Raw genomic sequence first — 72,089 nt, 5'->3', positions numbered from 1 at the left:
CTTGAGGATTCCACCCCTCAAGTCATGCGAAAAATGGAAAAATAAGGAAAGGTGCGCACTCCAATTCTCTGCATGACTTTCCAGGCCACTGGTGTACTCCTCCGACCGGTTTCTGTGCCAATACACGTCATCAGGGAGGCTGGGTGGACTTGCAGCTCACCGCAGGTACAGGTGATAAAAATCTGCTGCAAGGGCTACTGTTAGATGTAGTCATCTGATCAGCAGAGAAAACGCTCACGCCCAATCCCACAGTGGAGAAAGGGGGGGAGTGTAGCCTCAAGTGAGGCACTCCAAAGCCGGGCATATATAACCCTGGTGCGGCACCTTGGCAGGTCTTGAGGATTCCATCCCTCAAGTCCAGCAGAGAAAATGCTCACGCCCAATCCCACAGTGGAGAAAGTGGGGGAGTGTAGCCTCAAGTGAGGCACTCCAAAGCCGGGCATATATAACACTGGTGCGGCACCTTGGCAGGTCTTGAGGATTCCACCCCTCAAGTCCTGCGAAAAATGGAAAAATAAGGAAAGGTGTGCACTCCAATTCTCTGCATGACCTTCCAGGCCACTGGTGTACTCCTCCGACCGGTTTCTGTGCCAATACACGTCATCAGGGAGGCTGGGTGGACTTGCAGCTCACCGCAGGTGCAGGTGATAAAAATCTGCTGCAAGGGCTACTGGTAGATGTAGTCATCTGATCAGCAGAGAAAACGCTCACGCCCAATCCCACAGTGGAGAAAGGGGGAGGATGTAGCCTCAAGTGAGGCACTCCAAAGCCGGGCATATATAACCCTGGTGCGGCACCTTGGCAGGTCTTGAGGATTCCACCCCTCAAGTCCTGCGAAAAATGGAAAAATAAGGAAAGGTGCGCACTCCAATTCTCTGCATGACCTTCCAGGCCACTGGTGTACTCCTCCGACCGGTTTCTGTGCCAATACACGTCATCAGGGAGGCTGGGTGGACTTGCAGCTCACCGCAGGTGCAGGTGATAAAAATCTGCTGCAAGGGCTACTGGTAGATGTAGTCATCTGATCAGCAGAGAAAACGCTCACGCCCAATCCCACAGTGGAGAAAGGGGGGGAGTGTAGCCTCAAGTGAGGCACTCCAAAGCCGGGCATATATAACCCTGGTGCGGGACTGTCAGAACACTCTGGTCCTAGGCGCAGGAGCGATGCAATACCAACCACCCCCACTATGGTCGTGGAGCCTTCAAGTCGAAGCTTAGGCAGGCTACCCGGACCAGAGCAGGGAAGGAGGGTTAGGGTCTCGTTGATTGGATAGGTTGGGGGGTTTTAGGAAAACCGGATTGAGGATTGGGTAGTGGTTGTGGATAGGACGGGGAATTTTAGGGAAAGGGTTGATTGTTGCACACTTTAAAATGTACTTGGTACCAAGTAGCTATTGCACTCCACTTCCACTTAGTCAGACTTAGGCCCCCTCACTGGTTAATCTAACGTACAAGTCTAAGCCATGCACCTAGTTCAGTCCACAACTAATTAGCATTATTTCAGCATGCACACTTAGCTCTGGTTTTCAGTGTCCTGTCCGTGATGAAGCCGTCAGGTCTTGTGGCAGGTCCGTAGTGTTCAGTGCTGGTCCAAGAAGCTAAAAGAAATAACACGAGTTAAGGTTTTGCCTCTGCATTCCGGTAACCTTCACATTCATTCCTCACACGCATACAAACACACAACATTCATTGCTGCCACCTGAGCTCTGATCACGGGCTTTTGAGTGTGCCAAAGTTCGCCACTCCTCTGAGGCTTTTCCACTTGTTCCTGATGTGGAAACTGCCAGTGTTAACTTCCACAGGGGTCTTCCTTCAGACCGCCGCGGAAAGTTTGCCACATGTGTTTCGCCTCCCGTGCGCCTTGTTCTCCCTGGTCCCAGGAGGCGGGAACACACGTACAAGTTGGATATGGATTTTTCGTACGCTTCACTTCCCCACAACAGATACAAGCGCGGATTGGCGACGCGCCTAGAATACACGCCCACTTATCTTTTCGGTAGGCGCAGGGGCTAGGAATGGGCGGGCTAAAGCCCCCTGCGCTTCTCCCCCGATCCCTCTGATTCCCAAGATGGGTTAAAGAACTTATCTTGCGGGAGCGAGGGGCCGAACTGCTTCTCCGGTGGGGCGGGGCCCCTCGCGAATGATTCTGGAGGAGCTGGGCTCTGCACGTCCTCTCCTTCCGAAGTCTCAAGCGCAAGCCCCGTGCCTCGGGGCTTGTGCATGCGCGTTGATGAGCCACACCCTGCTGGACTCCTGATTGGCCCGCGGCGGCCCCGGGCATGCTGGGAGTTGTAGGCAGGAGACTGCTTCTGCTGGGAGATGTAGTCTTTTAAGGCTGCTTTTCTGCAGAAGGGGCACAGCAACCTTTTAAATGGATACAACTTTCCGGACACAACTTGTACGCTCTGTTGAAACATCACAGCCCCCACCATGCCCCTCTGTACCCCTTGTCTTGGTCTGGTCTTGGCTTTAGCCCTGACAGGCACCTTGGCAGGTCTTGAGGATTCCACCCCTCAAGTCCTGCAAAAAATTGAAAAATAAGGAAAGGTGCGCACTCCAATTCTCTGCATGACCTTCCAGGCCACTGGTGTACTCCTCCGACCGGTTTCTGTGCCAATACACGTCATCAGGGAGGCTGGGTGGACTTGCAGCTCACCGCAGGTACAGGTGATAAAAATCTGCTGCAAGGGCTACTGGTAGATGTAGTCATCTGATCAGCAGAGAAAACGCTCACGCCCAATCCCACAGTGGAGAAAGGGGGGGAGTGTAGCCTCAAGTGAGGCACTCCAAAGCCGGGCATATATAACCCTGGTGTGGCACCTTGGCAGGTCTTGAGGATTCCATCCCTCAAGTCCTGCGAAAAATGGAAAAATAAGCAAAGGTGTGCACTCCAATTCTCTGCATGACCTTCCAGGCCACTGGTGTACTCCTCCGACCGGTTTCTGTGCCAATACACGTCATCAGGGAGGCAGGGTGGACTTGCAGCTCACCGCAGGTGCAGGTGATAAAAATCTGCTGCAAGGGCTACTGGTAGATGTAGTCATCTGATCAGCAGAGAAAACGCTCACGCCCAATCCGACAGTGGAGAAAGGGGGGGAGTGTAGCCTCAAGTGAGGCACTCCAAAGCCGGGCATATATAACCCTGGTGCGCCACCTTGGCAGGTCTTGAGGATTCCACCCCTCAAGTCCTGCGAAAAATGGAAAAATAAGGAAAGTTGCGCACTCCAATTCTCTGCATGACCTTCCAGGCCACTGGTGTACTCCTCCGACCGGTTTCTGTGCCAATACACGTCATCAGGGAGGCTGGGTGGACTTGCAGCTCACCGCAGGTGCAGGTGATAAAAATCTGCTGCAAGGGCTACTCGTAGATGTAGTCATCTGATCAGCAGAGAAAACGCTCATGCCCAATCCCACAGTGGAGAAAGTGGGGGAGTGTAGCCTCAAGTGAGGCACTCCAAAGCCGGGCATATATAACCCTGGTGCGGCACCTTGGCAGGTCTTGAGGATTCCACCCCTCAAGTCCTGCAAAAAATGGAAAAATGAGGGGTGGAATCCTCAGGGCCTGACAGGGTGCCGCACTAGGGTTATATATGCCTGGTTTTGGAGTGCCTAACTTGAGGCTACACTCCCCCCCCTTTCTCCACTGTGGGATTGGGCGTGAGCGTTTTCTCTGCTGACCAGATGACTACATCTACCAGTAGCCCTTGCAGCAGATTTTTATCACCTATACCTGCGGTGAGCTGCAAGTCCACCCAGCCTCCCTGATGACGTGTATTGGCACAGAAACCGGTCGTAGGAGTACACCAGTGGCCTGGAAGGTCATGCAGAGAATTGGAGTGCGCACCTTTCCTTGTTTTCCCATATATATATATATATATATATATATATATATATATATATATATATATATATATATATATGGACCGTGCCATTACACGAATCCCACATACAAACACATTCATGTTCGTTTTGCCTTTGATAACTGCAATACCGCTGCAAAAAGATAAGACGACACTGACTCCAAAGTTTCAATGACAGTTCATTCCTCTCCTCCCAATCACTGGTCCTAGTCACTGGTCTCCTCCTAATCACTAGCAAGTACTCACTTTACAAATTAGATTCACACACACACACGCATGTTCACACACTTTTTATTGTATTTATTTATTTATATTGCGTCGGTAGCCTATGGGCATCGTGCGCACAATTAAACGCAGGAAATGACCATTAAAGACAGGGCAAGCAAGGTAATTGATTGAAAGAAAAAGGTGTGGGTAGGAGCTACTTGAAAGGGAAGGTTTTAAGGAGTTTCGTGAATGGATCAAAATTTTCTTCAAGTCGAAGGGCAGCAGACAAATAGTTCCAGGATCTTGCCACTCTGACCGGGAATGATCTACCTCCGCCACTTGAGTGATTGAAACTTGGACAGACAAGCAGAGACTGGGTTGTAGAGTGCAGGGTTCTGCACTGCACTCACACACACACAGAGGTGCATTCATAAATACAAACATGCATGCATGCAGTTACTTGCTTATAACTTCATCAGCTCCATAATCCAATTGCCACTACCCTGATCAGGATGGACTGCCCCGCAGCTCGGTCTTTCTCCAGGACTCTCGTTCTCACTGTTGCTGGGGGTAGGAATGATGGAGGGCATGAATGATTCAGACAACGCACTAGGGCAGCAGGGGGGATAATGTGCTTCACCCAGAACACTTTGGGAGAGGGATGAGGCACAGCTTTTCTGAGAGTAATGCTGGTGGCATGGCCATTGGGCTTGCATGATGATGCACCTAAATCATCCATCATTGGTGGTGCTTGACGACACAGGTACATTTAAGGATGGCTCATGATGTGTCAACAGTCTCCCTGCATGAGATGAAGAGCAAAGGAAGGATTACTGCCCAGCCCATGGCATGGAGGTAGGTGATTTGCAACAACATGTTTATTTTGCACAAGTATTATTAAGCTTTTTTGCACTGCCTAAAATGGCTCAAAGCTAAACAAAATAATACATGGTGCTTCTTCCAATTCATATCCAAGAATTTCCGGTTGCTTTGCCAACCATATGTTCAGGTTTCTAACACCCTTTCCCTATCTATTTTCTCTGCAGCAATGGTTTAGCCACATAACAAGCAACCAAAAGGAATGGGGTCACGCGGGACAAACCGCTAGAAAAATCAAGCGAAATAAGTAAATATCAGTATCAGAGCCCAATGAGGTGATACGCCAGGTAAAGGATGATATAAAATCAGATAATCTTTATTGTTCATATATTAAATCACATAACACATAGTGCTGAATCCATGATAAAACAGCATAAAAACAGACAATACATATTGAATATATTAAGGTAAAGTGCATGACAACCAAATAATCACCCTACAGTACAGGATGGGAACAAAGTGCAAACGACCCCACATCTACTGTACAGGAAAGGAAAGAGAAAGGGGAAAAGAAGCTTAGAAAAGAAAAAAGGATCCCCTAAGGGGTCCTATTATTATCCCCAGTCTCCAAATGCATACACAATTCCAAGAATCAATTCTAAATATAGCTATAATAGTTCAATCAATTTTGGATAAAAATTGAAAAATAAAGAAATGCTAAATACAAGATTACAATAGCTCTCCAGCCTCTTATTCTGGAGTGGCATAATATATAGAAAAATAAAATTTCAGAATTGTCAGACAGGCTTGCAGTGCAAAAATGATAAAAATGCAACCTACAGCAGTTGTCACCATTTTGACTTAAACAGTTTAAATAGCAGGTTGCAGGTCCAAAATGTGCCAAAAACAAAAACGCTTGAGAAAGCACTGGACAGCACAGAATCCTAAAGGTAACAGTGTTTGATTAAGCAATTGATGCTCCCAGGTAGGTTATAAGAAGTAGCATGTGTTAAGATATGGGCATTGAGAATTAACATTCTACAGTCCATTTCCCGAAAAAGACCTAATTGGTGAGAACACTTCCTCCTGGTGTTTACCTCAGGAAGAATGTCATCACAGTAATGGTGTCACTACTGTGCAGGTTTCCCAAATCTACAATTGTCATTCAGAGCTGACTTTGGAGACATCCAGAAGGGCTACCAGCAACCCTACAAAGATTTACAAATACTAGCTACAACACTTCTCAAAAAGGGTAACTGTGGTAAAGCATACCTGCACATTCCTATGGATTAATGTCTGTCACAGCTACACTTCAGTGGCATGGATTCCCAACAACAGGAACATACATGTACCAAGCATTAGTATAAATACTTTCTGCATGTACATCATCAGAATTCAGGGAATTAATCGACTTACTGTGTATTCAACCTCAAGTTATATAGTACCAAGCCATTTGATCATTAGTTTAAGATTCTGGCAAGTATTTGAATACCTTCACCACAATTTTGAAATGTGCAAGTAATAATATCATAGATGAATTTGGCCTGGATTTTTGCTAAGGAATTTATTTTTATTTTATTTTATTGGACATTTGTAAGGCACCTATACACAAGTGTTTCTAGGTACCACAAGACAAAACGGGGGACTGGGGGAGCAGAGGAGAAACAACAACAATAAATGGTTCTACTAGTCTTTGTGACATTTGGACCATGCAAGTGCAGTGACAATAAGTGCAGGGTGAGGTGTTATACCGAAAAAGTAATCACATAGCCGAATGATACGTATAATATGTTGGCCAGAAGCAAATCGCATTATGTGACAAACATCGCAATCTGAGAAACCTGAATGTAACCATAGGGAGGCCATTTTATGTAATGCTGGCCATTTTCTTTTTCTGTAACACTTTGTAAATGTATTCTATGCTTTAGATCCACACACGGTGCAAGGCCGCAGCTTGAACTCTGAAATGCTAACGCAGACAGGAATGCAGAACTGTGCAGAAATATAGTTGTCCCTCTCACTAAGTCCTTGAAGCTGTGCAGAAGCCACGCCTAATTAGTAGTCCAGGTGCCGGTTTGTCTTGCAAGCACTGTTGTAAAAGGTAGTTTAACATGAATTATATTCTTCGAGCGGTGCTCCTTCACGGAGGATGGCATTTTCTGCTTCAGAACTGTCTGACGCTTAGCTGATGAGCCGTAGCAAACAGATAACGTAGTATGGAATGTTTCTCTGCTAAGAACAAGATATCCTTACCAAGCCAGAACTCCATGTTCCTCATAACAGAAAACTGTGTCTGCATCCTTTGCTAGAATAACTAATGTTTAGACTGAATGAAGACTTGTCATAACGTGTCATAATTGTCAATCACTGAACCCTAGCCTGTATGACATGTATGAGGGCTGGTCGAATAGCTTTAGCAAAGGATGATGTATGATGTATATATATTGCTGCTTGAGCGCTGTTCCCTCTTTCTCGCATCTCACAGTTTCTGGGAACACACGTCGTGAGGCATTGAGACCCAGTCAGCCGACTGAGATACTCTGAATAAAACCAGACTTGTTTCAAAAACGAACCTCGCAACTGACGTGTCATTGGGTATATGGTTATTGTGCCTTATTTCCATGTATGGTCAATTGTGGCCTAGCAGAGGGGGAAGGTCAGGGCAGAAGGGCTGGGATAAGAGAAGGGGAGGGGAGAAGTGCGGGAAGGCTGTGGTCCCAGGGGCTGGTCAAGTGCTGAGGGGAGCCCAGGAGGTCAAGTGCCAGGGGAACCAGGGATAAGGGTCAGCTAGTGCGAGGATGGAGTGGACCAGATTCAGGCTAGTCAGGGATGGGTGCACAAGGGCAAGTGCTGGTAAAGGAGTACTGGGGGTTAGACTGGACGAGGAAGGCCTGGCCTCTGTACGGCACATCAAGGACCAGGCACCAGTCACACCGGCAAGAAGGCATCAGCAGTGGAGGGGGAGAGAGAAGGAAGAGGAGAGAAGGAAAGTCTGGAGAATTTTCTGGAACTTAAAGAGATCCGGTTCACGTCTGAGATGGGAAGGAAGGCCATTCGAGAGGGAGGTTCCTGCTCAAGAAAGAGATCTATCACCCCACTCTCTGTTTAGAGAATAACCTGATCTGCATAGAGTTGGAGCAAGAGGACCAAAGTACTCTGGCAGGGAGGTATTTAAGGAGAGAAATGTGGATGTAGCGGGGTCCCAGGCCCCAGAAAGCATTGTGGATCATACAGAGGGTCTTGACTTTGATCCTTGCAGTCACCGGGAGCCAGTGGAGAGATTGTACGGCTGGAGAGATGCAGTCCCACAAACATGTTTCACTGAGTTACATACACTTAATCGAATCTATTCTTGCCTCCAAAGATATCTACTTTTTTCTGTCAAAAGTGCTTTGTCATAACAAAATGATGACCCACACAATAAAAACATTAAATAGAATCTTCTCCTGCTTACAAAAAATTCTATGTTGTTTTTCTCTTGAAGTAGTATTTTCTCTCATAGCAAAATGTTGACATGATGAGTTACACACACTTGATGTAATCTTATGCTTGCCTACAAGCTATTCTGCAATGTTCTTTTCCTCTCTGTGACAAAAAAGTGACATGTTTTTGTCCAAGATGATCACTAGGATTGTTTCCTCCTCTAGCAGCAGTCAGTATTAACAAAAATATCCTATTTCAATTGTCTACCATTGTCTCAACTATATCCTATTTTAATTTGCTAACTCTCTCTCAACTAAAGCATATTTTACGTTTTAATCTCTCCTTCAACTGAAGCACTTTACCCTTCTCAAAAAGCACATGCCTCCACCAACAAGGCTGATCCGTTAATGCTACTACTGTACTTCAGTAATTTGACTTGAACCATCTAAAACGCTTTGCCTGAACCCATGATAAAGTTCTGGAAAGACTGATTCAACCAGAACACCAAGCGTTGAAATAATTAGGAAATTCATTAATGCGTTCCCCCAAACAACCTCTGCAACAATGTGTCTCGCCACAATAAAACAATGTCTCCGCCTCATTTGATTTCAAACATTTCAGAATCTTTATATTGGAATATTAAAAGGAAAGGAAAGCAACATGGCATTGCTGAAGGGATGTTAAACTCCCTCCAACTCTTGTGTGCGTCAATGGGAGCCCCTTGTGAATGGACCCTTCCAACAAATATGCAACCAGAAGTAGAATTACCCCATTTCCACATGCAAACGATATTCTGGTATACATCTGGCTGACAGTGACACAGCAATCTGTGAAGGTATCCTTGTAATGGACACCCACAGAACAGGTTGCTTGGAAATTCATTTTACATTGTTTAAGGGGTATGTATCTGTAGTTTTATAAGCCCCATTAAGTCAGTAAATCCACATCCAGCAAAACAGGCACCATTTCTACGGAGGCCGTAAAGCGAAAGGCAAAGCATTGCTTGTTCCATTTGGCCCACTGCGGGTCTTGCGACTAATCTGTTATTTCTGTTCACTTGGCTGGTTGCCCTTGACGCGCATGATGATTGACATGTCTGCAAAGCAGGCTCCTGCTTAGAAGAGGCCATTTAGCTGGAGGCAGGGGGACCTTGGGGAACGCTTGGTGCTGCTTTTAGCCACATCATTTGTGTGCTTCAGTGTATTTGCATCTGTGGCTTACACTGCGCCACGTGCCAGTAAACAGTTGGGAGTTCTGTTCTGCGTTCGGGCAGCGGGCACGAACAGTGCGCGTGATTACTTTCAAACCGCCAGGCTTTATTACTGAGCAAAGAAATCCGCTACAATCAGACCCTGAGATGGGTTAAAGGCGGAGGCCGCTTTCCTGACGCGCCAACTCCTTCAGCTCTAGTCGTTTTGAGGCCTTTTGGCAAATGTTTTCATCCCTTGATTTTGTTTGACAAAGCTCTTCAAAACGCGCGCTTACATCAATCAGAATGTCGCGTTCATAGATTTTAAACGAACTGACCATCCATCTGTCTCGGGATCTGAAGCGTCCTCATTTCCTATTCCGAGACAGGTGCCATCACCGGTCCCGGGGCGGCATCAGTCACCCGGGCATGTGGTACGGCAGTGTCACCACTCTGGAAATTGCCAGATGACAAACAATGTGATTAGTGCAAGAAAACGCAGTGACTGGTCGATGCAAAATTGACTGCGAGACATCAGAGTGAAGCGGAAAATGAGCTGAGGGAGCGTGGTCACAGTTCGCAGAATCAAATGCCAACATTTATATTCACGCCAAGGTGTTGGCGTAGGCAGTGGCAGCGGCTGTGCACGCCATGTCAGTCTATTAACAGTGTCATCACAATTCATGTCAGTAATGGGCGTATCCTTCAACCTCTGTGAGTGACTGATGCCCCGACCATGCAGCCAGCTGCTGCCCTGAAATAACCGCGGCACACACCACACACCACGAGCGGGCGTAACACGGGGATCCTTCAGCAGCGTAGGCCTGTCTTTGTTTTGTCATTGCTACTGAGTGCTGCAATTAGCTTGTATAAAGTGCGCAGTTGTATATAAAGTGCGCATTAGGTGGCTCTTTGTGTTATGGCCCAAAATAAAGAAAACTAGAACACAAACCGAGCCACCCAACAAGCCTGGAACTGGCACAAATGACCCATTGACCAAACAATACGATCAAAATTAATGGCTGGAAATGCTTGATCCAGCTATGCTTGGCCACTGGGAATGTCTCTTTCCATTCGAGCACTTATTAGCTTGTCTGTCACATTACAGAAGAGGCCCGCCATTTGCAACGTAGCTTTGATACTGTCCCTACAAGGACCAGTCTAGCAGAACTCCTAATCGGCATTCACTCCTGGGAACACAAGCAAACTCAAATTTGTTTCACCATTTTTAAGTACCATCATTGCAGTACAGCCTGAGTTACAACATATGCAATAACAAGAAACTTATTTGTGTATGGTCAGTGCTGGAACTGGACCTTTAATGGGGGAATCCCCAACCCCTTCAAGCGTGGCGGTGGATTGTCAGTGCTGTGGGTGGGACTGGGGCTGCATTCTCAGTGATGTGGGTGGGAAAGGGAGGTAAGCGTGGGATGATATGTATGCCCTGAATATAGAATGTTGGCTGCTTTGCATACAAACAAAGGGCATTTTCACATGTCTGTGGTAGTAATTCAAATGTGCATTCCTTCTGAGCATGCAATGCACTCTTGGCATGGTGTTAATTTCCTCTGTCAGAATAGTCACCCTGATAGTAAAATGTGTGGAAAGCTTGAGTCATATATGCAGCTTTCAACAGTTCCACTGTTTGAGTTTGGGCTCTTGGACAAAGGATGACTTTCAAATGCATTCTTTAAAGATGAGTTTCTGCATGCAGTGGAAACATTGTATACATATAGGGGCAGAGAGCTACCTCAAGCTAATTACCTACAATATTCTAAAAAGTATGATTCACAAAATAATCTACCTAAATGATGATGGTTGATTTGGGGAATCAACCATCATCCAACTACGGGTGTTGATGTCTGAAATTCACTGGATACAAGATGTGACATTCGATTGAGACCACACACCCATGTGTTCTTCTGCCAAACTGTACTTTCCTGTTCTCTGTCGGACATATTCGAGCTACATCGGCTGTTTTCATTTTATCAGCAGCAGTATATCCATCTCATAAGGGGGCAAACAATCAATATGCTCTGTGAGTAACTGTCAGTTCTTTGACTACCTGGCACCACTCGACCCTTGCAAGAATGCACAACCTTGCAGGTTGTGTCCATTTGATCTATAATGTGCATTCCAGAACGACCATGGTACGCTATGTGGCCTTCACCTACAACTAGGTCCCAGGCTCATATGTCAGTCCCTGGTTTTGGGACGATGAACGGGGAAAGCTGTATGATCCGTATAACAAGCATGTGCACTGCAACTCTGCCATTCTCAGAATATACCCAGTGTGGCAATGGAGATGATCATAATAGAGTGCATGTACTACCACCGATGGCACACTGTTCACACAGCATTATGCATCTTGCTAGGGTCAGGGCAAGGGATTATTGTGCTCCAGATAAAGTTGTACTATTTTTATGGGGGACCTTTTTATGTCTCTTCATAGTGTATGTTTGGATTTATAGTTCCCTATAACCTTTGGGGTTCATGCATTTTCCTATGACTGCACACAACAGCTTATGTGCAGTGTTGCTGGGTTGCCCTTGGGGCGTCCCTTTCTATTTTGTCTTGATTTATCTTGGGTGAACTACTGTTCCCAAGGGTAGGGAGGGATTTTCACCCCTTTTACATTTTATATAGTGAGACCAGCACACCCCACCTTATGAGGACTACTGGGGAGATACATGGTATCCCCTTTCTCACTGACATAGTAACATCTATGTTACTGTGTCTAACAAACTCCTGTAGTTGGTGGCAGTGGATATACTTTAATGACTTTTTAGTTAATATTACATTCAGTCTGTCAAGCCAGCCACAGTAATGCACAGAAGGGCCAGCATTCTGTTAGAATGGTGGCTTCTTTCTTGTTTTGCCATTTGTAGTATGCTTGTCATTTCTTGGGTCTTCGTCTGCCGTCCCAGGTGGGGGAGGTCCTAGTTGAGCTTTTGACTTCAGCGGGAACCCTTTGTTTTTCCCGCCAAAGCTCCAGAGTGTCTGTGAAGGCAGAAAGTGAGTGAGGAGACTGAAACTTGGCATCCCTTTGTCTTCTGGTGTGTCTGAAAGAAACTCGTTCCTACTGGGAAGATGGCTGTTCTGGTTGGACAGCCACCCACCCCTTTCTGTAAACTTCAGGGAGAGTTTGCAGAAGTTTTGTGTGAGTTCCTCTATAAATGTCGGATTCTGGAAGCTGAAGAAATGTTGACCACTAGAGTTGAATCCAAAGAGGATGATGAGGGAAGCTGGCTGTAACTGATTCCAGCAACCAGAGGAGCTGCCTGCTGTGTAATTGTAGCAGGTTCCCACCATTCCTTGCATGTGACCTGGTGGTCCCAAACACGATGACCTCTACCCAGAGGCTGGTGAGACTCATTAGTATTGAGATGACCTGCAAAAAATGAGACGAGCCAACCCACGACGCGATGTGGACTTCCAGGGTTGCAAACTGCCAATACCAGTGGACCTCAAGCCTGAGTGCTGTGCAAAATCTTCCGAACTGCAATTCTCACTGAAACTTTGGTAGACTCCTGCTAGATCACCAGAGACACACCTGAAGTTTCCTCACCAGAGTATTGGGCCGAGAGAGGGAAGAGAATCTGACCAGCGACAACCGTCCTTTTTCTGGTACCTGTAAAAGGGTGCCAAATCGACAGAGCCACATGAAGCACTGAAGATTCCTTTTTTGGGAGCCTTTTCTGTCGACTGCTGCTGCAAGCTCCCATCCAGTGTCTGTTTTTTCATCACCCCAACCAATAATCCAGAGACCCGGTCCTGTGCTGCTGCAAGTTCTTCTTCATTGCTGAGGTATTGTGTTGGCTTGGGAAATACTTACCTAAAGTCTTGTGTCAATCCTGCGTGGGTGAGTGCGTGATTCATGTGTTTTGGAGTTCGCCCATACCGTATGCCCCATGCCTAAAGCTGGAACACATCTAGGGATCCTTCTACGAAGTCCATGAGCGCTTTCTAGTAACTTTGAAGTCTGTACTTACTTGTTGAAGGACAAAATCCTCTGGAACTCTGACTTTCCTGGATCTGAGCCTCATCCTGGCCTGCCAACTGTTGGCCTCTAGACCACTAGTGTCCCTCTTCTCCCTCTGAAATCACTCATGCCTTAGAATAGGGAAGGACTTTAAACATATAAGTCTCTGTCTTGGAAAAAAAAGTACTTACTTGTTAAAGGTGTTAGTGGTTTAGTGGGTGATTCGTGTGTTTGGAAGTTTGCACATACCATTCACCCAGGCTCAACGCTAAAGGTGCTAAAGGTGTTAATGTTGTAACTGTATCTCTGAAATAGAATAAGTTACAAAAGTGTCCTAAAGTTCTTACTTACCCGTGAATTGCTTAATGCCATTCTTAAACTGAATTGTACTTTTTGACCGACTATAAATGGCTGCAAGGACCAAAAGTTCTAAACATGCTACCACCAAAGGTTTGAACACCAAAAGTTCGAACCTTTGGTGGTAGCATTGCAGGTAAGTAAAAAAAAAAAAACAATTGCAGGGGCTGTGGGGGTGTCCCCCACAACACCCTGCTCACTATACGGTGTGGTATAGTGAGCAGGGTGTTGCATGGGACACCACCGCAGCACACCCGCAAAAAAAAAAAGAAAGAAAAACGGGGGCTGCGGGGGTGTCCCCCGCAACACTCCGCTCACTATACTTTAAAATGTACGTGTGTTCACATGAGAAAGGTGCAAACTTTTGGTGGTTCGAACCTTTCTCATGTGAACATTCCGGCCGCGGCAAAATTAGCCGCGGTCTGATCACTTAGAACCTCTTAAACGCATCACAAGGTTATTTACTTACCTCTGAATTGTGTTCCACTATTCTATAAAGTAACTTAGTTAGTATTGTTTTAATATTCCTGAAACTGAATAAGTGTAAAAGCTTACCAATAGGGTTTACTCACCTTGAATTGCTTAGTGCCATTCTAAAAGTGTGTCATTTGGTTTTACTTACCCTGAAATGCTTAGTGCATTTCTAAAATAGTCTTACAGAATTTGCACTTATCCTAGAGTTGCATTCTGCCCCTCTGAAAAGTATACACAGTTCCTTATTGACCTGAGTATTGTCTTCCACTCTTCTGAAAAGTATCATTGATATAACTGACGATTCCTTTAATATAGATAGTATTAGAGTTTATGACCAATAGGGTTTTACTCACCTTGAATCCCTGTTGCCAGACTAAAAGTGTAACACAGGGTTGTGCTTACCTTTAATTCCTTAGTGCCATTCTAAAACAATCTTACTGTGTTCTTACTGATACATGAGTAGCTGACTGGCCCTCTGAAAAGTATATATGTTATTTCCTTACCTTTGAACCTTGTTCTGAAAAGTAATCTGAGTGTAACTGTACCCATTCTGAAAGAAGAATAAGTGACATGTTGCAAGGTGTATACCTGTAACAGTGTTCGTATAACTGTAGTATTCCAGGAAGTAAATAACACTACAAGTTATTAACATTGGGGTCTGCCTCCCTTGAATTACCTTGAACCATTCTAAAAGTCTAAATGATGTGGTTTTACTCCCCATGAATAGCATCATGCCATTCTAAATGTGTATCACTGGGTTTTACTCACCTTGAACTGCATACTGCTCTTATAAATAAGGCCATCCTTTGGTTTGCAAACCACAAATATTGTATATTGTGTTGGTTTTTATAATTGTGTTTATGAGTTATGATATAGTACTTTCCTTTCCAAAGATTTATCTTTGCCTATGTATATATAAACTAAACCATTATTTGTTTATAATACACACGTGCGTTACTGTTTCTTTGGACCATATGTATGCTAAACATGCATGTACCTATTTAGAGCCCTCTTTTGCTCCTAAAATAAGCCTTGCTGCTCTGTCATTGCTACCAAATAGCTCAGGTGGTACTGCTGTATACTAAGAGTGGAGTTTCTGTATTGCCTAAGCATAGTTGTATGAAGCCCTTAGGTAAACTGTCCTAACAAGTACATAAGGCAGAATCTTGAATGCCTGCAGCTCCTCCTTCACCCGAGAAAAGACTATTCAGGTAGGGCAAAGACCTTCCTTCGACATATTTTCCATTTCACAAGAAGGTGTACCAGGTGATCAGGAATGGAAGGACTCTGATCATTCATCATTCCTGACATATCTGTCTAAATGATATCCACAGGCAGAATGTAAACGTCAAGCTAGATGACTAACTAGGGGATCTGATCAATCAACACAACTTTGCAGCAAATGATGCAACTCCAGCATATCTAATGTCTAGGAGTATTGATGGAGCCTTAAAGAGAAGATATTTGGCCAACATTCACATTATAAGAGCAGGAGTGTGCTGTGTTTATGTTGCACATTCCCTCTTTTTAGACTTTCAAACACTATACACCACCTTTAAACAAGGAACCGACTTGGCACCACTTTTATTTAGATTATGGAGTGAAAAGTTCAGTACATTACTGAAATTGTGTTCGAAAGAGAGGGGCACCTTCTGGAGAGAGTTCTTTGGCCTCTAAGAGAAGATACCTTTAGGTGTGGAGGCTTCACTCAAACCACCTCTCAACATGCTGTCATTTTTGGGACCTATACGGTTCAGGCCTTGCCTTCTCCTGTAGGGGCATTGGATGATCATTTACTTCAAAGCCCCCAACACGAAGTGCCACAGCCCTGCCTATAGCTGTTAAGGATTTCAATCAGGCGACGCACACCTTAGTCTCGGCCTCGTATGCAGCGCGCAATTGAAATGCTTATATTTTTATGTTAGATTCAGTATTGAGATGGTACACCACTCATATGACACCCCCTTTTCAAATACCACGGGTCACAATGGACCATGAACCAGGCTGGTTGATAAAATGTAATATTTATTTATTTATTTGAAAATGTAAAGAAATCATACAATTTTTAATATGGGGCAGCAATCACCAATGGTGTGATAAGAACAATAGGAATGTAGGCAATGCACTTAGTTTAACCTTCTATTGACACAACTACAAAACACCAGGGAATAGGAGCACTTTTGGTTCAGGTAAGATAGCACTTAAGTTATAATTTCCCCCTGCAATGTTCCCTCAACCCACAAATAATCAATTTGAAATGGATAAACAGAAACAGCAGGTAATCAGGATTGACGGATGTAAAACAGAATTGAAATCAGACCTTCCCTCCCCAAACAAGAGAGAAGAACAGATTTTAAACCCTGGCAATGCTAAAAATGACACTCGGAAATTGATAATTAGATAAGGAATGTGTGTGAAAACTTTGAAGCAAATACAGTTCTTCACTAAAGCAACAATGTAAAGGTACTAACAATCACAAGCAATGGATTAACAAGAGCATACAGTTCGACAATGAGTGGCAGGGTTTTAAAACATGTTGCAGCAAATGACACGTTGGAAACGTGCAAACTTCGCAATTCCTGCCTGAAATTAACCAAACGGTTTTTAATAACAACGGGTAAAAAACACTGATTTATAGTGTGTTTTTTTATGTTGGGGTGTAGCTATAGATCATCAGTACAATATCGAAGTTAGGTCTCTAGCTGGTAAATTGAATCATTTATGCAAGATCTAGAAAGGTGCATTTTGAGTAAAGGTTGCATTTTCAGGCTAGGCTCCCAAAGAGGGACACAGTAAGCTCCAGGGTTGAGTCGCAAATTCAACCCTAGCACTTCAGCACCCAACCCTAGCAGAACCAGTGTGATCACTTGAAATTGGATTAATAGTTTAGGATTTACACAAGGCAAAATAACTAAAGAGATATCACGAGCACTAGAAATCAATGGCAGGGTTGCAAGAATGATTCTGACGGTATTACAAGTTATCAGGGTAAGGATATATTGACTTAGAGTGGGGAACTAAGGCAAGGCAAGGCAAGGTATACTTTGGTTTTCTATGGTTCCTATTTATACTCACAGTCCACTTTAGTTTAGGATTTTGGGACAGTCAGCGTTCTCGTCACCACACGGATCTGGTCTAACAAAGGACAGCCGTGCAAAATCAGCAGGACAGGATCAGCTGGGCAGGTACTGGTTACCTGGTAGCACTTCTGGACTGGCAATTCTGGTCACTGAATAAGATAGGCCATCAGGGTAGCAGGATGGCAGCAGCATGCAGTGAGTGGCAGCAAGCCAGGCTGCATCAGGATGCCAAAGGTACCACAGTTTTACCCTTGTTATTGGGAATTTTAGTGGTTTTCCGAATTTGAGGCCTTGCTGGAGCAGGAGCAGCAATGCTTGTGTTTTGCAGTGGACCCTGGGATAGGATCAGCAATGCTTGGCCTTGTAGTTGGGATCTGGAATCTGGATAGATGAGACAGGCACAGGACGCCGGCGCAGGAAAATCAGGAAGAGTGTGTGAGTCTAGAGTCTTGTCAGGGACCCTTATTTGTAGTGCAAAATGACATCATCAAAGTATAGGCTGGGCAGGGTTAACTAAGCACACCCCTAAACTACTTGGATTGGGCAGAGGTGCCAGTCTTGCCTTGCTCTCAACTGGTTGGATTTCCATAGGAATGATGTCAGGTTTATGAGGTGATTTTTACAATGTCCAAAAACTCCCACATTTACTTTACTTAAAATCCAGTTTTGCCAAAAACATACATTTACACTCTGGCAATCTCTTGGCAGATTATACACACAGGTTACATATTATGTGCAGCACATATCAGTCCAATCCTCCAGTCTGTGCGACCTTGTTTCACCCTTCTGATACATTTTGGTAATTTTGAGCATGAAAGATTTGTCCTCCAATTCCATAATTTTACACACAGATGTGAATTATCCCAAGGAATGTATGTACAAAAATGTATGTTTGCAACATTGATACTATTCGATATATCCTCAATACTTTGCCTTTTCTGTCCCCAATGTGTCAGTGAGTTCTACCATGTCTCTAAAGCAAGCACGAAAAATCACTTTTAAACTGTGACATTTTTACAATTTTTCAAAGTCTTGCTGCAAAGATAGAAGTCTTTAAAGTTTATTCCTGAAATAGTCTTGGGGAACAAAAGGCAGTCTCTTTGTTCCTGGGTCCATTTTTTTCTTTCCTTCCACTGCTGCCAACTGTCATTTCCTTGAGAGCAGGGTGGAGATTTCTACCTTCATTGAAGTTATATGGCTCCCTTCACACCTCTGGCTTCCTTCCCTGGGAGCTTCATTTTTTGGGTCCCAGCAGAGAAAAAAGTCTGTTCAACCCCGTAATTATCAGGGGGTTGTCAGTATCTGCTGAGAGAGATAGAGATCTCCTTTTGGTGCCACCCCTCCAAGCAGAACCTGTTTTTCAACTTGCAGCTCCAGCCACAATAGTTTTAATCTTTAATTTCCGATCTTAGATCCAGAATTAAAGCAAGCCGGTTGCATTAAATCCATGTTATATGGTCTCAGCAACAACAAACCCCTTCATATTGCTAAGGACTGGCAGGCTTTCATTCACCAGGGTACTGTTCCAAAACACAGGCATTTGTTTTTTTTCTTTATTTTGCAAAAGCCCATTTTTTTTACACGTGGTTAAAACTGCTAGCATTTCTTCCTTTAAATTTGGTTTGGCATCTGTCTTTCCAATATGGTTTACACGGCAGTCTGGACAAGGCAAAGGTCTCCATAAAATCGACATGTGTACATACAGCTCTGATTCCTTTTCAAACAGTGTTTTTGACGCTTTTTAGCCAAAGTTAAGTGCTTTTCCGTGTTTGATGCAGTACAGCTTTTGTTGGTTTTCAGGTTTTGGCTGGCACAGTCTGTCATTCTGGAATAAGCCTTGATTTTGTTGAGGGACAGTGGGGAGATGCATGGGCATGGCAGGGTCTTATTAATCACAGTGGTTGGAGTAAGAACAGATGGAAATAGTGTCAGAGCAGCATTTTTAAAGGTGAAAAGGGGTTTCTTTTCAATGGATTCTTTGGCTTTTGCAGCAAAGCAACGCTGCTTTTTCCACTTTCTTCCTTTTATTTATGTCGGAACACGCTGGCAGTCTCCTTCATAGTGCCCCCTGGTTCCATCCTGCCAGATGTGTGCTTGGCAGGAGGATGCCGCCATTTTAGTTGTTGCAATGCAGGTTTGAGCCATGGCGCTCACAGGAGCCAGTGCAACCCTTTTGTGGTTGTTTCTGTGCAAATGCAGCTTAGTGATGTGGGGCAATGCCGTTGAGTGGGTCAATATATCCCACTCACCCGAGATCATGAGGGGTTTCTATTGGGGGTGATGGAGACATGTATCAGTGCTATGGGAGTGTTACTCAGGACCTCCTCCCATTGCTTGCTAGTCCTAAATCATGACTGTCTAGGGAGGTCAGAATTGCCTGTTGGGGGGTATCTCCTGCATGTTGCAAAAGCATGGGCATGTGGGAAGGATGCTGAGCTGCATGAAATGGTCCAGAAAGGATATGCGTTTTTGTTCCATGACTTACTGTCTGGAGGCAAATAAATTGTGAACCCAGTACCGAGGATCTATGTCTGAATGCTGAGAGCAAAAGACTGACCTTGAAGATTCCACGCTGAGAAGGCTGCACCCCCAAGGGTGGTATTTTCAAATCAGAACCTCCTCTGAGAAATCAGCAAGACCCATCCAAAGTATTGTCAAAGGCCAGCCAATCAGAGTGACGGCTAGCTCCTGAGCAGAGATTCAGTGGGCGTCCATTAGAGACATGTGCAATGCTACAACGTGCGCATCCACATACACCGTCATTAATTTAAGAGAATCACTTTCATCAGAATTTGGAGCATGAAGTGTCTGCATGAACTCTGTCTGAATCTGTAATAGATGTTCTTCTGTTAAACAATGTCCATTCTTGTCATATCTTTACTGACCAGTGCATGACTCATTTATTGCCAGTGAAATCTTCGTGTATGGGATGTTGTGAAGAAGGGGGAAGGGAGGTAATGCCTATGAATGGTGATCTGGTTTTATGTCCAAGCAATGTCAACGCCTTCGTGTGTGACTTCTTCATTGGGAGCCGTAGATGCAATTCACATGCCATTTCTACCAAGCACTAGCATTCAGCTTTTTTAGGTTCCTATGCTTGGAAGAGAAATCTAGGATTAAGGCAAAAATTAACTGAGTGCACGAAGCGTTTTACAATTAATATTGCATAGTTAATGATTATGATAAGTTATTTATAGCGTGTGTAATACCCAGAGGTTTCTAAGTACGGACCCGGGGATCATACCTGTGTTGCTCCGCTCGTCTTGCATCCAAGGAGCGTGCATTGCCCCTGAGTTATCAGTCCTTCAATGATTGAAGACATATCTACTTTAGAAGCTTGGCATCATGTTCTGTCCAATTCAGACTTCTGGTATTGTGATTTGTGTACTACAGGAACATGTATTCTTGTCTTTCTATAAAGCTGCACTGCTATGCTCTGTATCCAAGCTATAGATCGTGGACAACAAGGCGCACTGACCTACAAGAGGACAATAATTAAACTGCCAACAGAAATCATTCAAGCAGTGGTGACCTTCCTGTCTTGTTTATCTCTTCAAATGCACGATTAATGAAACCCCGGGGAATTCAATGGCCGCCTGGAACCGAGGAGCCCGTTAATTGTTGTTTCCTAGCGTCCAGCATATCTGCACTTGGCACTGAGGGGTTAAGGGTAAAGGTTTTAGAATTTGCCAAGGCCGCTTTTGGAAGGTGACAGTACTGTTTTTTCTTACCGTCTTGATTCACTCTAATGTGTTTTCTATTTGTGTTCTTATACAAGTGTTCGTCTGTACTGGCAGGACAGCCCCTGGTCTATTGCTGCATATGCTGCAGACCAGGTTCATTGTCGCTCATGTGCCAGGTGATCAGACTAAAATGCATTTCATCTGTGCTTTCATTGAATGCTGACATGTCCGCTGATAATCACTTCAATGTACTATTCCAGTCTCGGATTGGCAGCTCTGCAGCCATTCCTAATGACCGTCTCGATGAGGGTGTTAGGTCGTAACTCCTTACAGAAATGGCTTTTGGGGTACCATGGAAACGCTGCTGTTTGGGGAATAATCTGGTTCAAACCCTCTAAATGAGATCTGCAGGTCGGCCAGCTAAATTATGTTTCTTATGGGTGTTTTAGATTGTTGACTAGTGTTGTTTTGAAATTATGGTGTTTACTGTATATTGACTAAGTTTATGCGAGCGAAGAGTGCAAGCCGGACCTATAACAAGGAGATTGGGGAAAGGGGAGCACGTTTTTCACCAAACATTTTTTTATTCAAATATTTGGCTTGAAAGATGCATTTTGCACCACTATTTTCTGGAAAAGTTGAATGAAACGGCACAGGATTTACAGACAATTTGTTAAAGAATAAGGAAAACAGATGACATATCCCAATATTTCAGTTCCCTGGTCACCAAACGTACACAGTATATTGTGTTGCAGGACACTATGTATGTGTCTATCAGGTGTAAATTATTGGCCGCCCTGATATTGTGGCCTGAAACCTGCGTCAATGTATGTATGATATTCAGGGATGTTGCTAGGTCTGGAAAAGACCCGGGGCTACGCTGATGTCGGAACTGTTGGGACTGGGGGCTAGCTAGCCTTTTGGTTGTAGCACCTAAGCTTCTATCCGGGGCTAAAACCAAAAGACCCGGGGCTATAGCCCATAAGCCCCCCCTAGCAACTCCTCTGGTATTTCTGTATTGCTAGTTTGTGAAAGCTTGCCAAAACAACGTTGTTTACAAAATGTTCCTGAAAATAAGTACTAACTACTTTTCCAAAGTGCATCCACGTCATGGCAAGACAAACCTAGATTTAATATGAGATTATCTCGTTTGATCCAGTTTGTTATCTTCTAACGAAAAACAAAATGGTTGGTGTTCGATGCTTATCTTGGCCCCAAATAGTCTCCCAATCTGTACTCCATTTCACACGATTGATCGTAGATTGTCATCAAAAGGAAAGCATTTGATCATGTTTGCTTATTACTGAAGGGCTAAAAGAAGAGGCAAGATTGCACAGATGCAGATATGAGATCGCCTGTGATGTACTTAGGTTGCACAGTTTGACCTGTGAAGAAATCTGATGACAAGCGTCTTCTTGGCATTGCACAGTTTTAGTAGCAATTCCTCAGGGTGGGAAAGACTGAGGGAAAGATAACATAAAAGGCACAGATGAAGAACAATTTTGCATTAGGCATGGCCAATTTAGCACCGACTTTCCATAGACCAAACAGAACAAAATAACTTTTTCGGCACTAGCCATCTAGGACAGATGCAATTTCTGAGTGATTGCTCAGTTAAACATTTTGCGCTGGTAAGTTGGCATACATGACAAGTAAAAACTACCTGTCAGCTGGGCAAAATTGCTCATCAACAGGGTTAAATTGCCCGTCAAAGAGGACAATGTCCATGACAATTGATACTTCCGGTTCTATGTGATGTCACCGACATTATTTTATTCCAGGCATTTCTTTCCGTAACGGTTTCCCCATGTTTTAACTGCCCCAACCCCCTGCCCATCTGTTTTAACTCCTTACCCCCATATATATATTTTTTTTAAAAATTGGTATGTTTTCAGTAAAAATGTTTTGGCAAAAAATGCCTCGAATAAAAAATCCTTGGTCAAATCACTGGATAGCGATTCCCCCCAGTGAACAAGCTGTAGAAACTAACATACATCTGCACATGCCACCTACAGCCATGTTTCTGTGATTCACTCATGAATTAGTACCAAGATGTGGGCACTCATGTATTCAAGAAGGTCTCAAGTTACATCGTGAAACCATTCAACCGCTGAGAGTTTCTGTTGCCCAGGTCTCCTAGATTTATCAGGAAAGTCTTAGAACACCTCGGGGAGAGTTCAGTTTAAGACTGAAACCCCCATGTGGAGCCTTCGGCCAGGGGTCCGAATGAACTGGAGCACACACTTACAATGCTGCTCTATTTGAGGCCATCCGGCCTTCCTCCAAATGCCACTCCCTTCTTGAATCGCCTCAGGGACTCAACATTGTTGAAAAAACCCATAATGGTCTTCAATGTGCACTCACAGACCATGAACCATAATTATGAAGGTGTTGGGGGAAGGAAGAATCCCCTCACTTGGAGGTGGAAAGCAGGGTGGAACTACTCCACCGGGACATCCCCCGGTAGGCCTCTGGGCATAGAGCCTCTTTGGCGCGGAAGGATGCAAAGAATGCGCCTCGCGTGAATCCACCAGAGTAGTTTCATTGAATTGGCTGCCTGCTGGCAGCACCACCAACGGCACACTTGTCTTACGACGGCAGATTTCTTTTTTCTTTCCAGCAGGGCTGGGCATGGGCAGCCGGGCTGCGTACCTGCGCATGAGGGCCTGCCTGGGCATGGGCCGGGAACCGAAACCACACGTGCCCTACACACACATTGCGCAGCAGCACAGGTCAGGTGCAGGGCAGACTGCAGGCAGCAGCCGGGCAGTGTCAAGTGTTTGGTGTGCGGTGCATGCCACTGCCAGGGCAGCAGTGGTGAGGCCTTGGGCTATATGGCATGTCAGTGATGTTGAAGGTAAGATAAGACTGGCCATGACAACGCTTTATTCTACTAATTTCTGTGTTGTGATTGTGAATAGTTGCACATCTGGTGAAAGCTCCGGCCCAGACTTTGGGCGCAAAGTTAGATTAAAGGCTTTAATATTCCTTAAGAGACAGCCCTTCCATGAGTGGATAACTGCCAGAGGTTTTTTTATATGATATTGGCCGTCCGATGGATGGTTCTACGCCAGCTGTACACTTTTAATTAAGAATTGAGTAGCCCAGAGAGAAAACATGGGCTCGTCTCGTCTGCTAGCGTTCTGATCACTTGGATGGATACACAGTCTTAGAACACAGACGAGGCAGACTTTTGTGCCAGGTGTTGGCAAGTCTTTGGGAATAGGAAACAAAAAATTCATATTTTAATAATTCTTATCAAATGCTACTTTGAGATTGCGCACCAGCCGTTTACGGTTTGATGAACTGCCTGATGGGAAAGTTAATGAAATTAATAGCCGCACTGCAATTATCCAATAATGGAGGATGATTGCACAGTGTGGAAGTGTATTGGATCTGGACTGACCTGGGAGGGGGGGGGACACCGACTTCTAGACAACACACATTACGTGTGCTTAAATGCCCTTCCTTGTTTCTTGATTATTTCTTGGAAGGGGCTAGGTGGGCGTGATTATGCTTTTTCATCTTAGCTCTCAATCAGTCAACTCTTGCAGTGCATTGTGCACATACCTTCATCTGTGATTTTCTTCACACAACACAAATCTTAAATAATGGTTCAAGGTGCAAATAACAGCGCTATGTGCAGACGGCACAGGGCATGGGTCTTTAGGTGCAAAGGAGCAGTCTATTGCATTGCCCAAAAAACCAATGTGAAACAGACCTCCATATGTTTACCAGGTGATGACTCACATCACCAAGGCAGCAATTTTCCAGTCCTGGCCATGGGCTTTCATTTAACAAACTATAGTACACTGGAGCTTCAAACCTTATTTAGTTCTATGGAAAATGTGTACTTGAGCCAGGGCTGGAATTGTGAATACGAGATAATGACGATCTTACCACGGACGATCCTGCGCTGAGTGCACTGCCTACAGTCATGTGCTTTTTAGATTGATCTTTAAGTTTGTGAACCCATGGACAACCTGCAAAAGCCATATACGTATTTGATCAAAGCACAAGCAATCTGTCATGCACGTGCAATACCTAGGCACATGGTACCATCTGACAAACTGTTCCTAAATTATCACGATAGCCATGCTGAGGTGGCAGAGTGTGGTCAGCAGTGGCCCCTGCCTTGTGGAACAGTGTTTTGAGCTGCATTTGCCCAGCCACCTCCCTGCTGCAAAACAGTAAACTTGTAAGGGTTTTGCTATTCCATCAACAGTCAGAAACCTGTCCAACAGACTATTTTCTCTACACATTATTTTTCTCTCTCCCCATTATTACTGCAATTTCCCCAAGATCTCTCTTAGCGCTAGTACTAACTTACTTATTAGTGTGCTTCTATGCTGTACCCTGTATCATGTGTATACCTGGCATGCAATGCTCTGTACTTGGCAGCCCCCTAGGCAATCCAGGCTAAACCTGTCATAGGATGTCCTCGCCATATGAGTATAGTATTTGCTAGTATCCTCGCTAGTATTTGATGGCAGCACTTTTGGGTCTTTGCGATAGTGCTGTGGACGTGTAACTTTGATATTGTCTATTGTGCTACTGACATGCCACACCCTTGAAACAACGAATACATCTCACCATTCTTCAACTGCCAGCAAGAAATGGATGGATCCTCATCACTTAAATGCATTACGTTAACACTTAAATGATGTGTCTATATTACCAACGCCAAAGGCAAATATTATTGCTCTCATTTGCAGAGTGGCATGATGGCAGGGGACTGCAGCTGGAGCAGTGGGGTAGTCAGAGGGTTGCTGGAAAGGAAGAAAGGTAGCCTGTGAAGGAGAAATGAACATTCGACAGCACAGCAAACAATCACTGCAAGAAGTAGAACGCTGGGGGTACACCGGCCACCACGCGCCTCATTGCTCAAATCTCTGTGCTACCTACAACCTCCTTAGTGTAGTAGGCAGACTCCAATTATCTATATCGTGTCATCCCTTGCCCTCTTTCCTGTTCTCTCTCCTCCACACTCTTTTTTTATCTCCCACCTGCCAGCTTTCCTCTCTCTAGCATTCTCTCACTCCTCTTATGCTCACTCCTCTTTCTAAACATTTCTCTCATATTCATTCCCTTCTCCCTGACAATCTCTTTTTCTCTGCTCTGTGATTTTATCTCTCCAATGTGCCATTCTCTCTTGTTATACTTCTCCTCTCTGTTAGAATCTGTCTCTTCTCCCTTCATCCCCTTTCTCACGCGTTCTCCTCTTGATTTGCTCCTTTATGTGTTTTGTCTCTCTACCCCTGATATTTTGTATTTTGTCACTGTTTCTTTCCCTATCTCCATTTTGAAAAATCCCATCAGCATGAAGCAGGGGTGGGTGGTGCTGGCCAGGACATTGCATAAGTAAATCTTCAAATGTAGACCTCCCAGCAAAGCATGGGGTCAAAAATCTGGGCAGACACAGTGGGATCATGGAGGGAGGGGTGCTGGGGAGAGTCATGCCATGGATATTTGTTATTGAGATTTACATTGTGGACTGTGTGGATCTTATTGTATGCGTATACAGATGTGCAGTTTACGGACCATAGCATCTCTCATATCATTATTGTACTTGCCTCTACATTTTATTTACAGATCTTGTCTGGCTGATATTCTGTCCCTCCCAACATCAACTCCCTGAATCCTACTATCCACTTTCGGATCCTATGGTGCCTTTTGGGACACAAAGCTTGTACATGTTTGGTTATTTATCCACCCATTGACTGCCCATGGCCATGTTAATCCCTATGCTATGTTATGTTATTTAACATTTATATAGCACTCTATATATCATTGGTATGACCTCAAAACGCTGGTGGATTGAACGCCCTCTTCGACCATAGTCCAAGTCATTCGCGAGAGTAAGGTGTCATTGGGTGCTTGGGTGCACCTATGGCCATCTCCACCTGCTTTCTGCCCTTCTCCACCCAAAACACGTCCTTCTGGGATGTTTCTGAGCTAGCATTTCCAAGCCTTAGCATCAAAGTGTGTGCTTTAAGTGCATGCCAGTTTTATCTCAAAGCAGTCTTCTGAGGTTAATGACTGAAATGGAAATATGAAAGCGCTACTGGTGAAATAAAATGTCAACCAGGTTTGCCTCTGGGCACTTCATTTAAAAGCACTATGCCTGTCCCTCACTGAAGTCCCGTTAAAAACAAGCATTGGCAAAGCCAACAGTTTAAGCTTGTGTATCAATACTAGGCATTCACCAGGCAATGCTATTTTATGCCCAGGTACTCTCACCACTTTGCAGCTGCTACCGTCAATGGACAGTTAATACCACTGTGGCAGTGCCTGGCAAAATGCCTTTCCCATGCCTACCTAAAAGCCAAAACTGTTGGCATTGCCAGTGCTCGTTCCTGAATGCTTTTTATCTGTGTGCCCTTCCAGCATGGGAATAGGGTGAAATGGATTAGGGATGAATGTTGTCTGGGCACCTTTAAAAATGGCTGAATTCGTTTTTCTCATCTCAAAATGTGGAACGTCCCATGCCCCTTTATCATTGAAGAGCTACTTTGAGAGATTGTGAACTTATTTAAAACATGACTTTCTTAATCCATGTATGTTTAAAACACTCACTCATTTTGACACATTTTATTCAAGAATTTCTTGGGGGATACTGGCAATCCTCTGATAGAAGGGCTGGGCTCATGCGCTGTGCTCGCTCATTCAGCAAAATATGGGGCCACTTTTTTGACCATTCCGGCCCTGGTGGAAAGCCATATTCTAATGAGGGAACACCACATCTTGAGATATTTTCCAATGCCCTCATTAGCTTGATTAAAATTGTGATATAACGTTGGGCCTCTTCACTAAAATATGTCTAATAAAAGTGATGCTGATCCATAGTCCGACTGTAGGTGGGGTGAGCACTAAGTTGGTCTCCACCAATATTTATGCTGAGATTACAGTACTCTGACAAAAAAACATTTGAATTCTGCTCCTTTTATCTAATCCTCTCTGAATTAAGCAATCCCGATTAGGAAATGGTGCTCATGGGGATCAGCCAAATATAAAGAATCATCCTTATTGAGGTTCCTCTGCCACGAGAGAGCCATAATGTGATGCCCAAAGGAAATTCCAACAAAGCTGCCATGTCTTTGGGGTCAAGGCTACCCTGCCTAGTTTAATCTTCTTACCAATCACGGTCCTTGTTCAAATCCTCAGAGACACACACAATGGTGCAGCCCAATCCTATACTTGCACAGCAAGCCACCCAGGTCTGGGCCGACACCACAGCTATTTTATATTTGTACTTATTCTACATACATTAGACATTATCCAATGTATTTTTTGGCTGGGAAGAGAACACTCAACCTTAATGACTGGGACGAGAACACTCAAGCTTAATTTGATTAGAATTGCATCCCCCTTAGACATCAATGGTCACCGGTAATGGTACCGGTGACCGTTAACCCTTACTGCCTTACTACGAGGTCCCTTTGCGGGTTGATACTTTAACGCCTGCTTTTTAGCAGGCGTTAAAAACCAACCCGCAAAGGGACCAGGTTGCTAATTACGGTACCGCAATTTGCGGTACCGTAATTAGCACCTTCCCCATTCCCATTATGCCCTATGGGGCAAAAATGGGAATGGGGAAGGGCAATGGGGGAAGGGGGAATTACCGCCCGCCAACCTTGGAATAGGGCGGTAATTCCCCTTTCCTCAAAGGCGGTGCCGGTATTTTACCGGCATGGACCAAGGTGCTAATAGCACCTTGGTCCACCGCCTACCGTGTAATGAGGCCCCATGTCTGCACAGATATCAGCCTTTCTTGGGCACCGGGCCGCTATGCAGCCACTGGTCTCTGTATTCAATATCTGTATTTTGGAGATAAGCAATATAGAATATTTGAATATGAATACAGTTAAACACATTTAACAGCTTTATGGCAGCTTTTAAACCATGTACATTCCAACTATGGAGCAATATTGTCATCATAGATAGAATGATGTTAAAAAACCTTTCTGCTCAGAAAAGTCTGAAGGGTCCACATGCCTCCAATTTAGAAATTCAAAATGGAAACTTCAAACAAAAACAGTGTGTGTTTGTGTGTCCCTTTTTCCTCCCTCTAACCAATGTGTGCACCCCTACCCACTACCCCAGCCCAAACCCATTTCCCCACAATTACTTTTATACACATCAAATCTACTGTAGTTCATACATTGACTAGTGGACATTTCTGAGTTAAGGGTCTCTTACATGAAGCTGTTTTTTGTACCCTGGAATGTTATGCCTGTAATCTTAATGAGAGGTTAACGTTGTATTTTTGTTTTTTTATTGAGAGAGTAATTATATTTAGCTGTATATTCTGCTGCTGCAGTATATTGTAAAGGGTCCACTTGCAGGGCCATTGCTTTGAGTTGCATGATCATTTTACTTTCTGTTGTGTGATGATGTTTCCTTATCAGACAAATGCAAAACATCAACAAACACAATTTTGAAGAAAATGTCATACCGCCCAAGGACAATAATGCCAGAAGAAACCCCTCCCTCTTACTAGAAAAATAGAACTTAGAAATCATGAAGGCATTATTGCAACAAAGAAACAGAAAAGAATAAACACCATAACCCAAGTCAACAAAAAATGGTTTGATGATTATTTGGCTGTTCTGAAAAGGACAGGGTCCCAACAAGAACATGCAATGAGGAAAATGAAAAATTGGCATACAGAATTCATAGCGGGGGCTACCATAGGACAATTGCAAGAAATACAAATAATAATGCTCTGCACAATGAAAAACTAAAGAAGTTTTCAAACTTTACAATTAACTAACCCACTCAGAGCAAACCAGTAATCGACCCACCTTCTCCGATGGGCCCTTTCAGGATAACATTTTTAAAATACAAGCCAACGATGATCACTCGAAACACTACTATGGATTAGCCCAAATAAACCCGGGGCATCTGCCTACATTTCTGGAGTTTAACTCCATTGCAACTGAAGAAGAGCTTATAAATACCACTAAGAAACTAACACCACAGCTGAACAATCTGACTCATGCCCAGCCACCCTAATATAGGCAAACATAGCTACCCTGGTGGTAACACTGACCACATTTTGTCAAGCATCATTAATATCAGGCAGTACCCAAACCTCACTAAAGACCCCTATCGAAATATTCCTTTCATTGCTAAAACCCCCCAAAAAATAACTGCCACTCAATTGGTTCCCCACAGTGAAGTGAAGCACCTGCTCATTTTCATGACAGAGGACATTCTGATGCCCAATTCTGATTGTAGGCAAGCACTTGACTACAATATACCACCAGCCATAATACTCCTTCATCTATCAGATGCCTGCAATACAGAAGGTCAACCATAAAGCAATAATACAAAGATTTAAAGTCAAGATGGGAACAGAAGGTACCCCCTTGGAGTGGATCACCAACTAACTTGCAGTTCACACTTGAGGGTTTATATGAGAGACTTCAACTGGACAATTGCCCCCTTACAGTGTCTCCTACAACTCCTTCTTACAATATACCCCAAGCAGGTATTATATGAAATAACAACAATCAGCCTATAACTGAACTCCTCTAGAGAATCCAGGATTGCACCATGCATAATAAAGTCTGTTTCAATGTCTCTAAAACAGAGGATTATCTTCTTGGGGTCCCATCCCTGGCAAAACTATATTGCTAATGAAACACCACCCATGGGTACGGCTACAACCCTGCCAGATCAGGTAAAGGCTCTAGGTATCATAGCTTACACTAAAACCACACATAGACCTGCTAGTATAAAAATCACACCCCCAGTTCCACATCCTTGGGGTAACTGTCCCCAACTTGGAAATGCCACCAAAATTGAGATGACCAGACCCCTTGTGCACTTTGGTCTAGGCAATTTGAATACCCTGTTGGGTGTCTTGATCCACGTTCAAGTTATTATGCTACAACATTTGGTGCTGTGGGCTTAGAAAATCCAAGATGGTGGAAAAACCCACATTTGCGCCAAAATCAAGGAAAACCGCGCAGTTTGTGCGCACACCAAAACGGTCGCTTAGTTTTGAACTTAGAATCAGTGTTCTAGCTGCATGTGTAAAAATTGCAAGTTTGGTTTGAATACAGAAAACTGGGAACCAAAGTGACATTTAGCTGAAGCCTGGCTTAAAGAGATTGAATTCTGCCTGACAACTACCCCGACAGGAGTTGAAACTTGATCAGCAGCTGTGTTCCCAGGCCTGGCTGCATTCTGCGCCCCTGCCAAAAGGAGATGACACCTCTCCGATTGAAATAGGGGAGTGGCACCTGGGGACTGCAGGAAACTGAACAATGGGCCTTCCTTGGCCGTGCAAATGTTAAATTAGGGGGGTCGTAAATGGCTTCCTCTTGGAAGGAAATGGGAAGGGTGCTGCATCTGTGAGAAACTTGAGTTGGGGGAAGTGGACAAACCAGAAATTCCCCCATGTGCTGTGGGAAACCACACCCCTCTGGGCCAGAGCATAATTTTAGAAAGATGGATAATTCATAGTACATAATTGTCAAAATTATATCAATAATATCATGATCCCTTTGATTTTTCTGTGCACATTTTAAGAAGTGTTAGGGCTCTGTGGTATGTTCTGGGTGGTAGTAGCTGAAAATAGGGTATTACTCCAAATGTATGCATGTTAAAAATCTGACACTTTATCATCTGAAACCCATATCCCTTGTTCACATTTGTGTAAAATCTGGAAAGGTTTAGAGGTCGTTATCTGGATGAAAAGGGCAGAATTCTGTCAAAAGTGGACACAACATCTTACAAAGACAGGGATCGGATGGTTTGGTGCTACAGAAAATATGTTAACTGGACATATAATATTAGAAAAATGGTACATAGATAAATGTGTATTTGGATCAAATATAGATTTGTGTGCAATTTGACAAGGGGAGGACCCTCTGACTCATAAATCTACCTCATCACTCTGAGACACAACTCAGTTCCCCAATAAAGGGAGAGAGGAGAAATTGGCCAATGATAAGTTGAGAGGGTTGGGCATGCAGAATGAGCCGACCCACCCACTTTCAAAACACATAAAAGGAGACTGTGCAGGACAGGTAGGGATTCATTCACTTTCCACTTTCTTACGGGACGCTTTGCCGGGAGACTCGAGATTTCAAATCCATAAATCTCCAGAGACCAGAACTTTGAATCCAGACTCCAGAACTTGTAGCAGAGAGGCCTGAATCCACAAGCTGAATCCTTTTTCAGCAGGCCTCAAAATCATTTGCAAATTATTCAAACAGCCGGGCTGAGCTGTCGGATTCTGGCCTAGAACCCTGTGCCAGAAACACCCAGAAAGCAGAGCTGTATCCAGAACCGCAGACCGGACCCAGACCAGATCGCTGTGAGCAGAACCAGAGATCCAGACCAGACCAGAACCAGAGATCCAGAACCAGAGAACCAGTACCAGAAACCGCCCCGAGTCCAGTCCAACGTGCTCACCAGACCCTGACGGCCTATTTCAAATTCATAGTGTGAGTACTTAGCCAGAACTGTGCAAAACCAATCTCTTAGCTTAAATTAATCTGATTCAAAACATGTGAACCTGTCCCGAACTGCATCATAGAATCTTGTGTCCCTTCCCCGATTTTCAACCTGTAAAAGTGTAATTTTGCCATTTTGAATCATTATTTCATTTCTGAAAATCTACCTTCACGAAATCAGCCGTATCTCTTGAACCGTTTGTGATAGATACGAGATTTAATTTTTATTCTAAAGCTGAGATTGTAAGCTTTCCAACAAGCTCTACTCCTTATAGTTCCTTCGTAATTGCGCTCGACGCACGCGACTAGATTGCCGCGATTTGACATTTTGTTTCATTTCAGCCACATGAAAAAATATTTGTCTTTTGCTTCCATTACGGAATTCCGTTTTCAACCTGATAACCATACCTGAATCATTGATAGGGCTGGCCTGAACTGATTTAAAGTATCTCTCACTCACCCTGAACCTCTAGAGGAAATTAAAAGCATTTTTAGCATATTTTTCACTTCATTGCCACCACATTAAAGTATTTTGGGCCTGTGTTTAAAAATCATCCCTAGTGCTCTCAGCTTGCTGGGTGGGAATTGGAACTTTGTATTGCATTTTTGTTGCTATTCTTGAAGACTGTGTGCTCTCCTTCCATTTCCTTATATTGCATAAAGGGGGGGAGTGAATTGTCAAAAGAAAAAGTGATCACATTATCTCTTGTTGAAATCATATCAAATTATTTCTGTGTTGCATTCTGTCCCACCTTGCATTTCCTTGAACCATATCAAGCATTCTCAGTTACCCTTTCCTCCCTATACTAACTCTTAAGTAATTAAATCAGTGTGCTAGTGTAACATCACCCAGTGTTGATCACTGTCATATTCTTAAGTGTGATATCAAATATTAATTTATTATAAAAGTGTAATATATGTATATTGTTTAATTTTTCCAATAAATCTTTTAAATTGCAAAACAAACCTACTTCTTGGCTCAGTGAGGTCAGGGGGATTCAAAGAGAGGGGCGTTATATAAGGGTTTATCATCCAGAGTATAACTTGTCATAAAAATATATAAATAAGGGCTTCACTTGGGCGTCCCAGACGAGGCACTGACTTAGTGGGATTGCTTGATTGGAGTCATTAACAGAGTGGGGGCTCGTCGCCGGGGATTCTGGATTAGATCTATCACTTGTGCAGATTAATACAGGGTGCTAACTGACAGAATATATACATTCTGTTGGATCACCACGCCGTGTTACACTGTAAAAACACCCCTCATAGGAACGCTCTAAGGAAACAGTCTGTTTTGCAAAATAAAATACAAACTTCTGTAAGTAAGAAAGGAAATCAAGTTCCAGAATGACGACCTTGGTAGATATCAAAATAGCCAGAGAACACCTCTTACATAAGCTATTTGTGAGAGGTGAGTGGGCTCATCAGGACCAGACGGTCTGGTTGCAGGCAATCATTCCCCAGATCACTGAAACAGGGTCAGATAAATGGAGAGATCAGGGTCCCTTACATGTGGCCCTGAGTGAACTATATATGACCCCTAAGGCCAAGGATGAACACAACAAGATTGCCAGGGTTGCGGCATATTTATATTTACATATGGGAGCTATACAGGACAAATCTGCTGAAGGCCAAGATCTGGCAAATAGGCAACTGATGGCATTAGAGAAGGCCCAATCTGACCTGGTCTCTTCTGAGCAGAGGCTGCAGAGGAGCCAGGAGTCAGAAAATGATAGTAGGCAGTATATTAATAAAATAAAGGAGGATATGGATATCCTGCAACAGGAAAAGGCTGACCAGGATACCAGATTTCTGGCCTTGCAGAAGAAGTACCAAGAAGGTTTGGACTCCCTACTGCAGAGCCAGAAAAAGCTGGAACAACTAGACTTTAACAGGGCATGCACGGAGCACGTAGCCACCCTGCAAATCCGACTAGACAGAGAGAAAGAGGAAAGCAATACATTGATTTTGAAAGACCCGGATACCCAGGCAGAGATTGATAAAGAACGCCAGAAAGCTGGTGCCTTTCAAAGGTAGAGGGACGACCTGGCGGCACAGATGCAGGCTCTTAGTTAGCAAAGGGACACCTTGGGCCAGGAAGTCTGCCAATTAAAATAAAACATTGAAGGAAATCACCTGGCCCTCCAGGGGCTGGGTGACCTCCAAAAAGAGCATCAGAACTTGTTAGAGCACACCAGGAGGGTGGAAGATGCTCTGACAAGAAAGGAGCAGGCCAGTAGGGATGGGATTCAGGAGGTTACCCTCCTGCGGCAAAGACTGGCCCAGTATTCCAGGACCAATCAGGAGGCACAGAGAGAGAATGAGGCTCTCTGTCAGCACAATGATAGGCTCCAGCAACAGGTAGCCATGCTGGAGAGACTGATAGAGTCTAGTAAGGCCTTAACTGAGGAACTGAAAGCGCAGGCTCTTGCATTGCAACAGGGAGCAGGGGCTGATAGAGATGAAGTTCGCTGGGAAAGGGAAACACCTGAGCACAATCTCAGGAGCACTAGTACCAGAGGCCTTCATCTCTCCCAGTCCTTGGACTCTGCCACCCCATGTCCCCTGGCGCACATGAGCACAGGGCCACAGGGAGGGCAGATTACTATCTGGCCAAAAGTATGGGGTTCATAGGACAGTACCTCCCAGGAATGGATGGGTGGGCATCCGGGTATGGGCACCCAAGCACAGTGCAATTTAGTGGGGAACCCCAGGAAAGTAGACCCACTAAGGGCATCCTAAACACCTCTGCCCAGTTATGTCAGTGGGGGGGGTACCCATCAAATCCTGGCAGCAAGGAGGGATCTGAAGACTCCTCTGAGCGGCCCAGGACACAGGAGACCAGGTCCCCACATTCTGCCAGCCATTCCCAGGCTCGCAGAATCCGGGAGAGCCTGGAAGATCAGACGGGCACCTCTGGGAGCAGTGCTTCTGAGTCAGAGGAGGAATGGACCAGGGTTACCCGAACCAAAAAGGCCAATAAGGCAAAAAAAGGCCTTGCTTTAGGACCCCTTAAAGCAGATAAAGGCAATCAGGAGTGTCATCACGCCTTATCACAAGAATGCCAAGTATTCTGTTTGGGAACACTTGGAGCTCTATGAGCAAATGATGGAGACTTTCCATTTGAAGGACAGCAGTAGCTGCATTCAGTATGTCAAAAGGATATTCTCCCCAGAATACTCCAGTTTGTTTGCGGGGCTGGAGGACCAAAACCATCCAAGATGGTCTACATATAGGGTGGCCATCTTGAACATTTTTTCTGTTCACCGGAATCCCCAAGAGGCTCGCAAGGCAGCCTACAATTTGCAATGTGGGGAGGATCAGGCCGCACAAGAATTTGTGCAAGAATTGAAGCGTGCCTTTGCGCAGACCACCAGAAGGGTGCGCACGGACAGCAGAGAATTCATCAACACATTTTCCATGCTCTCCCCAAATACATAATGACCCAACTCGTGAGAGATTTTCACGAGAAAAGATCTTTAGACTGGGTCATTGAGCAAGCCACCCGCATCTATGAGGTGCAGAAACCGGTGGAAAATAAGAATCAGCCCAAAAACCCCAAAACCAACAGCACCCCTGCTGCTGCCAAGGTGGCAGAGGTAAAGGTTGCCCCCGTTTTAGATTTGGAGATGGGGGGACCTAAAAACCTGCCTGCACCAAATAATTCACAGCCCAGAAGGCCCTCGGGCCAGTCACAGACAGGGAGTCAAGGAGGTAGTCCCACAAATGGGGTGCCCCGCTCCCCTGATTATGTAAGTCCCCGCTATAAGGGAAACAGTCCAATCCTGGGTTATGTGTGGACTCCTCCGGCCCAAGGGGGGGGATCCAACCAAATGCCCAGCCCAGGGAACTTCCCTCCACACTTCCCCCCAGGAGGGCAGAAATTCACCAAATCCTGGGCAGAACTTGTTCCCCAGGTATCCACCCAACTTCCAGCCCCAAAGTCATCCATCCTTCTTTCCCGACTTCCCTGAGCCCAGACAACCTAATCCGGGAGAGGGGAGGCCATGGTGGAGGGGTACCCAAATCTTCCCAACCCGGGGCACTACCAGAGAAGGGATAGCTACCCTTCCCGGGATCAGCCCAGGGGAGAAAACAGAACCCCGTATCAGCCTGAGCGGGTTTCACAGTTAGAGCGCCAGGTCCAAAACATGACACGGGATCTGGGTCACATACTGAGGGCTCAACAGAACCCTCAGATGAGCATGCCACCGCAGAATGCCCCAACCTCTGGGCCTGGTGCTCCAGAACAATGACGGGGGCAGCACCCTGATAACCACCGGTTCCCAGGGAGGAGGCATAAGAGGAAGGGGGGTGTCAAGCCTTGGAGGAAGCTGCCTTCCCCACTTGTAAACAGCCCCTGGAAGCCCAGGAACTGGAAACAAAATCTCCTGCCCCTGAAAGTCTGCCTCCCACGGAGCAGAGGGGGGGTAGGAGAAACAAAGTACCCAAACAGACCCATTTTGTGGAGAAGGTACAGGTCTTCCAATTTGAGGGAGAGAGATCCTCAGAAAAGGATCTTCTCCTTCAGAGATGGGGGAACTCCTCCCAAGGAAAAATGGGTCCCAAGGGATTCCAACCCAGACTGGGTAGATGTGGGGATTGGGCTGTCACCGCCCATCACTCTATCCCAGAACCAACAAGACCGAAAACCCCTGGTTCAAACCCATCCTGGTGACTGCTTCCAAAAAGGGGGGGGCAGCCCAGAACCGGAACCAGGGGAACCCAAAACCATTTCAAGTTGCCAACTTTTTCTTGCAGATTCCCAAGGCTCTCCACAGAATTCTGTCCAAATGTCTTCTCTCTCAATGTCCAAAACCAGAAAGTTAGCCCACCAGTTGTCCAAAAATGTGCATTATCTGTGCCCCCTTGAGGAGAAGGAGGGAAGACACTATGCCCCGGTACAAGTACAGGGGCACGGTACAATTTTGGCACTGGTGGACACTGGATCCCAAGCTACCCTTCTGTCCAAAATGGCCTTTGATGAACTAAATGCAGGAAGGGGGGAGAATTACTGTATTCCTCTCACCTCTCTTCCTGGACAACTGCAGAACTTTGATAGGAATGAAATTCCCGTCAAGGGGACTGCAGGTTTGGACATCAAAATTGGGCGACACAAGGTGAAACACCCGGTCATAGTAGTGACTCCAGAGGGCACCCCTTGTTTACTAGGGAATGACCTCCTGAGAAGGTTGTCACCCCTAATAGATTGCGTAAACAAGGTCCTCTGGACCCAGACTAGCCGACCAATAAAATTAAAACAGAGCATCAACCATGTTAGTTTAAACGGCAGCTTGCGAAGGAACTTTTGGGTTGATATCTCCTTGTGACACCCGCGACCTAATTACTTGCAAATTTTCAAGCTGTCGCATTGGTGTGCCATTAAAGTGGAGACTTAGAGTTCCTTAACTCTGCTTGTATAATGAAAGACCAAGTTACTAAGGCAACGCCTTATTACTGCGCCAGAAAAAGATCTTGGAAACAAAGAGTTTTATGCTGTGGAAGTTTTTATTGTTAAATTTGTGTGTGTCGCCCTATAGATATCTACAGTTGATGGCTGTGCATCAAGCCATCCTCACTGCTGTCCAACATCAACTCCACAAACTGGTCATAATTACAGATTTGGATTATGTACGGAACGGGTTCGTGCAGCACCTGGTCAATTGGAAAACCAGAGGCATGCTATGAGCAAACAACAAACCCTTGAAACATGGGAAGTTGATCCAAAACATTGATGATCTGGTCATATCGAATGGGATGACCATCTACTGGAAAAAGATCAAGGGTCATTCCGAAGTAGAGGGACCATACAAAACTACAAATGACTTAGCTGATCAGCTGGCCAAAACCGGGGCCATCCAAAGGGCTCTAATAGAGATTGAGTCTCTGTTGGGGGAAATCCAAGTCACGGCTATCACTAGGTCCCAGACAAATGCTCACAATGATCTTTCAACTGCGCATTGGAGTAAGGAGACCCCTGATGCTGATTTAATTACAGCTCAGAAGGGGGATCCAATAATTCGTAAGTTTTACCAACACATTGAGGACCCTGAGAACTTTCCCCTGACGGATACCGATTACATTGGGAAGGAGGACCTTAGAGTGTTGATGAAATGTCCAAAGATGTTCCGAATCCAAGACGGTTTGTTGGATATCTATAGGGTGACACTCACAAATTTAACAATAAAAACTTCCACAGCATAAAACTCTTTGGTTTCCAAGAGCTTTTGCTGGCGCAGTAATAAGGCGTTGCCTTAGTAACTTAGTTTAAACGGCACCTGCCACATGGTTGAACAAAAATCTGACCAAGTAGAATTTCACTTCCAGAATAACCAAATTCCAGATGTGACAGTAATAGCAGTAGGACAACAGACTGGTGATGGGGCATCCTCTCTATTTCTGAAAATCAACCTTCCCTCCAGTTTAAGGTGGTATTCCACACTGGAAGGAAATAATCTGAAATTCTTTACTAATCCACAATCAGAAACTCCCACTCCTATAGTCCAGAAAGAGGTGAAATCAGCTCAGAGCCTGGCTGATGTTCAGCAAATTGGAGAGCAGTTGTTCATCCCTGTTCAGTTAAATGATGGGAAGGACTCTGTTCTCGCCCGAGTGTGTGTTAACAACGGTAAGGGCTTCATCAGCGAAGCCATGTTCCGCCTTCTCCCGAAAGATCAAGCCATTCCCACATTCAAACTGATAGACAAATGGGAAACGGACCTGGAAGCACCCAATTCCAAACATCTCCTGCTAAGCAGGTGTATGCTCAAAATCTCCATTGGCCACAAGAGCATAGTCCATAATTGTTGGGTCATGCGAGACGTCACTGCCGCCTTTTACTTAGGCAGCGACATTCTCAATCGCTTTGCCATTAGTTTGGACCGAATGAACTTCAAAGCTTGTTCCCGATTAGCGGATAATCCCATGGGCTTTGATGATCAAGAAAAAGCATTTAGGTCAGCTCAATTGCTACCTTATGCAGTTGAAATTCAGGTTAAAGAGGAAGTCACCATCCCAGAAAGGACAGGACAATTCTCCCTGGAAGTGAAAGTTAAAAGAGGACAAAAATTGAAAAACCCTGATGCTTATATTCATCTAAATGCTTCTCTCCAACAGCAAGAGTTGGGGGTAAACCCAACACCATTAGTCAACATAGAACATGACACCATTCCAATAGAGGTGGATAACAGCGACTTACAGAGTATTACTCTAGCCGCAGGCACCATTATTGGAATGGCGGTTGATGACCGACATTTCTCCATTGATTTAGGAAATGAACTGTTAGGACCAATCCCCAAGGACTATTTTGACAGTGACAGTGATGACAATACAACACCAGACAGGATCTTTACCCGGCATGGGGGGAACTTCCTGGTGTACACTTCCTGCCCTTATGGCAAGCAAGACGTGACTTGTGACTTCAGAAGGGATGAGGTGATGATCCAGGTCCATGAGTGCTGCCTTTCCCACCTGAAGCCTTCCGTCCTAATCAGCACTCTGACCAGGGACTTCTCCACCCAGCTGGAGGAGGCCGCTGAGATAGCAAAACCAGAAGTCTTTCCAGGCTTCAGGTAGATGGTGGAAGAGAGAGTCAACCTAGCTGATGCCTGCGTGACTCTGGAACAGAAGCAAAAGTTGAAACAAGTTTTCTTGGATTTCCAAGATCTCTTTGCGGTAGACTCATATGACTGTGGTCGCACCGACATCCACACAACAACAATTCCCACGGTCCCTGGCATGACTCCAGCGTTTGTGAAGCAATATTGTTTGCCTCTCACATCCATGGAGTCCCTTACTGAAATAATTAAGAACCTTGAGTCCCGGGGAATAATCCGTCCAGTCCACAGTACCTTCAATAATCCGGTGCTGGGAATATTGAAGCCAAACGGCCAGTGGAGACTCTGAGCCGACCTTAGGGAGCTCAACAAACGGGTCCATACTTCCCGATGGCCTCTGCCCTACATTGACCAAGGGCTGGCCCAGATTCAGGGGTCACAGGTATTCACTGCAATAGACCTGACCAATGGATACTGGACCGTGCCTGTCAGTAGGGAGGACCAATACAAACTGGCTTTTACCTTTGGGGGCCAGCAGTACACATGGACCGGAACTCCCTTCGGATACCTCAACTCCGGCAATTAATTCAACATTTTCCTACATAAGGCCATGCCCGACCCGGGTGCGAGGGGTAACCTGGCTTATGTAGATGATGTCCTCATCAAAAGTTCATCTGTGGAGGAACATATAGCGGAGATCTGTTATGTTCTGACACAGTTGAGGGCCGCCGGAGCCAAACTTTCCTTTCAGAAAGCACAGTGGTGTAGAACACGTGTTAATTTCTTGGGGCATGAGATTACTCCTCAGGGTCTCTGTCCCCAAGGTAAGAAAGTGGAAGCACTTCAGAAACTGAAGGATCCCACAACTCTGTGGGAACTAAGGAGCTTCCTTGGACTGACTAATTACAGCAGAAAGTTCATTGAGGGCTACGCAGAGATCACCAGACCCCTGATTCATCTCTTGAAGGGGGGGTCAAGTGGGAATGGGGTCCAGAACAAGCCGAGGCAGTAAGACAACTCAAAAGAAGCCTCTCACAAGTGCCTTGCCTAGCTTACCCTGTCAGAAACAAGGAGTTCTTCCTGGAGACAGGGTTCTCTAATACGCGCTTGACGGCAGTATTATACCAAAAACATGACAAGGTCAATAAAGTAATCTCCTATGCGAGCAAAACTTTATCCTCTGTGGAAGAAAAATTCAACGATTGTGAGAAGGCACTCCTGGCAACGGTGTGGGCATTGAAGAATTACCTCCCGTTCATCCAGGGGGAACACATCATAGTGGAGACTCCACACCAGCCTCTGCAATATCTCCAAAGTGACAAAATCCGGGCCGGGAATGTGAGTAATTCCCAAATTACTTCCTGGATTCTGTCAATGCAAGGCATTCCTGTGGAGGTCAGATATGGCCAAAACAAGAAGAGTCCCCTCGCGCAAGGTCTGGCTGACTTGCATGATTGTGCCAGAGAAAACTGTCTCAAGGACGAAAGTCTAAAAATCAAGGGCAACATGGAGGCATACCTTAATTCCCCACACAAAGTCTTTGAAGAAGACAAGTGTGAGGGAATGCCCACTGTCTATGTGGATGGATGCTCTTACCATGTTGAAAACGACGGGGAAAAAGAACTGGTGGCCGGCGTAGGGAATGCGTGGGTGAATGAGTCTCCAGAAACCTCCGCTGGGTACAAAATCGGTCCCCGAAGTAGTCAAGTAGCAGAGTTGATGGCTGTGCATCAAGCCATCCTCACTGCTGTCCAACATCAACTCCACAAACTGGTCATAATTACAGATTCGGATTATGTACGGAACAGGTTTGTGCAGCACCTGGTCAATTGGAAAACCAGAGGCATGCTATGAGCAAACAACAATCCCTTGAAACATGGGAAGTTGATCCAAAACATTGATGATCTGGTCAAATCGAATGGGATGACCATCTACTGGAAAAAGATCAAGGGTCATTCTGAAGTAGAGGGACCATACAAAACTGGAAATGACTTAGCTGATCAGCTGGCCAAAACTGGGGCAATCCAAGGGAATCTAATAGAGATTGAGTCTCTGTTGGGGGAAATCCAGGTCACGGCTATCACTAGGTCCCAGACAAATGCTCACAATGATCTTTCAACTGCGCATTGGAGTAAGGAGACCCCTGATGGTGATTTAATTACAGCTCAGAAGGGGGATCCAATAATTCATAAGTTTTACCAACACATTGAGGACCCTGAGAACTTTCACCTGACGGATACCGATTACATTGGGAAGGAGGACCTTAGAGTGTTGATGAAATGCGCAAAGATGTTCCGAATCCAAGACGGTTTGTTGCTAAGGAAATCCCAAGCTGGCCATGATCAGTGGGTGGTCCCTACCTCATTCCGAAGCCTGATGTTAAGTCACGCCCATGATGCGGCCAGAGCCGGTCATAGGGGGTTTCACACAACATTGGAAATTTTAAGAGAGGTTGCATACTGGCCACACATGGGGCAGAACCTTGACCAATACTTGAAGGGGTGTCTGGTGTGTGCACAATTTCAGCCATCATCCCTCACACACTGTGCACCTCTCCAAAAGAGGGGGATACACTGCCATGGTCAGATTTGCAAATCGAGTTCGTAGGCCCTGTGATTCGCTCGTCTAGGTGAAACAAATACATGATGACGGTCACATGCTTGTTTACCAAGTGGGTGGAATGTCTCCCGGCCCCAAACTGCAAGGCAGAAACAGCAGCAGCCCTGATGATTAACCACATCTTTTCCCATTTTGTTCTACCTCAAAGGATTGAGTCAGACAGAGGTAGCCATTTCACCAGCGAGGTAATGACAAAGATGTGGGAGATACTGGGGGTCAAAAGGAAGCTACATATTGCTTACCGGCCAGCTTCTTCTGGGGCAGTAGAACGCCACAACCGGACCATTGTGAGCATATTAAAAAAGTTTGTGGCAGATTCTGGGCCAAGTTGGGATATCCGATTACCTCTGGTCCTAATGGCCATCAGATCTACCCCTTCATCTGCAACCAAAATGTCACCATTTGAGTTGATGACTGGACGCAAGATGGTGCTTCCCCAGCATTTGCTCTACAGGACCCAAGAGCAGACATTGATAAATGCCTCCACAACTCACGAGTATGTGGAGAATTTAAGGAAACACCTTCAGCATGCTTTTGCCTATGCTCAGCGGAATCTAGAAAGATCACTGATAGCATGAAAACCCATTACGACTTGAAGACAACCAGGAAGGAATATAACGTGGGAGACCGGGTCTATCTATACAATTTCCAAAGGAACCAGGCCAAACAGCGAAAATTTTTGCCTACCTGGAAGGGACTGTTTGAAATTGTAGACAAGATCTCCCCAGTAGCTTATAAGATCTGCATCCCCAAAGGTAGTCTGGCGGAAGGGGAAGACAAGTGGGTACATATAAATCAGCTAAAGTTTTGCCATCCCAGGCACACTCTGAAGCAACTGGAGGAATCCTCTGGAATCCCAGAGGGGGCCACTCCAGAGTAATTCAGTTCCAACCCTAAAATATCCTGCACATAGTCTCTAAAATATCATGATTCTGGTATGAAAATGTTTCCTGTTATATCTTGTTTTTTAAAATAAGACTGCAAAATGTATCCAGATGTTTAAAATGTATATGTTCGCCACACCATTAATAGTGGTGGGAAAATGTCTAGGAAGGTGTATTGCCACTTTGCTTTATCATCCTAGGAGAGATGAAATCATGGAGACTGACCAAGGAGAACGACCCGGGGACCGGGAGCAAAGATCCGAGGGGCCCGGGGTACCGCCCAATATTCCCATCAGGACAGACGAGGAGAACTGATCGATCCAACCAGATGGAGGAAAAGATGCTGAACTGTGCCACTTGCAGAATTGGAAGAAGATGATGCGGACATCCCAGCGCATGGATCAAAAAATCCTTTGCACCCGACTCCCCCTCGACTCGAAATAAAAGTGCAGTCGGGTGGGGGGGGGGGCTTGTTGGGTGTCCTGACCCACGTTCAAGTTAATATGCTACAACATTTGGTGCTATGGGCTTAGAAAATCCAAGATGGCGGAAAAACCCACATTTGCGCCAAAATCCAGGAAAACCGCACAGTTTGTGCGCACACCAAAACAGTCTCCTGACCTGCCACCCACCAGTGTGAGCGTGAGGGGCCAGAAGCGCCATGAGCAAAATCAGTGCTAAGGAATATGGTGCTGTTCAAAATCTGTTGTTATTAATGTCAAAAATGGGTGCAATACTGGTGCTCACCACTACCAGAAAGCCGGCGTTTTAAAACCACCAGACACTTGTGTAAAACTGAACAAATGAACCCAAACCAGGCCAAAGAAAGATTTGCTAAGAGGTGGATACAATGTAAAACTATATTCTGAAATGACGGGAAGGAAGTAATTGTCTAATGTATGTATTGAAAATAGCTGGGGATGTCAGCAGCTTAAGTGAATTTGGGTTTAAAGCCACTAAAATCGAAATGTTTAGAATAAATGAGTGACCTACTTTTGAGTGTCACATAGGTTGCAATTGTTTAAATGTCATAGTTTTGAACTTAGAATCAGTGTTCTAGCTGCATGTGTAAAAATTGCAAGTTTGGTTTGAATATAGAAAACTGGGAACCAAAGTGACATTTAGCTGAAGCCTGGCTTAAAGAGATTGAATTCTGCCTGACAACTACCCCCGACAGGAGTTGAAACTTGATCAGCAGCTGTGTTCCCAGGCCTGGCTGCATTCTGCTGCCCCTGCCAAAAGGAGATGACACCTCTCTGATTGAATTAGGGGAGTGGCACCTGGGAACTGCAGGAAACTGAACAATGGGCCTTCTTTGGCCCTGCAAATGTTAAATTAGGGGGGTCGTAAATGGCTTCCTCTCGCTTTGGAAAACCACATCCCTTTGAGGCCAGAGCATAATTTTAAAAAGATGGATAATTCATAGTGCAGACTTGTAAAAATTATATAAATAATATCATCATTCTTGTGATTTTTATGTGCACATTTTAAGAGGTGTCAGGACTCTGTGGTATGTTCTGGGGAGTAGTAGCGGAAAATAAGGTTGTTACACCAAATGTATGCATGTTAAAAATCTGACACTTTCTCATCTGAAACCCATATCCCTTGTGCACATTTGTGTAAAATCTGGAAAAGTTTAGAGGTCGTTATCTGGATGAAAAGGGCAGAATTCTGTCAAAAGTGGACACAACATCTTACAAAGACAGGGATCGGATGGTTTGGTGTTACAGAAAATATGTTAACTGGACATATAATATTAGAAAAATGATACTTAGATAAATGTGTATTTGGATCAAATATATATTTGTGTGCAATTTGACAAGGGGAGGACCCTCTGACCCATAAACCTACCTCATCACTCTGACAACTCAGTTCCCCAATTAAGGGAGAGAGGAGGAATTGGCCAATGATAAGTTGAGAGGGTTGGGCATGCAGAATGAGCCGACCCACCCACTTTCAAAACACATAAAAGGAGACTGTGCAGGACAGGTAGGGATTCATTCACTTTCCACTTTCTTGTGGGACGCTTTGCCGGGAGACTCCAGATTTCAAATCCATCAATCTCCAGAGACCAGAACTTTGAATTCAGACTCCAGAACCTGTAGCAGAAAGGCCTGAATCCACAAGCTGAATCCTTTTTCAGCAGGCCTCAAAATCATTTGCAAATCATTCAAACAGCCGGGCTGAGCTGTCAGATTCTGGCCTAGAACCCTGTGCCAGAAACACTCAGAAAGCAGAGCTGTATCCACAACCGCAGAACGGACCCAGACCAGATTGCTGTGAGCAGAACCAGATATCCAGACCAGAACCAGAGATCCAGAACCAGAGAACCAGTACCAGAAACCGCCCGGAGTCCAGTCCAACCTGCTGACCAGACCCTGACGGCCTATTTCAAATTCATAGTGTGAGTACTTAACCAGAACTGTGAAAAACCAATCTCTTAGCTTAAATTAATCTGATTCAAAACATGTGAACCTGTCCCGAACTGCATCATAGAATCGTGTGTCCCTTCTCCAATTTTCAACCTGTAAAAGTGTCATTTTGCCATTTTGAATCATTATTTAATTTCTGAAAATCTACCTTCACGTAATCGTCTGTATCTCTTGAACCGTTTGTGATAGAAGCGAGATTAAACTTTTATTTTAAAGCTGAGATTCTATGCTTCACAACTACTCCTTATAGTTCCTTCGTAATTGCGCTCGACACACGCAACTAAATTGCTGCGATTTGACATTTTGTTTCATTTCAGCCACGTGTAAAAATATTTGTCTTTTGCTTCCATTACGGAATTCCGTTTTCAACCTGATTACCATCCCTGAATCATTGATAGGGCTGGCCTGAGCTGATTTAAAGTATGTCTCACTCACCCTGAACCTCTAGAGGGAATTAAAAGCATTTTTTAGCATATTTTTCACTTCATTGACACCACATTAAAGTATTTTGGGCCTGTGTTTAAAAATCATCCCTGGTGCTCTCCGCTTGCTGGGGGGGAATTGGAACTTTGTATTGCATTTTTGTTGCTATTCTTGAAGACTGTGTGCTCTCCTTCCATTTCCTTATATTGCATAAAGGGGGGGAGTGAATTGTCAAAAGAAAAAGTGATCACATTATCTCTTGTTGAAATCATATCAAATTATTTCTGTGTTGCATTCTGTCCCACCTTGCATTTCCTTGAACCATATAAAGCATTCTCAGTTACCTTTTCCTCCCTATACTAACTCTTAAGTAATTAAATCAGTGCGCTATTGTAACATCACCCAGTGTTGATCACTGTCATATTCTTAAGTGTGATATCAAATATTAATTTATTATAAAAGTGTTATATATATATATTGTTTAAATTTTCCAATAAATCTTTTAGGGTTTATCATCCAGAGTATAACTTGTCATAAAAATATATAAATAAGGGCTTCACTTGGGCGTCCCAGACGAGGCACTGACTTAGTGCTGAATTGAAGTCATTTAACAACCCTCTGTCTAGGGCTAACAACAAGTCAACTAAATAAAATGCAACATATTCAAAATAAAGTACAGACATTTTTTTTTTTAAAGCCCAGTGACCCTATCTTACCAGGTCTGAAAAACAGAAACTGACAACCCTTTCCACATGGAACAACACAACCAATTAAGTGTATTACGTACAAAATCCTCCATAGCATTGCTCCCAACATACCTGAATTCTTACATAAACATACATAGCTTCTAGACTGTTAAGCTCATCACAGGTTAACAACCTAAATACACCTAGGTTCAAAAGACTGAAACACTGAGGGAGATCCCTCACAGGGTCTGAAATTCTGGATCAACTTCTCCACAACCCTTAAAAAAGAATATACTGTCAAGAGGTTCTGAAGGAATGTGAAAATCTGATTGCAAGACCAGAAGATCTAATTTTGATATGCCCACATACATTAACCAAATAACCTTCCCTACTTCCATCACATATATACTTGACTCCAGGACACTTACACCTTATTCTAGCACTTTTGCCTCTAGCCAATATTTGTCATTGCCTGATAACCTCAAATTGTCCTGCCTTAGAGCAGCAAAACATTATCTGACTTCCTACACCCGATTGTTTTATGTTTATTATAATATAAATAACTTGCAAGCACCAACATTTCTGTAAACAATAGTTTCTTAGCAAAAGCATCAACTATCTTATGCAACCCAAATGTCAGCTCAGATCCATGTACAGTAGTAATTAAGGGTTCAGTCCAAACTGTTCGAGAATAACATACCGAATGCATGATTTGGCCAAATTTCAGCCATTCGAAAAATCTGAACGACTGAAAGTTCGACCAGATCATGCATTCAGTGCTGGAGGCTGGGTGCTGGGTGTCCCCCGCACCCTTGCTCACTATATTGTGAGCAGGGTTTGCAGGGATGTCCCCCGCAGCCTTCCCAAAAAACAAAAGGGCTGCAGGGGCTGCAGGGTTGTCCCCGCACCCTTGCACTCTGTATGGTGAGCAGGGGTTGCGGGGCACACACACAGCTGTCCGAAACAACAACAAAAAAAAGGAAAGAACCCTTCGGCAACGGTTCCCGATCACAGAAGTGAAAGGGAACAGGCGTTGCAAGGACACAGCAAGTCAGAATGCAAGGTAAGTAGGGCGTGCGGGGGCAAGGGGTGTGTTGGGGATGTGGGTTTGGGTGTGGGTTAGTGTGTGGGCCGAGTCAGTAATGTTCAGGGGAGAAAAGACAGAAGATTATTTAAAAAAAATAATCTTCAGTCTTTTCTCCCTCTAACATTTCTAATTAGGTCTTTTAAATCCCAACCCGTAGTTAAGTGCAGTACCTAGGAAAGCATCCTCCACCCACCCTTGCATTGTACTTGATGTTTTATTTTGTTTTCCACATGAGCTTTGTAGCGACATCCCTGTGATTTGGCACATTATAAAACTTACAATTTAAATAAATAAACAAATAGAACATATTGCTGCTAACATAACGGAAGAACTGTATCAATGTAGATATTGTATTGAAACACGGGATGACATTTGTGTCCAGGAACTCAGTAGTTTTGCCTAATTAGGACCATTTGGCTTCCTTGCCGCCCCTGTCCGTCCAACAAAGCTATTAATAGCCTGATCTACCATTTCAAAAATCATTGTTTGTTTTTTGTCATCAGTCTCTGGCCAATTAGGATTGACTTTAGGCTTGTCAAGCTTTACAGGCCGATTCATGTAATTCCTCACAAAAGTGTTGCACGCGGCTGGTGCACAGCGTGCCCGTGCGAATGTCTGCGCCAGCCGCGTGCGATAAAATCAATTTCCGCGCACAGCGTATTCATGGATTCTCACCTCCAAAAGCAGACGTGGCGCAGAGTGGCGCAGCGACCCTGCAGCAGTGCAAGTTACACCCCCAAGAACGCCCTCGCGCAAGGAAAATCCATCAAGATCGCAAAACCATCGCAAAGGGCTGCGCCAACCCTGTACCAGTTTACCGGACTGGCAAACAGCAAACGCAAAGCGGGGAACGTGTATTACGGGTTTCGGGAACAGGCGTGCGCGAGAAGTCTCACACGCGATCTGGCCTGGGGGAGCGTGTGCGTGTATTTCAGAGGTGCGCAAGAAGTTTCACACGCGAACGGGCTGGGTGCGTGTATTTCAGGGGTGCGGGAGAAGTTCCACACGCGATTGGCCTGGGTGCGTGTATTCCAGAGGTGCGCAAGAAGTTCCACACGCGATCGGGCCCGGGGGAGCATGTGCGTGTATTTCTGGGGTGCGTGAGAAGTTCCACACGCGATTGGCCTGGGCGCGTGTATTCCAGAGGTGCGCGAGAAGTTCCACACGCGATCGGGCCTGGGGGAGCGTGTGCGTGTATTTTAGGGGTGCGCGAGAAGTTCCACACGCGATTGGCCTGGGCGCGTGTATTCCAGAGGTGCGCGAGAAGTTCCACAAGCAATTGGGCCTGGGGGAGCGGGGTACGTGTATTTCAGGGGTGCGTGAGAAGTTCCACACGCGATTGGGCTGGGTGCGGGTATTCCAGGGCTGCGCGGGAAGTTTTAAATGCTCGCCTACAACACGTATTCATGGAATCGAACGTGGCCAATCCGGAAACACGTACGCCAGCAGGAAGACGGCGTACGTCCACCCGCACAGCATAAAAGTGCACGCAAACAACAAACAAGCTCAGACGCCAGGATGAACATACCGATCCTAGCAGCAGTGGCCGTGGGATACCGCAGGAGGAGGAGGAGGATAGTCCGGGCCAGAATTTTTACACCCAGAACCAGCCTTTTTGGGATGCCTGATGACCATGTGTATGGGAGGTACAGGTTTCCACCTCACATAATACTCGACCTGGTCAGTGAGTGGGAGGATGACCTCACATCAACCACCCTGTGCTCCCAAGCACTCAGCCCCCTGGAGAAGGTCCTCAATGTACTGCACTTCCTGGCCACTGGATCATTTCAGCCGACAAGTGCCATAGTGGGGGGGTGTCACAGGCCACGCAGTCACGCTGCCTACACCAGGTCTTGGCCATCATCATTGCACGCCCATCAGTCCGCAGGCATATATACCTGCCCAGAACACCTGCAGAAAGGCAGGCTGTTGCCCAGGATTTCTACAGGGTGGCACAATTCCCCAAAGTGCTAGGTGCCATTGATTGCACCCATGTGGCTCTACGTCCCCCCAGGGCAACTGAGCACAGCTATAGAAACCGCAAGCACTGGCATTCCATCAACGCCCAGGTAGTATGTGATGCCAAGGGAATCATCACCTCAGTATACGCCAACTATCCAGGCTCCACCCACGACAGTTTCATCTACAGAATGTCTACCCTAAACCGGGACATAGAAGCTGGGCGGCATGGCGATACATGGCTGCTCGGTGAGTATAAATGCCACTGCGCATGCATGCATGTCAGATACTGAGTAAAGTCACAACCCCACTAATGATACCCATCACCACCTCCCCAGGGGACAGTGCCTACCCTCTCAGCACCCACATGATGACGCCAATTCGGAACCCCACCACGCCACCCCAGGTAAGATACAACACAGCCCACATTGCAACCCGGGGCATCGTGGAGCGCACATTCGGAGTGCTCAAGTCACGCTTCCGCTCCCTTGACCATTCTGGCAGGCAGCTGTTATACGCTCCCCCAGTAGTGTGCAGGATCATAGTGGCAGCATGTGTCCTGCACAACGTTGCAACACGTCGGGGCCTGGCCGTGGACATGGTGGTGCCCCCACATCCCCAACCACATGCATGCCCACTGCGCATGGGAGGGGAAAGGGCACGGGGTGAGGCAGCCCGTACGCAGCTCGTGGCTAATTACTTCACATAAAATCACACCCCTGTGGAGTGCACACAGCCCTGGCACATAGCAGCTGACAATCAATGATGATTGTAACTGACAATCATGATGTGTCAATGGACAGTCAACTGTCACAACCATACCATCCTGAGATTGTACATCTGGAAGTGTTCCATTGTGTGCTTCCCTACCTACACAAACACCACCAATGCTGTGTTCAAAAGACACACTTCTATGCTGCTAAAATCATTTCCCCCTTGCAAGACACAACATGACAACAGTGCCATGTCACCCAACCCCTCCCCAGCACCGCCACCCAACACACCATGGCATGACATGCCATGTGAGAGCAAACAAAGTCATCCCCCAAACATGACACGTGTCACAAAGTACAGTGTCCCTAATGGAAACTGGCCACACACAATATGCCCACATAAATGTAGAAACAACAACACACATGACCAAAAACTTACCACAATACAATCGACATAGCATAAACATGACAGTACTAAGGCAAAGGATACGTAGTCTTACAACATGAGAATGCCAGCACATCCACCACCTCCAACTGTACAGTGTTGTTGCCACGCACATCTGGAAGTCCACTGCTCACAACATGAGCTCCATCTCCAAAGTGGACGGCCTTGTGAAGACATGAGGAATGAACCTGCAAATTAGGAGGGAGACATGGATGCACAAGCACACATCAATACACCATGCAGTGCACAATACAACAACAATATACACTAGGAATGTATACACAGCATTGACTACAGACTGCCCACACATGTCGTGGGAGTCCAACGTCACTGTGTAAGTCACTGTCACTTGGGCATACCCTTTGCAAGCCCATGGAAACCGGAAGCAGGAGGGGTGTGTGTCACACGAACCCAAGCATCTAACCCAAACTCAGGACAAGCCTGCATGTGCCCAGCCGGAATACAGTGGATGCCCACGGGAGCCACACAAGGCAACACACTGCAACAAAAAATCAAAAATCAAAAATGGCCATGTGTGGGCCAGGGGGTGTGGGGGAGGCCACCCAGGAGGTCCGAGGACAGGGTGCCCACCAACAGCCACCTGCGTGAATGTTGCAAAAAAAAAAACACCTCCATGGGCTCATGGCCTGCACGGCTACTAAATAGTGGGAGATTCACTGCTGGATTTGCTCTCCTCAACCTCTGCTGCTGCTGCCACAGGAGGTGGTGGTGCTATGGGAGGCAGCCCATGCAAAGCCCTAGTTTGGTCCTCCATGGCAGCAAGCATGCGGGTGTGGAAGGCCTCGTTCTGGAGGGATATGGTGCGGAGATCCCCATGCAACACCCGACGTGTTGCCTGGACCTCCACCCGAGTTGCCTGCATCTCTGCTGAGAGCGTACGGGTGACGCGCTCCAGCAGCTGTTCCGTCCTGGTGACAGTGGAAGCCTCAAGGTCCACAAGAGTCTGCCTGAGGTGCCGGACCTCTCCCCTAAGGGCTTCCCTCTGTCCCTGGGCATCTATAGAAATTGATTCCCTCAGATTGTCCAGGGCCGCCTGTCTGTCCCTGTTGGACGCCAACATGTCCTCCCTGACTGATTGGCAAATGGAGTCTGTTGCCTGCTGTAGTAGCTCCATCTGCCTTTCTGGGGGGACAATGGAAGTGGCCACCCTCTCCATGGCTTGAGCAATCATTTTTGATGACGCTGCCTGTTGGTTGGCCATACCGTAAATGGATTGCTCCTATGTGGTATTGCCCGGTGGCGGACGGCCACCGCGTTGGCGGGCACCACACCTGTCTGGGGCAAGGCAAGCTGCGCCTTGCTGTGTCGGCACTGCCTGAGGCTGCCGGACTGCATTTCCCCTCTGAACTACTGGCCCAGGAACAGGATCAGATGTTGCGGAGTGTGGCCCTGCATCCATAACCACCACAGGCGCACCTACCAACACTGACATCCCCATAGTGGGCTCTACCCCTGGTGCAGGTGGGTCAGACAGAACAGTATCCCTTCCATGAACACATACCTGCGAATCCACATAGGCCTCATCCGAATCAACACCTGAAAAGAGTTCTGGGGAGGTGCAGCCAGGGACACCCCTGGACAGTATGGCCTGCAGCAAGAGAGGGTTCTCCCCCACCACCAAACCACATCCCCCACTGGTGCCTGGTCGTGCTTCAGATCCCTCCTGGGCCTGCACCATCTCCTCTCCCTCAACAGCATCAGGTGTGTCATCCTCTGCAAAAACATGAAAGACAAAAAATGGAAACAGGCATTAGCAGCATGGCAAGCTATTAGGCCAGACAAGCTACAGTACCAGTACTTGATTTACACATGTCCCACATGACTATAACCCTCCCATGCATGCACTGTCCATGAGTTGGAAGGGGAGGAAAATGTCAGACACTGATGACACCAAGATGGGAGAGCAACACATCAGCTGCATGCTGGCTAGCAATGCCATCACACATTGGCCTGTGAGTGGCATGTCCAATACACATACATGACACATGCCATCACACAGATGGCATGTACCAAAGGCATGTCATATATGTGACAATAGGGAAGACTGATGCGCAGTAGAACCAGGTGAATTTCTACAATCAGCCTGAATGAACACAGCTAAATACGGAACAATGTTGTAGCAAGATGCCACTTCAAGGGCAACTGGCGCGATGTAGTACAAAACGCCTACTGTGGCCAGAAGGGATACTGTAATACCCAAATCCCGGGGCGCCGAATGCATTGGATGAAGCACATGGGTGGCCCAAAACACTCAGGCACACACACCCTGACCTGGCACTCAACCAGAACCCCTCCCACAAACAACATACACATGGATCACACACACATGCATGTGCACTCACCGGACAATGCCTCGTAATCTGGCAGTTCTCCCACACCTTGGATCTGCTCCTCTGTGACGTAGGTCCCGGCAACATGCTCATGTAGAGTGAGTTCTATGTCCTCTTGTGGAGACCCACCTCCAGTCACCAGAGTTGCGGCATGACTTGAGGCCAGCTTTTTCTTTGCCCTATGCTTAAGGTCGTTCGAGCGCTTGAAGCACTCAACAGATGTGCGCCTCATAAACCCAAGGGCACTTATGCTGTCCGCGATGGACTGCCAGTGTGCCTGACGTCGAGCAGGTGTAATCCTACACCCTGAAGTGACCAACATTTCGGCGTCATGTTTGGACACATACTGCACAAGTGCATCCAGTTCGGCATCATTGAAGCAAGGCTTCCTTGGCGTGCCGGACCGTGTAGCCGTGTCGGGGTCATCAGCCTGTACTGGACGAGCACTCTTCCTCTTTCTTTTTGTGGGTGGTGGGGATCCGGAGTACCCCACGCCGCTCTGGACACAAGAGGCAGGAGCACCAGTGGACTGTGTAGTAGTAGTGTGCGATGGCACACTGACCACATGACTTTCTGCAGGCATTAGCTGAAGTGTGATGATGGCAGGGGGAACCTCAATCTGATGTACCGGGACCAACACTGTCCTTGCTGGGAGAGTCAGAGCTGGGGTGGAGGGAGCTGCAGCTGCCCCTGCAGCCTCCCCACCCCGCCTACTCGGGGCAGCAGATGACATGGCTGCCCCTGTACCACGTGGCCTGGTGACACTGGCTTGCGCCGCCACCCGTGGCCTAGACTTGGCGACCTGGAAGTCAGCCTGGGAGTCACCCTGTGCTAGGTCAGGTGCCACAACGGGCTGGTCCAGCAAGGGCTGAGCAGGGATGGTGTCAGCCACGTTTCCCTCAACCATGGGGGGGGATGTGTGTCCCTGACTGGTCCTCCACACGTGGGGGGCTAGGGGGAGTCTGCAAATCCTGGCCACGTCCCCTACCGCGCCCACCACACCCACCTCTTGAGGCTCGGCCACCTTTGCCACCCTTACCACTTGCTCGCCTCCCAGCCATGGCACTGATGGAGTTGTGCGTATGGGAGTTGCAGTGGGCAATTGTCCTGGGCAATTGGGGGTCAAAGGGGTAGGGTACTAGATGGAATTCGTACCCAAGTGCTCTAGCAAGGCTGTATGGAACCCCTGGGGAAAGATGACGGGTCACGCAACGCACAGGCACCCCTAAAACAGAAAATGACGTGCACGCGACCCCTCGTAGACCATATGCGTGGGAAAAGGAACCTGCACTACGCGGTGGCACCCAGAAACACAAAAATGAACGTATGCGTGTCACACGCAGCCTACAATGACCTCTGAAGGGGTACGGTACACACGGGGCTAGCACAGTTGGTAAATACGTGCGCGACTCACCGTCTGCCTGGGAAAAGAGCGTGAAAAATATGCACGTGTGCGCGTTGGCAACACCCCCGCCAAAAGAAGAATTGTACACTGTCAAAAGGAGAAGTCAATGCTGTTTGAGGAAACAGGTCGAAGAGAAAATCAGAAAAATACTGACAGAGGTAACAGGGAGTACGAACTAGAAACGCTGTGAAGTAAATCGCGTGTGAACTGACAAGAAGTACAGATTTCACCCACTCGCTCTCCACGGGAAGCACGTACAAGGAAATGACGTACTACACGCACCTTTTAAACTGCACCACACGTCCAACGTCACTTCCGCGTATACGCACTGATGCACTATCCTCCAATTACACGGGCTGACACTCGGACGTGCAGTTTTTGGTCTTGTAACATTCCCCCGGGTACAGGGACACGCCTGCACGTGTCACGTCACAGACGCGCCTGCGCTGTCAGGGCCTTTGGTCCAATGGAATCGCGTACACAGGCCAATCGCGTGTGGAACTTCTCGCGCACCCCTGAAATACACGCGCCCAGGCCAATCGCGTGTGAAACTTCTCGCGCACCTCTGAAATACACGCACACGCTCCCCCAGGCCCGATCGCGTGTGGAACTTCTCGCGCACCTCTGAAATACACGCGCCCAGGCAAATCACGTGTGGAACTTCTCGCGCACCCCTGAAATACACGCGCCCAGGCCAATCGCGTGTGGAACTTCTCGCGCACCTCTGAAATACACGCACATGCTCCCCCAGGCCCGATCGCGTGTGGTACTTCTCGCGCACCTCTGAAATACACGCGCCCAGGCCAATCGCGTATGGAACTTCTCGCGCACCCCTGAAATACACGCGCCCAGGCCAATCGAGTGTGGAACTTCTCGCGTACCCCTGAAATACATGCGCCCAGGCCAATCGCGTGTGGAACTTCTCGCGCACCCCTCAAATACACGCGCCCTTGCCAATCGCGTGTGGAACTTCTCGCGCACCTCTGAAATACACGCACACGCTCCCCCAGGCCCGATCACGTGTGGAACTTCTTGCACACCTCTGAAATACACGCGCCCAGGCCAATCGCGTGTGGAACTTCTCGCGCACCCCTGAAATACACGCACCCAGGCCAATCGCGTGTGGAACTTCTTGCGCACCTCTGAAATACACGCGCCCAGGCCAATCGCGTGTGGACCTTCTCGCGCACCTCTGAAATACACGCACACGCTCCCCCAGGCCCGATCGTGTGTGAAACTTCTCGCGCACCTCTGAAATACACGCGCCCAGGCCAATCGCGTGTGAAACTTCTCGCGCACCTCTGAAATACACGCACACGCTCCCCCAGGCCCGATCGCGTGTGGAACTTCTCGCGCACCTCTGAAATACACGCGCCCAGGCCAATCGCGTGTGGAACTTCTCGCGCACCCCTGAAATACATGCGCCTAGGCCAATTGCGTGTGAAACTTCTCACGCACCTCTGAAATACACGCACACGCTCCCCCAGGCCCGATCGCGTGTGGGCCTTCTCGCGTGTGTAGAACTTTGGCGCACATTTTTTCCTGTGCAGGGACGCTACCGCCTGCTTTCGTGTGGCGGACATGTATGGGCCTGTGCGCATCTTTGGCCGTGCACTGTTTTTCCCTATTCGATTCCATGAATATGTGTTGTAGGCGAGCGTGTGGGCGTTCTGCACACTTGCCTCCTGTACTTCCCCCGTGACGCCACATTTTCACGAGTTGTTCCCCATTCTACTTGTGACGCCCCGTGTTACGCCTACTTTTGTTATGTGCGCCGCGCTATGTGCGAATTCGCTGTGGCCTTATCGCACGGCGTTCGATGACCTGTGCGCCAGCGTGCACCAGCGTGCGCCAGCGTGCGCCGCGCACTTTTTCAGCGCACATCCCACATTTTGCGCGTGCACGGACTTCCATGAATTGAAGTGCGATGTTTTCTGTGCGATAATCGCACTTGCACTGCGATTTTCGCTATTTCACTGCGAATCGCACGTTTTCGCACACGTGCGCCGTTTTTTTCGGCGCTCATTGATTCCATGAATCGGCCTGTTAGTGTCTCCATTTCTAGTTCTATATATTTAGGTTCATGAAGTGCAGTCTTTCACCAATGAAGGACTATTGCTGCTGATAAAGAAAGGATACGATTCTCTGTATCAACGAGTTTGAAGAGAGAAAAGACCTTTTATTGTACTTTTTAAGGGAAGTAAATCTGTGATATCATGTAGAAACTAAAAAGGGAATCGTCATAATATTGTTGATTAAGTAGAAGAGACGTGTTCAACCAAACCAGAAAGTAGTGGTTCCAAAAGAAATTATGCTGAATGAGATTTTAAACATCAGAAACACTTAACACTGTTAATGTAGAACTTTAGATAATAAGCAGTGCCTTAAACATTATCTACTTCTTGTCCAGGAGACAGTGGAGTGAGTAGAGTGCACAGGAGATCAGATATTTATAGATAGCTGAGTAATGTAGCAGCAGCATTCTGAATTTCCTGGCAATGCATAATTCACGATTTAGGCAGTCCATGGACGAGGACATTACGATAGTCTAGCTGACTTGAAAGAAAGTTGAAGACAATCATAATTCTTGCTTAAAAAGAAGATACGTGAATGCTTTTAATCATCTGCTCCTGCCCTGATCACCTCCTATCTGGAAGGTCAATCCTTTAAAATCTCTTGATACCTACAAACCTCTGACCCACGCCCTTTCGTTGTTGGTGGCCCCCAAGGATCAGTCATTGGACATCTGCTCTTCAACCTCTACAGTTGCCCTAAGACCTAGTAAGATTATTCTCATCCTTTTGCTTTCTCGATCATCTTTTTGCTGATGACACTCAAATGTTTGTATCGTTTTCCTCCTGCTCCCCAGCCATCTTGGTACCAATTACAAACTGTCTCACTCTAATTCATCACTGGTTGATTCTCCACTGCCTAATGTCTTTCTCCCAGATTCCAATGAAATCCCTACCCCCATGCTCCTATCTGCTTCCCATCTGACCTGCTTGCTCCCTCACCCAAGGTTTGCACTTGTGGGGGCATCTTTGACAGCAACCTATGAGTGCAACAATTCATCACTACCACTGCCTCTGCTGCTCGTTTTAATCTCCTCAACATTCAGAATATGTGTACTTTTCTTACTAACTGGAGTACTGATCAAGCTTACTGTTGGTCTTCCTCTCCACTCCTTCCACCCTCTACGCAGTCTTGAACTTTGGTACCCACACTCTCTACAACCTACCAAGATCCTCCCCACTTCTGCTTCCCAACAACATGCTGGTTGGCTTTCCATGAACAATCACTCCTTTTTCTAGTTCCTTCTCATTGTCCAAAAAGCAATCAATGGTCTTGCTCTAAAGCACCTGGCCGATTGCTTCTCAGTTTACTCACCATCTTGTTACCTTTGATTGTTACCGTTGATTCTCCTCTGCAAACAACCTCACCGTCCCATAAACTCCCTGTGCCTCTTCTCACTTCCGCTCTCAGCCTTTCAATGTTGCAAGCAATTCTCTGTGACAGCAATCTGTGTGTTCCAACATGCATCCCTTTCTTTCATGCTCACTTTTTGTTTTACTCATGTTCCTTTTAAGACAGATAGGTGGTGCACGCTCACCTCTCATCTCAGTATGTGACTCATTGGTAGCCTAGCTCTGTATGTGTTTTTTCAGCACTTCAGTGTCTACCGTATCCTTACCTGCAATGGTCTCTGCCACTGAAGCAAATGTTGTGTGCACACAAATACACATTCTGCAAAAACAATATTATATTACTTTATTCAAATAAAATAAATATCACTGGTAAGGATCTATTTTTAAGAATTGTGATACGTTTAAAGCTGTTTTAAAGGTCAAGAATTTAGGCAGGCAATAAATGGCATAATTCCCAAAAATCCATCGTTAGCAACAATAGATATTTTTCAGCCAATTCAATGGTGTAACCTATAGCGGAAGATTTGCCATGATGCGCTGTGTCTTTCAAGATGGAGCAGCCGCTTCGCACCAGGGGACTGTACATAGAGCAAAGCTAATGCTAAAGCTTTCGCTATCCAGACCTAAGAAATGCTTGCCAGATTCCGCCAGCCACCTTCTATCATCGAGGTTGTCAGGTGTTCTTCTCCTGGTGCTCACTCTGCAGGTGGTTCTCTGGACACTTTTGCACATTCAAGAGTGACTTATTTTGATTTATGGCCACTGGTGTATTACAGTCAGGCCAGGTAGGCCCTGTCCTAGAATGAAAATTGCCACTGGAGCTGCATGATTATGTATATATCTGGTTCATCTTTATCAAAGCCCTATTTTGAGGCTCAATATTATAAAAAAAAGGAAATTAGCACATAACCGAGTGCGCATTAGCTGCTCAGTGATTCAGTCATACAACACTTATCCAGACATATGTGTCAGCTATAAAGATTTGTGGTCATTCTTATGTTCTCAAAATGTTCTTGGTTATGCCAAGCAGTCAGAACATTCGCTGGTTTCATTTCTGCCCCTAGCCATGCTCACTGTTTTTTTAAAAAATTATCAATATGCAAATACTCTCTGCTAATTGGTTTTCTTATAATAATATTCATGTTCAAACACCCGACAAGGCATGCATTTTGTAAACCATTGCATAAATCAGGCATATTCCCTCCAAAAAGTAGCCATGGAGACAATATTAAATGAATGCTTACAGTTAAGTCAAGTGTAGAGTTCCCACAGGTGGGCAGTAAAATGGTGTTTACAAACAAGCTCTTTTCCCCTTCAGTGTCCCACATTTCACAAGTCTGTGGCAGCTCAAAAGGAGAAAGCATGTCATTGATTGTGCAGCCGCTAAGATGGTGAAGGAAAAATGTAAATGCACAAGTGCATCAAGAAACCTTTGAAATGTGCAATGCTAACACAACAGCTGTAAAATCTCAGAATCAGATTTTCTTTTCAATAAAACAAATGCTTTAAATGTGCTTGTAAGTTACACCATCATATATTCAATATGTAAACTTTATATTTGACAAGATCACATTGTAAGAATGGTTAGTTATGTTGTCTGAGCCATTCATATGACAGACCAGTCAGTCTCTGGGCAGACTACGCGGTGGCAGCAGGTGACTCACGAAAAAGCAGGTATTACCATTGGCACTGTAAAGCTACCTTCCAACCTACCCTTACTTGTGTCTAGTTGACAGACAACTCATGTTCCAATCACTTCATCTAAATGCTGATTATCTTTCCTAATAAAAAGTAGGTAATTGGCCTCTACAACTTGCCCTGGTGTACTCAACTGTAGAACACCCTGCTGTCTCCACATCCTGGGCATCAGAGATTTGGAAACACGCTTTCAGCTACCATAACATGCTTGAATTAATAGTCAAAGCAGTTACTTTCTAATCGCCCAGCCTAAAACATTTCCTTAAGTTATGTGGCCAAACTGTTACAAGATGCGGGTGAAGGACTGTTTTTTACTGAAGGGTTGGGGGAAGTGTGCCAAAGGGGCAGAGTCTAGTGAAGATGCAGAGTCTGGCAAAGAGATGGAGTAAAGTTGGGGGGGCGTGCACTTAGTTGAGCCTAGGGCAGCACAAGGCCTAAATACGCCACTGTGTATGGCTAAAAGAAACGCCCCAGCTCTAACACCAGTGAACACCAAGTGTCAACAGCATAAATGCTCAGAAGGTTTCTCGTCCAGGATCAGTGGTCGAAGTGGGCCGCAGCGGTCGGGAGCAATGCTCCTCTACCTACTGTTCCTATACTTTTATTTAAATAAGAAACCTTTCCGGAATGATTTCATTTTAAAATAAAAGTGTAGGAAGAAGTTGAAACTTTCCTTTTCAGTGCACTGCACTGAGCGTTCCCCTAAACAGCAGGAGCATGTGTTTTGGGGTTTGTATTTTGCGTGGGAGGTTGCGTGGCGATGAGGTTTGTGAAGAGCGGTGCAGGCCAGTAGAGAACATAGTTCCACTACTTCTTTTCGTAAACGTTGACCACTGTCCAGGACAATGTTCTATAGGACCACAGAAGCACAGACCCCCTCTGAGACTTCTTTCTGGGATGTTTCCTAGCTACAGTAAAATCAGTCATGTTCTCTGTTTCTGGGCAAAAGTTTGGCTGCTGTGTCTCTTCTCTCACAGAAGTAGCATTGAGTAGTATGCAGCTCAGATATGGCAAAAGATCCAACTGAGGAAAGAGACTTTTTCACGAGAAAGTGTATTTGATTGCATGGTATAAAAAAGTCTGAATGCTGCTTCTACTGCTTTTGGGCAGAACCATTCACTCACTCTTATTGCTTTGCAAAATGTTCATGAAGGTTGTAGACAATGTGCACCATCAGAATGGGAACCAATGTGGAGGGTATCTTTTCTGTGCAGCTATGAAAAGGTTCCTGTTTGATGTGAGATTGTACTGAACATGAGGATGTTAACGTTGACATGGAATCTAATGATTTTGTTTTTACGCAGCAGACCCTTGTGGGAACGTATTCCACATTGCACCACAGTATGTTCAGATTTGGCTTCTGTATTATTACATTAGAAAGTGGGATTGCCTTTTTGGTATTGGTGATTGCAGTAGAGTCGACTGGCATATATTAACCTCTTGAATCTCCAAAGGTGTTAAGCCCAAAATTGCACAACATAAACCAAGGATAAACTGTAGTTCTTAAAGATGTCTCCAAATCAAACTCATCCCTTCTCCAGAATCTGCACCACGTGGCCCAAGTTTGTAGTCAATGTTTTTGTCTGAATCTCATGCCTAAAGCAAATGCCAATTCCATTGTAATGCTGCCTGAACCAAACTTCAATATTGACTTTCTTCTCTACAGTTCTGCAACGTCCTGAAATGTTAGTTTTTCTTCAATAAAACCTGCCCATAGTCTCCCAGGGTGCGTGGTGTGCTTTATGGGTAGCCTTCACTTTTTTGCTATTTCCTATACGAAAAATGTGCTGCCTTTTACTAAGAAAAATGAAATGATAGTTGTCATTTGCAAACATCCATAAGAGAGAGAGCAGCAATGCATATCGCCTCGCAGCCGCATGATAAATTGGTTATTCTAACGGCTCGATTTCAGAGAGCAATCAGTCATTTAGAAGTGCCACCTGGAAGATGATGACAGATGGGAGATGTTTAAGAGTGAGAACGATCTTCCAAAATGCTGAACAGCGCAAACAAACACACACGCATATGATCATAAATAGAAGACATCAATGGAATCAAATGTCATTTACAATTTTATCTAAATTTCCTAACTTCATGAAGTGTGGCAGCGTGGTATCTTTACCTTCCCAACTTTGACTTGCTTAGTACATAGCACATGTGGAAGAAAAGTAACCTCATCAGTTGCCTCACTGATGACATTGATGACCACATCACAAATAACATCACCAACATGCGTATGACGGTCATCAAAGTGCATCTAAAATGTTCCAATGCAGTGATTTGCACACATTGGGAACAATTAATGGAATAATCTGCGTGGAAAAAACAAGACTTGCGTGCAGAATCACATGCAAGTCCCCATTCGTCCATTCATGGAAAACAATGTGCAGGGACTACCCATGATTTGCGAAGGATCCGCCGGTCCACCACGTCACTGCGACCCGACAAACGACTTGTGCCAGACTCCAAGCGAAGGACTGGCCAGGCCTGCGCAGCCACCTAAAAAGGGGGCAGAACACATGGAATGAGGAAGAACAAGGGAAAATGTTGCCGTTACGAAGGATGTTTCACAGTCAAACTATCACAGCGTCCATATGCGTGTAAAATAGACACATTCATGGAATTGAACAGGGAGTGCTGGGTTGCGAAAAAGCATGCGCAAATCCAGTAACAACTATGCCAGGCGTAAACGTCAATGCGCACACTAACAAATGCGTAGTAAGCTTGCATGCTCAACAAACGCACAGATACAGCCACGATGAATGCACCATTTGTTGCACCAATCAACCATGGACACTGCAGTAGGAGGAGGATGGCCAGGGCCTGGAACGTCCACCCAAGGACCAGCCTTTTTGGGATGCCTGATGACCGGGTCTATGGCAGTTATAGGTTCCCCCTGCCATATCATCCTAGACCTGATATGGGAGTGGGAATATGACCTCACATCATCCACCATGTTCTCCCAAGCACTGAGCCCCTTGCAAAAGGTGCTCACTGCTCTGTATTTTTTGGCCACTGCCTCATTCCAGCATACAACCGCCATAATAGGTGGCATCTCCCAGGCCACACAGTCTCGCTGCTAACACCAGGTGTTGGCAAACATAACTGCATGTCCTTCTGTCAGCCGGCATATTAATATGCCCAGAACACCGGCCGAAAGGCAAGCAGTGGTCCAGGATTTGTAGGGGAAGGCACACTTCCCAAAAGTGCTAGGTGCCATTGATTGCACCCATGTTGCTCTACATCCACCTAAAGCAACAGAGCACATGTACCACAACTAGAAACATTGGCACTCCATCAATGTTCAGGTTTTGTTTGATGCCAAAGGCATCATCACTGAAGTTTATGCCAACTATCCTGGCAGCACACATGATAGTTACATCTTCAGGATGTCCTGGCTACACAGGGCCCTGGAAGCTGGGCAGCATGAAATGATATGATAGGTTATTTATAACGCGCTTAATACCCAGAGGTTTCTAAGTGCTGACCTGGGGATCGAACCAGTGTTGCTCCATGTCATCTTGCTTCCAAGGTGAGCGTGTTGCCCCTGAGCTATCCTCCCGAGCAACACATGGCTCATTGTTGAGTATGAATGGCTATGCACATGCATGCATGTTGCACACAGACCAATAGACACTGTCAACAAATGACAATGACAACCATTCTCACCTCTACAGGGGACAATGCCTGCCCTCAGAGTACATACATGATGATGCCCATACACAACCCCAACCCACCTGCCAAGGTAAGGTAAAACACTGCCCATATTGCAACTCGGGGCATAGTGGAGAGCACAATCGAAGTGCTCAAGTCATGTTTCCGCTCCCTTGACCACTCTGGTGGTGTGTTGCTATATGCACCACCAGTAGTTGCAGGATCATTGTGGCAGTATGTATCCTGTACAATGTTGCAACACAACGTGGCATCCCGGTAAACATGGTGGTGGCACACCATCCACATCCACAGGCACACTGCATGCGTATGGCTGGGCAAAGGGCACATGGAGAGATTGCACGTACACAGCTTGTACAATCTTTTTTCACCTAATATCCTTCCCCTGTGGAGTGCACACAATCCTGTGAAATCCCAGGTGCCATTCAATTATGACAATGGGCCAATCCACTGTGCCCACAAAACCACCCTGAGAAAGTGCCCTTGGAAGTGCACATTTGTGTGCATCCCTTAGAACTAAAAATACCAAAAGAAACACATTTAAGAGGGAGGACACCACTACCACCATGCCAACCATTTATTGAAATCACCCCTTTAGCATCAAAAACATCTCATAACAACATTACCAGCATACTGCTAAAGTTCCGAAATGGCCCTTAGCGGCATCAAGTAAAGTGCAGATTGCACAACCGGCATGAATCAAGACGGCATTAGCGGTCAGCGCTATTAGCGGTGACCGTAAATAAGCAGAACCGGAAGTAGCGTCATTGCACAGGAACGGGAAAAATCATGGTGGCCATCTTTAAAAACACAATACATTGCCATCCTCAGGAGTCAGGACCTGTAGGATATTGCTGTGTGTCAAATCCAATCCACAACAACACTACAATGCCCAAGGCTGTGAAAAAGGGCGCCTCCCGCCAGTGCAAGGAGCGCTTTAATGAAGATGAGTTAACCATGCTTGCGGAGACCCTGGCAGAAAATGATGCTGATGTTGTGTCTGCCCAGAGCCTCAAGAGGGAGGCTATAATCAGAAAAAAGGGGATCTGGGCACTAGTGGCGCAAAAAGTAAGCGCGGTTGGCAACACCCCCCGCACAACCAAGGACTGCAGGAAGAGATGGGATGACTTGCGCCTGCGAGTCCGCAACATCCTCTCAGCAAACAGGAGCCAGGCCATGGCAACTGGCAGATGAGCAAGCTCTCCCATAAAGCTGTCCCGGTGGGAGGACATATGTGCAAGCCTGATCGGCATGGAGGCCATTGAAGGCGTGGGAGACATGGAGTGTGGCGCCACCTCATCGGCAGAAGGAAGTGAGTGTCCTAAGAAAACACTGTAATGCAGAGTCTGATGATAGTCCACCAATATGTCTGTCTAAAGAGGCAAGCCATGGCCCAATACACACACATTTCCAGCATAGTTGTCGTACGCAGCACAGACACATGCAGATGCCTGCAGCAAGGCAATGCCATACCTTACACAAACCACACTAAGATGTCAAAGGCATAAGTCATACTGCATGCAGGCCACAACAAATATGCATGTCACATACCATACGTCTGCCCCAACAAGAGTGACCCCAACATATGCCTGCATTACCCACCCATATAGCAAGCAACGTGATCATCCAAACTCAACTGCCTATTACCCTCTATTGTGTAGATGAGCAATAATACAAATATATGCATGATGCTTCTCAAGCCATCACTCATGCCTTCCCTCTCTTCGACCCCCACAGGCTCAGATCATGAGAGTGAGGCCCGGGACTCACCCCCACACCCAACCACACCCTGGAAGAGGGCCCGGGATGAGCCCAGGATGAGGGCAACAGGCCTTCAACATCAAAAGCCCAACACAAGGCTCGCCATGCACCACAGAGGAAACCACCTCCGGATGCCATGGCACTGGTGCCGCCAAGGGACGTCGACACAGAACCCACAACTCCAGTCACACTGGCACAGGACACAGCTGAAGCTGCACTCTCAGCAGAGTTCAGTTCAGTCGGGGAGGCAGCAGCTATAGCACCCCTGGCTGAGGTGGAGGCGCAGGAAGAGGTGTGGGTGCCCGTGGAGGATGACTCCTCCGAACTACCTCGCACACCAAGTCTGGCACCATCCTCCCAGCTCACATCGGTAGACTGAGTCCCATAGGGGAGCCTATAGAAATTGTGCATGACACCCAAGCACCCTCCACCTCCACAGGTGTACCGGCGGGGGTGCAGCGGCAGGAGGAGCTAACCGCCCTGGTGCGACAATTTGTAACTGACAATGCCCAAGCAAGGCAGGAGTGGCGTGAAAACACCGCCTCTCTGGGAAAGATCATTGCCGATAACACTAGTAGACTGTGCAAGGAGGTATCAGCCCTGCGGCAGGTCCTCAGCCGCATTGCTGATGCAATGGAGGCTGAGTATCCGGCTCCCCAAATGGAGCAGGTGGCCACTCCATCGCCCTCGAGCTCCACACAGAGTGCCCACTACGAAGCTCATCGCGCACCCTGCGCCACCCGGACATGCAGCCACCAGGTGCAGGGAGTGGCAGGAAGTTGACTGGCCAGCCTGATGAAGACAATAGACACTTATTGGGACATGTGTGGGTGAGTTGTGGGGGGGAAGGGGGAGGGTGTGTGGGGGAGTTGGGAGAAGGGTGAGGGTGTGTGGGGGAGTTGGGGGGTAGGAGGGGTGAGGGTGTGTGGTGGAGTTGGGAGGTGAGAGTGTGTGGGGGAGTTGGGGGTAGGGGTAGGGGGTGAGGGTGTGTGGGTGTTTGGGGGAGTTAGGGGGGAGGGGTGAGGGTGGAGGAGGGTTAGTGCACTTTCATCTTCAATGGACATTTCAATACAACCGTTGTGTTAAAAAAAATAACTTGAGTGGACATTCATCTTTGCGTATGTGTCATATATTCATAAACAGTGCATAGTGTACATGTACCCCCATACCCAGTGCCCTCTGTCCAACTATCATGTTATCCTCTGCAGCCATGTGTGTCAGAAATATTGGGCAATCACTGACTGACGCACAGCACGTCCTTCCTGTGTATCGGCACCACAACGATGTGCTGCCACATCTTCTTCATCCCCTTCATCATCACCAGGTGGTAGCAGTTCAATGTCAGGGGGCAGGGGCACGTTCTGTCGGATACACATGTTATGCAGCATGACACATGCCATGATGATCTTAGCCACCTTCCCATGCCTGTAGAGGAGTGCCCCACCCGACCGGCTAAGGCAGCGAAACTGTGGCTTCAATAGGCCAAAGGTCTGCTCAATGACCACACGGGTACGGGTGTGGGATCAATTGTAGTCCTCCTCGTGCCTGTTCTGTGGGTTTCAGACAGGGGTGAGGAGCCACGGCTTCAAGGGATAGCCACTGTCACCTGCATGGGAGGCAAAAAAAGGTATATGTCAGTCGATTCATGATGGACAGCTGTACTAGTCAAACATGCCTGCAGATTATCATTGGTCACATGCACATTTCCCTGGTTGTATGCATGCCATTTTTAGGCCCTCAATGTGTCCTGTGCCATGGAATAATGGTGTGGGTTACATCTTCAGGTTGCCGTCTTGTTGCTCATGCATTCTGTACGCATACAGGTGTGTTTGTGTCAAATTTGTGATGTGTTGTGTTCTGTATGATTTTCTGACTGGGAGCGTTGGCAGTAGGCTCTGCAATATTATGCATTCAGCGCTGATTTTTCCCATGGTGATATGGAGCATTCCTGTGGTTGTGGCAGCCCTGTGACAAACAGTGGATTCCCTTGGTGGTTCTGTTCAATGCACTCGCATGGATGCTTGTCCTGTGTGGAGATTTGCTGGAGACAGCAACATAGTGCATATTCACTGCAGATTGCAGGATGGTGTTATGGAGGGTGAGGTCCGCTGATGAGTGGTGCACGTGTTGTGGGATGTGGGGTGGTTTACTGTTTGTCATGTTGTGATAGGTGTCGGCCTTCCTTCATTCCTATGGGATTTGGGTGTCATGTTCTGTTTGGGATGCTTTGGGGCACAGTGTTTAGTGATGTGCACATCATGCTGTCACATCAACATTTGCACCATGGTGATGTGTGCATCTCTACCCCCATTTCAGTGCCATGTGCCTGTCATGCAACTTACCAAGCAGCCAGGCACGTTGTCCAGCATGTCGCTCCATGAAGCGTGGAAGCGTGGAGTTCCACAGGACCATAGTGTCATGAGTTGATCCGGGATATCGGGCACAAAAATGTGTGATGATCTTGCTGGCGTTGCATACCATCTGCACATTGATGGAGTGGTATTGCTTGCGGTTGCGGTACACCACCTCCATGGCATGCGGGACCACCAACTCCACGTCGGTGCAGTTGAGGGCCCCTATACAATTTGGCCTGCCTGCCAGTGTATGGAAGACAACTTTTGTATCAAAAATCTCCTGGGGAGTCTGTGGTAGGGATATGTAGTCCCTTGTGTGCTTGAGGAGGGCATCCAGCACTTGGTTCAGAATGCGACAAAATAAGGGTTATGATATGCCATGAATGTGCCCCACTGTGTGCTGGTAGGTGCCTGTGGCAAGGAAGTCGAGCACCAACACTACCTTCATTGGCGAGCGCGATGTCCGCATCTGCAGAATAGAAATGGGTCTGGTCAGAGGAGACAGCATAGAGGACACCAAGGAGCGAATGGACCAAATAGGAATAGTATGCAGCAGTACCTTCATTAGTGGGGGGGATGGCGGTGTGTATTTCAATGAGGCTGACAATGTTGTTGTGTATCATGTCCACGATGGTGGTGATGGTGTCCCAGTCCAGACGGTTAAGGGGGTGGATCTGCTCAGGGGTTAGGTTGATAGGACTGGCTCTGATGTGAGGGATTGGGGGATGCCTGCTTGGTACCGCTGGCAGCATTGGTGGGGCATGCTGGGCCTGTCTCACCCTCCTTCTCCTCCTGCGTCTCCTCTGTGGTGCCTGCTGTTGCTGTTGTTGTTGTTGCTGGTGTAGCAATGCAAGCATGTCCTCCAGCTCCAATATTGCTACTACTATTGGAATCATCATGGTGGGGGAAGGGGTGTGGTGTGTGGGTGTGCTCCTTTTGTACTGGCCCAGAATCCATTGCCTGCAGTTGTGCTTATTGTGTGCAACTGTGGCAGTTGGGAACACTGCACATAGCATTTTATGGTTGGTTCACAATGCCGGTATCCCCTATTAGCGCCTTCATGATGCCGCTATTTGCTTGTCCATCTGACTTGTTATTTTCTCCCATTAGCGGCATGCCGATATTGCCGGTATGATGGGCTGCGTGCCAGCGCCCATGCCGCTATTAGAGGCATCGTTGTTAAAGGTGCCTCTAATAGCGGGGTCTTAGGTCGGAATACCCCGGAGCGGTATACGATGCCGGTAATCCCATACCAGCATCGTTTTTCCATTACCTCCAACCTCGGAATGACCCCCATGGTCTCAAGAATTAACATGGACACAAAATACAACAAGCATAATGGCATATTGCTGCACACAGTCCTAGAATGTGCATGATGTTCACAAACATGTGCCTATTGTGTGGTGAAGAAAAGCAGTGCAGTAACGATCCACATGTGACAGAATCTGGCAATATGACCACAATAAACCCCATCCCAAAAGCAAAAATTAACAAGAGGTAATTGACAATTGTGACAAGGAGGGTGACACCAGAATGATGACATCCAGACATGATGCAACTAATGTAGCCATTCCATAAGGATCAAGATAAATTCACATTTTACCTGTCCCATTGGCATGCATCTGACATTCAAATTTCATCCCATGAAATAGCCATTATGCCCTGATGGAAGGATCTGCAGACAATGAACGAACAAAATAGTGCAGCCAACACATCCATGCACCCAAAAACTCAAGACCCACGTGCACCCATCAATGACATAAAACACATGCAAACAACAACTCACAAGACAACCATCACCATGTGTCCCAGCACACATAATAATAATTTTGCATTTGTATAGCGCTACAAACCCTCAGGTATCTGAGCGCTGCTTATTATTACCCACAGTGTGTGGTGCTCATTAATCGACCTCGGAAGGATGAAAGGCTGAGTTTGACCTCTGCACTGATGTCAAAGCGAGCGCTCTACTCGCTGTGCCACTTGACCGGCCACATGCAGCAATACCTGCACACTGCATGCAAATGAAACACACAAAACACACACACTGAAAAACAACAACAAGCCCCACCATGCCTGTCCCCCTGAATTAAGTCAGAGTCAGGGGGGGCGAGAATGACTTTAGATTGAGGGTGCACTGAAAAGGAAGATTTTCAGCCTTTTTATTTAACTCAGTCGTAGTTTGGATTTGTTTGAGTACAGGAGAGATGGTGTTCCAGCTGACCGGGGCGAATACATCAAAACTTGTCCCCCCATGCATAACCAGGCAGAATCTAGGCTGGACTAGCCTGGCCTGGTCCTGTGATCTAACAGAGCACGGGGGTAGATATAGCTTCAGACGCTCTGTGAGGTAGCTAGGCGCTTCATGGACCAGACAATTGTGAGTTAGGGTCAAGATCTTATCAGACACGCGTTGCCTCACAGGCAACCAATTCAGCTCTCTTCTTGCCTTGGAAATGTGATGTTGTCTAGGAATACCTGGAACTGGTCTTACTGCCCTGTTTTTGGTCACATGGAGAGAGAAGAAATTCGACTGGGCGGTGCCAGCCAGGAGGCTGTTACAATAGTCAAGTCGAGGTTTAACTAGGGATGAGGTCAGAAGAGACATATTTTTCTTTGAGAGAAAGGGGCGAATGTGGCAGAGAAGTTTGTTAATGAGCCCACATAATGCGCAAGTCTGGCGACGTGCTGCCTCATGGTAAGTTCAGCATCCAACCTGAAACAAAGCTTTTTGACACTCATGCAGATAATTGAGACCCCAAAAAAGCAGAGACACCCATGGAATAGAAGCAATGACATGGCAAGGCAAGTCACCACCAGCATAGTATTGCGACAGTTGAGTGAACAGTCATGGGAGCTCATGATGCAAAGCACAAGAAGGCCAGTAAACAAATACTCACCTCTTGCACTCCAGGCAGGACCATGCTGAGGCAGCATTTCATGATGGCCAATGTCATACTGGAAGGCTGGCCACAGAGTCATGGAAGACATAAGCAGACATGACCAAGCAACGTGATACTGCAAACAAGGATACATGCATGCAAAAGATAGGATGCAATAGAAAAGTGCAGGGTCAATGCACACTTCATTGTGACAGCATATAATTGGTACAATTGTGCATCCAATTCAATGCATCTGTCCCATGCATCCAGCTGCGGTCAATTTGAAGCTGCAAACACCAAGGTGCGGCATGCATTGGACATGCATGTGAAAACACCAAAATGGCACTGCCAGTACGGTACACAGCATTGCATCCAAAAAAAGTGCATCATTGGTACCATGGTTGTGGATCGTAACTGGGGCCACACACCATAATTGGGGAACCATGACCAAGAAAGACCAAATGTGCTGCTGAACTATTACACCACAAACATTGCAAGGGATGTGAAGTGTCACTCAGTACAATGGAAAAGTGCAATGAGACACACACCAGCACAACCATCAACACCTGCCACAGGCCACAAAAATATGGCCCTGCCGCCCACTCCCAATCACCCAAGAAAGGCCCACACAGTTGGAACTCCCACAATTAGAAATTTGAAAAAATTGGCCCCACCAATCCACAGAAACAAAACCATGCCCAGACCTATGACCAGAACCACACCAGGTGACACATGCACCCATGAAGTAATACCAGTGCCCCACAAGATAAATCCATCCCAAGTGATCACGCACAGTGCAAGACTCCCAGCCAAACACCACACATGTGTCTGCAAATGCACTTCACTTACCTGCAGAGGGCACCCACCTGCCTTGCGTATGATGCAACCCACCGGGAAACACATACCCTAAATGCAATGACATGCACAGTAACAATAGAAAGAACATGCACATACATGACAACACATGAATGGAGCATGACAATATATTGGGATCACCCACTGCAGAAGGACCACAAGGTGCAAGAGGGTGACAGGACTCAGATTGTGATCTGCCCATGAGTGCAGCATAGCACAACAGAGAGAGAGAGAGAGAGTGACAGTGCGATGGAAGGCCAAGTTAAAAACACATCAAGGATACACAGCCTGGATTGGAGATGGCCAATGACATGCACTACACCACAGTAGGTGCAAGAAT

This window comes from Ambystoma mexicanum, chromosome 6q (genome assembly GCF_040938575.1).
Source record: "Ambystoma mexicanum isolate Mex_15411 chromosome 6q, UKY_AmexF1_1, whole genome shotgun sequence".
NCBI classification, from domain to species: Eukaryota; Metazoa; Chordata; class Amphibia; order Caudata; family Ambystomatidae; genus Ambystoma; species Ambystoma mexicanum.
The sequence above is the reverse complement of the archived record's forward strand: the minus strand, read 5'-3'. Positions refer to the sequence as shown.